This window comes from Benincasa hispida, chromosome 9 (genome assembly GCF_009727055.1).
Source record: "Benincasa hispida cultivar B227 chromosome 9, ASM972705v1, whole genome shotgun sequence".
Lineage (NCBI taxonomy): Eukaryota > Viridiplantae > Streptophyta > Magnoliopsida > Cucurbitales > Cucurbitaceae > Benincasa > Benincasa hispida.
In genome coordinates, this window is record NC_052357.1 from 89,492,682 (window position 1) to 89,564,770 (window position 72,089).

Consider the following 72,089-nt stretch of genomic DNA (forward strand, 5'->3'; position numbering starts at 1 on the left):
AGTCCCAAGGTTACTAAATACTCAAAGAGTTCAAATTAACCCTAGTGATTCAATGTGACCAAATAAAATCAATTTAACACCTAAACACTCACATTTTCCTCCTTAAGTCTATTTTTCTCAAATTATCCAAAATGGCCCAAAAATCACTTAAAAATTCAAAATTACTCATTTTAGAGTCAAAATATCAAGAAAATCCTATTTGGGCTTCAAAAATGCTCACCAACACCCAAAATACTCAAAAATAGACAAATGGGCATTAAAAATAGGCGTGGGCACTGGCTGTGGGCGTGGGCAATCGAGGCTGGCCATGCACATGCAGGGTGAGTGTGGGGTGCACGTTGAGGTGTGTTGGACACGGTAGAGGCGCATGGAGACATGAGGCAGAGCAGGCATGAGGCGTGCGAGCGCAAGCACATGGTGGCTAGATGATCAGGCGTGCATGGCTAGGGGCGCGTAGAGGGTGGTTGACAGCTTCCTCACCTTGTGATTTTCCTGTTGCAACCTGGTTTTCCAAAGCTTAAAAACACCATTCCCAATTTTAATTTTAAAAAAAAACTTCAAATAAATTTTATGGGACTCAAGAGGGACCTCTTCACTAGCTTATAAAAAATTTTGGGCGCCAAGATCTTCCTCTAAGTGCCTTCAAAATCCCTTCAAAGTAGCAAGCTCAGATTCACCCGATCTTTAGATAATTTTTGTTTTCTTCAAGTTTTCTCAACCTTCCTGATCCCAAATCATTCCAACAGTCCTAACTTGACTTCTACCTCATTCAGCTTTCATTTGGTTCATAAATCACAAATATGCGTGGGTAAATTGGAAGAACTAGTGTTCCGAAAATACCATTCACAAGCTGCCAAAAACTACCTTTCCTTCACCCAATCAATTTAAGTCAACCAGTTGCTTGCTTGTCCTACTAGGTAGATTATTCTCATTTTTCCTTATCCTTTTCATTCCTAATTAAGTTTATCAAGTTAAATTTAATTTATAAATTTAGGAAATTAATTTACAAAATATTTTCCAACCTTAGTACTCCTCCTCTTTACTCTCGTCCTACTTGTTTCTCCTACCAAGTTTTATTCTTTCTTTCTTTCCAACACTTAGCCAATCGCAACTCATATTCAATAGCTTAAAAAACCAATAATGTTACTAAGTTACTGAATAAATAAAAACGAACTTGCACTTGTAAAGTAATTTTCTAACTATTAACTTCAACACTTAGCAACAAGGCATGCTTAGGTCATATAGTCAAAGTGATTCATTTAGCCCGATTCTAAACTCACTTATTTAAGTTAACCCTAAGCATAAACAAGAGGAAAAAAGACAAGGACTTATGAATTAGTACCCTTTTTTGTAAATTTCGTCCTCGAAATTCAGCTAGAAGTCATCAGAAGAATAACTAAGGATATTTGGTTCTCATTTCTCATTCACTTTCCAAAGTTGCTTCTTTCACTGCATGGTTTATCCACAACACTTTAACTAGTGAAATTTTCTTGTTCCTCAATACTTGCTCCTTTCTGTCTAGGATTTGTATAGGTTTTTCCTCATAAGATATATTTTCCTTAAGTTGTAGTGGTTGTGATTCTAGAACATGTGATGGGTCTAGAATATATTTACACAACATCAACACATGGAACACGTTATGAATCCTGGAAGGCTTTATTAGCAATGCCAAATGGTAGGCTGATGGTCCTATGTGTTCTAGAATTTCATAGGGCTTTATATATCTCGGACTCAATTTTCCTTTCCTACAAAAGCGTAGCACTCATTTCCAAGGAGAACACTTCAGGAACACTCTATCTCCCACCTTGAATTCAAGATCTCGACGATGTTTGTCAGCATCACTTTTCTGGCGATCTTAAGTCGTCTTAAGTTTCTTCCTGATAACCTTAATAGTAACCGTAGTGATTTGCACCAATTCTGAATCGAGCAACTTCATCCCAACATACTGGGGTCCTACATTTTCTCCCATACAAAGCTTTATATGGAGCTATTTCAATACTGGAAAGATAACTATTTTTATATACAAACTCTATCAGTGAAAGATGAGAATTCCAGTTGTCCTTAAACTATAACACACAGGCTTGAAGTATGTCCTCTAAAGTCTAAATAGTCTATTGAAGGAACTCTATGGGGAAGAGAACCTTGAGTGGAAGCAGATCAGCCAAATTCAAATTTTTTTTCATTGAATATAAGTTTTACAGTAAACAAGAAACAAGATATGCATTTAAATATAAATTACATCATGCTAAAGTAAGGGTTTCAAAAACCTCACCTTTGCAGACCTTTCTTCACGTTTTCCTTTAAAAAATTCATGAACTTCTTGAAAACTTTCTTCAAGAACAACCTCGAACAAGAACGAACAATACCACGAATCTTTCCTCGATATTCTCAGGGTGAGAACCCAGGAGTGGTGGGCTCTGACTATTTTGAATTTGAGGAAAACTTCAATGGTTATGAGGAAAGATTGAGAAGTTTCTCAAAAACTCAAACATATAGAACTTTTCTGTTGTTTTCTTACTCTCTCAAAGTCGTTCCCCTTAGCCAAGAAGAAGAAGAAAGATTTCTTTTCTACTTGCCAAAAATAACCACCACCCACTTAAGTTGGTGGAGAGAAAGAAGAGGAAGGGAGTTATAACTCTCTCTCTTAATATTAAAAAAAATAAAAAAGATAAATATAAATATGATAACTAACTTATCGTATTATATATATATATATATGCTAGATCAAATATAACATATAGCCTATAGTTTTAATAGTGTATCACATACAATATAAGCTATAGTTTATTTTCTCTCTTATAGGCATTTAATATAAATCATATTTATATTAAATTTAACAATTATGAATCTCATTCATAGAAACTTTACTTGAATCTCATTCAAATATTTATTTCCTCCCATGAAGCTATAATATATCAAATACATCATGAAAATTATATCACATATCATTAAAACAATTTAATTATATCATAATTAAACCCCTATATTAATTTGAACAATTCAAATTAATCCAAAAACTGATTCTCAACTAATCCTATTGAGCTACCAAGGGGACCTCATAGGCCTATAGCTTGAAGCTTCAACGGTACATGAATAATTAATTAAACTCTTTAATTACATTATTCATCATCCGTTAACTGTCTGGCACTTCACTAAAGACTAACAGTTGCACTATTTGACTACAAATATATTTTTTGTCCATTGGATATAACCAATGAATACTAGATGACCCTTAACAAATTGCTCATAAGTACAGCTAGGCCAAATTATCGTTTTACCCATGTAGTTACATATAACTCCTTAAGTACCACTGTTCCCTCTAATGAACAATAGATCATAGTCCAAATATGACTAAATTCCTCTTAGGCCAGGAGAGGGTGTGGCGTCATATTGTTCAAGACCCGGAATCGGCTCTTAAGGGAGCAATTTATCTATTTTATCTATTTACCCATGCCTTGGGGAAGGAGTGAATTCCATCTTGTGTAGTTGTGTTCTCAGCTCCCCAATCAGACAAATCCCCAAAATGGTAGGCTTGTTGAGTAGGCGATTTGGCCACTCTCACCCATACAAATCAAACGACCGCCCTCATAGCCAAGAGTTCACAGCTCACTCAGGATTTAGGTCATGTTATCTGATGAAATTGGGTTGAGCACTCAAGGTTTCTCAGTGGAATCCAAGTGTAAACCCCACTGAGTTCCTAATAAGTCCAGGGTCGAACTCAGGGACTTGGGAAAACAGGTTGCGGTGGTAATTTTTAGAAACTTTATGGTAACCGGTAACATAAATAGTTGTTTGGTTTTGTTGATTGCGGTAATGAAAAACAAACAAATGTGGCAGATTTGAGGAAAGGTTGATTGTGTGACACTGAGTATACAGATGAATGGGTTGAGAAGATCTTTAGCTAACGTTACTTGGGAATACATCAAACTATGCGATCATACTACAACCATGCACAGCAAGTCATTTTCCAATGCAAATGCAGTGCTCCTAAGTCTAGGACGCATGTGTTGAATGCAAAAGTGTCCATAGAGCTTATTCCTAAGTCTCTGCTCTTTTCCTATACGATGATGCAAGATGCATAAAGGCAAGCAGTGCTAATATTTGCCCATGCAAAAGGTGACCGCACACAATCATATTCTATCTCTAGGATGCATGCGATACTTAATAGCAAACAGTGCTTATTCCTAAGCTTCTATCTCTTGATTATGCGTTCTAATCTGACTCTCTCGAGCTTAGATTCTAACCTGACTTTCCCAAGCCTAGATCCTGTTCTTAGACTACCCTCCCGAGTATCTCTAATGGACGAATGAAGCATACATAATACAAGATAATCGCATCGAAAGAAGATCCCCAGTTAGGCTAGCTAAATGCTTCTCAACCCATTCAACAGATTTAGCTACTCATGCGTGAATAACAGAGAGTGAATAGATATAGAGAAGTAAATTTCATTTCTATAAATGAGTTTGAATATAAAATAACAATGGAAGATAAAGGTAGAGAGCCTGGTAGCAATCTCTTGCTGACCGAGGTTTTTACACTGGCAATCTCTATTCGGTTCAAAAGATATTCCTGCTTCCGCAGGAGCTAGCCCTCTCTCTGATCTTGAAGCTTCCGGTGCTCTCCCAAGCTTACCAGAACGATCTATCAACACAACTTCCTTCACTCGCTTCCGCCTTAGAACAAAAGAAAATCTAAGAATAAGGCTAAACTATCTAAGGAAAAATTCTTTAACGGTCCGAACTGCTTTTATGAAGGATGTTTTCAGTATTTATAGAGCTTCCGGGGTGAAAGGCGACTTCTCTCTTATGATTGCACAGGTGGGATGGCTTTAATTCCTTGACTGATGCGCCGAATATTTGTCACCAAAAAGCTGAATGTACTTGTTACCGTTAGTGGCTGTCAACTTAATTCGGATTCAACCGTCATCAGCTTTCTGTCCCATCGTGATTAATTATACCTTTCACCCAGATACACCCACCAAGTTGCGCCGGCACTATGCGACAATCCTTCTTGAGCAGATGTTTGCGAACACAACCACCGCAAAGCCTTGTGGTAATGCTGCACTCGTCCATTGATTTCTTGTGATCGCTCTTTCCGCCTTGCCTCAACGCATATTCTGCATAAAAATAAAAAAATCAACTGTTTCTATGGATGAACGCATGCTAGCATATTATGAATGTTATGAATTTAATGCTTTTTGGATGCAATCTAACATATTTTATCAACGCAAGCTAGCATTGTTTAAGAAATTAGCACTATGATAACGTGCATTTTTGCCCGTTATCACAGCCCCAAATTTAAACAATGCTTGTCCTCAAGCATAAGTTAAATATTTCCTTAACAAGTCGACCACAATGTTCTTTTCCTAAATTTCTCAAGGATGCTTCACTCAAATCCTATACACCAAAATTTTCTTACGTCTTATTCAAGTCTTCTCTTAAAATATTTCTAAGACCTAGGGACCGCAAGTTTATCCTTCAAAAGGACTTTACTAAATTCCAGGACATTGCATGATTTATTTCGAAAAGAAAACTTTTCCATTGGGTGTTAAATGATTTTATCCTCGCATATTTCTTGACATTATTATTTTTCTGACCTTGCGCTGATCAAAGTGCCTTACCTTGAGCACCGAGTTCCTGGTATGTACCGAAGGCATACCAGTAAAGTCCACTTAAAATCATGCTTGTCCTCAAGCATGTGTTATACTCAAGAAATTCTAACTCACCTTTATGCTTTCCTTTGCGATGACCAGCTTTTTAGAATATAATTTACTCATGCCTCATCGCCGCAATGCTTTCCTTCACGTTGGCTGCTTCTTCACAGAGAACTTTTCTAAGTTTATATCTAACCAGTCTTTGCTAAAAAACTTTTTACTCATTCACCGCAACTTTGTGTTTAGCTTTTAAGAATGCGTTCGCCAAAACAATTCAAAATTTTGCAATGACTTATTCAAATGCGGCGTTGAACCTGGTTACGCCCTTCGTTTTGGCTTACCTCCACGTGTGTCATGCGGGCATCCAACTTCGGTTGCGTTTTATATTCAACTCAACTCATGTCTTGCTTGTTTTGGCTTGCGCCAGACAGAGGAGTTGCGTTTATGCTTGAACCTGGCGACTTACCTTCGTTTTGGCTTGCCCCCACATGTGTCATACGAACATCCAACTACGGGTAAGTGCCTTTCATAACTTAACTCTTATCAACATAGGTTTCCCCATTGCGTTGACAGTGGAGTTATTATTCTAAAAAATTCTCTTCACCCTTTTTTTTTTCAAATGATCGCAATTCTCCGAGATCTCTGCCACCCTCAAACCTAGAGGTTAGCAACATTGTCACCGCAAAGCTAAAAAAAAAATCAACAGGAATGCGATAATAAATGTTTGAACAAAGGTTTTGAAGAAGCTAAAAAGTAAGGAACGCCTTGCGATGATTAATTAGAAGATGCGGAGAATTATACGTACCATCACAGAAACACCGCAAAGCAACGCAATCGGGAAAGAAAGAATTTCAAAAGGGTAAGGCATACAAGATAACAAAAAAAGAACCTTAGGCAGAATAACGCATGCGATCATGCGTTGGAATCCACACGATCGAAGCCATACGTTGAAGGATGAAAGAAATTCTTCTGTTGAATTGCGCACCGAGGAGACTTATTGTCACACCTACAAGAGCAAACGTACCACAACCAAGGAAGCAGCCATATATCCAAAATGACAATAAAAGAAAAATAACTTAAACTAAGAAAGCAAGGTAAAGATAGAGTAGAAGACGTCCCTGGAAAAATAGGAATGTTGTCACCGCAAGGAGTCTTCCATGCAGGAGATTGCTCTCGACTGCTTTGGTCAAGGAGCTTACCCTGACCGTTGGAACTTCCAGAAATTGTTGGGCTCATGTTGGCCACCATGTGCTTAGAATTATCGTCAGCTCTTGCGACTGATTGCCCTTCTACCTTGGGGTCAATACTAGCTTTCGGCGCATCGCCTAAACTTCAATATTGGTTGCAGCCTGGTCGCACAAACTACAATACTCCCAAGATAAAAAGTTTGCCTGCAGAGACACAAAACTCAACAAATAATTAGCTGCCAAGTCCCCAGCAACGGCGCCAAAAATTTGATGATGGAAAATTAGACATCAATTTACTTCGACAACTAAAATCCCTTGGACGCAATATGTGATGCATGTTCTTAAAATATGCGTTGATTGTCATGCGTCGATGGTCATGTGTTGGAATAAATATGCGTTAATAAATGTATGCGATGACCATGTATCCTGTCATAAGTTTTCTTTCATTCACGCCAAGTATAACGCGAACGCAAGTTTCTCGGGTGATCCAAGGTCGAACTCAGGGACTTGTAGCAAAATGAATGCAGTAATGTGCATGCGGCGGTTGAATAAAATAATGGATGGGAATGTTTCTAAACTAACCCTACTCTTAATCCTAAGTAACAGATAACACAATTAGAATATGCATGAGAGGTAGAGACACGACAACTCTTGACATAAAACAAATGAATGGGAAAATAGATAAAATGCGAAGATGTCTTCATTGCGACCCTTAAGAGTGACCGTAAGGGCAACCTTAGTCAACTCAAGCCATGCAATCATGTTACACACACTTGAGCCTAACTCTAGGACGTATGTGGTGTATCTGCAATATTGCCGGGAATCCTATGCCTATTTAGACCTCCATAACCCGCTCATGAGCTCTCGCCGCATGAGCGTGCTAGTCGCATACCACCGTATCCTACTTCCTGGATGCATGCAATATCCTATCGGTAGGGAGCATACGCTGTGTGATAGCAAACAGAGCTTATCCCTAAATTCTCCATTCTTGCCTATATGTTCCAATCTGCTCTCTCGAATCTTAGATTTGGGTTTTCTACTACTCTCTCAAGTATGCCTAAATGATGAATGAAGCACTTATAGGACAAGGTAACCGCATGAACTTTGTTGACCTAAGATTGTTCCTATCTCTAGTGACAATGCTTACATTGCTTAATGCAACCAACAACTTACCCTCCTTGGCAGTAAGTTGTTGCTGACTTTACTCATAGACAAGCATTGCGTTCGCCTATAGATAGGCATTGCTACAGCTTCACACTAAACAAATAAGTTTACTCACACACTCACGCAACGCACACCTCTCGGTGGTTTGCTACATGCTTCATATTCCTAATCCACATGACTAAGTATGTGATACTCAAGTAATCTCACTAAGTGATGCAATGAAAATTAAAGATGCTAACTAGAGAAGATGAATATGGAATTGAAGGAAATATAGAAATGCATTGAAAACAAATTGTATTAATTCCTTAATCACAAAATGTCATACAATATAATATAAGAAAAGAAAGGAAAATGAAATGACCGGCTAGAAGCAAAGACTTGCTTCCAGCGGATCTGCGTCAAGGCTGCCGGTGGTGTCATGGATGGGCGGTCGAGCTGACTCTCTCGAGATCTAGCTCCGGTCGAAGGCTCTGGTCGTCACTCGGAATGGATGAAGGGGGTGAAGAACTCTCAAGCTTCTTCTCACGCATTTGTTTGGATCGCAGGGCAAACCTTGGGTTGTAGGGGTAATCCGCGGACCAGTTGGAATTTTGCTCATTGTTTTCTATTTATAGAGTTTGGGTCATCGACAACATTAATGGACTGCTCTGATTTTGACATTTAACACGTTAGTCCTTTTCTGAACCTCTGCTGCTAACGACGTGGTAGGTGAAATGTCAACATCAGCTTTTGATTTTCCCAAGGTAGATGCGTTGATGCGTTCATTCCACCAACCTTGCGTTGATCCCATTAGTATGCATTATTGTGCAGCCACAATCATTCAGTGACTGCATTCGCTTAATACCGCAACTTTACACGATGATCACAATCGCTTGACGAGCGCAACTTTCATGCGATGGACATAGCGGCTGATTACTACAACATCCATGTGTTGATCGACTGCGTTTGCCTTTGCAATGGAGAGTTTCTCCGCATGCGGTCGTATCTATGCGATGGTCCAGTTTCCGCATTTGCTTCCACTTCTTGCATTAGCTACAAAATTAGAACATTGAACGTATAATAATGCATAATAATGGGTTAGTCGAGATTCATCGTGTTGAACGATGCAAGCTCATTTTCTCATGAATTTCTATCATAATTGTCGCATATTCTGCTTAACAACCTTCATAATTTTAAGTAAAGGGTCTAAGATGACATGAATTTCTGCATGTCATCATTACCTATGGTCATCCTGGTGAAATGTAAGTCTCTATTATGAATGGCGTTATATAATGAGATTAAACATTTTGTGGTCCGATCTTGTACAAACTATTTTGTATAGAATATCCTCGTTCGCATGTCTATACATGAATGATTAGGATCAGATCATTTGTAACACCTACAATACGGGCCATACTTGCAGTGTGACAAAGATATAATACCCAACGTTATCTATTTACTCTAGACCATTTAGGTTATCACTTAAATATGATCCACCCGTATGTCTCTACGTACATATTTAAGTTACAAATATAACCTTTGATGTTAGTTTATTGGTTTGTGGTTAATGCAACTAAAATATCATATATTTTATAGACAATGAATAAAATATCATATATTTTATTAAAAAAACACAATAACTTTGTTCAATAATGTTTACAAACTATAGAACCTTAAAAGATTTAGGGCATTAACCCCAACAATTCTGACTGTCCATCCTTTTGTGGATGAAAGGCTATGCTAAACTTAAGTTTAGTACTGAGAGCCTATTGCAAGCTTGGCCAAAACTTCGACATGAATCTTAAATCTCAGTCAGAGACAATCGATAATGGTGCTCCATAATGACTAACAATCTCTACTACATACATCTTAGCTAACTTATCCAAAGAATAAATGGCTTTAAGTGTTAAAAATCTCGCTGTTTTAGTCAACCTTTCAATTATCACCCAGATGCCATCATGACCACTATGAGTGCGAGGAAGTCCAAACAGAAAGTCCTTGGTAACATGCTCCCACTTCTTATGGCACTGAGAGTGGATTTAGGAGCCTGGCTAGTTTCTGTCTAATAAGTTTAACCTCCTCGGCAAATCGTGCACTTCATTACATATTCAGCTATATTACATTTCATCTTAGGCCACCAGTAGAACTGTTTCAAAGTCTGATATGATTTAGTGCTACTTGGATGCATTGTATAGGCTGAACTATGGGCTTCCTCTAAAATCTCTTGCTATAAGTTCGACCTATTAGGATCACATACACAGTTATATCTTATTAAACTCAATCGTTGCTTACATCATAGTCTGTCTGATGGCCTTGCTGCACGATTTCTCTTATCTGCTTAAAAATTTCATCATATTTCCATGCCCCAATAATCTTATCAATTAGGGTAGGCCTTACCTGAAATTATGTAATTAAGCCTCATTGGTTATCTACTGCTAATATTGCATTACAACTCTTTAATTCACACGAAAGAGATGAACTGATAACATTCAATGAAGTTTTCGAGCATAATGTCTTCCTACTCAACACATCAACTACCACATTATCTTTGTTTGAATGATAATCAATAGTATAGTCATAATCTTTTATCAACTCTAACCATATTTTTTGCATCATATTAAACTATTTCTGATCAAATGTTGGGATTAGTGTCCTAATTTTCCCCGAGTCTCGTTGTTTTGTAAGAATACACACTGTTCAATGAATAAAATAAGTGTTATTTAATTCTGACATTTACTCATATCCAATAAACAAAGCTCATTGGTTATCTTATGTGAACTTAAGCATTTATATGTGATATACAAGTGGATCATGCCTTAAGTGATAACCTAAATAGATTTGTAGTATAAGGATTAAGGTGAGATACCTGATCCTGGTGACACCACGGATACGACCTGCTTTGTAGAAGTTTACAGGTGTTGTAAACTACTACAGATGGTTGATCCTGACCATTCATGTGCAGACGTGTGAGCGGGGGTGTCCTATACAAAGAGTTTGTATAAGACCTAGACCACGAGATGTCTAGACTCTGTATATAACGTCGTTGATACTAAAGACTTGCATCTCACATAAACGACCATAGGTGACATGACCTTAATCCTGAGTGTTTTGAGAACTACTGCCTTTGAGGGCGGTCCTTTGATTAGTATAGGTGAGAGTGGCCAGATTGCCAACTCAACATACCTACCTTTTTGGGGACTTGTCTGATCTGGGAGCTGGTAACTCAATTCGCAAGATAGAATTCACTTCTTTCCCGAAGCAGAGATAAGTAGAGAGATTGCTCCCTTAAGGGCTGATTCTGGGGCTTGAACATAGTGGCTACAGCTTCTCTTTGGAAGAGAAGACTCAGTCATAGTAGGACTATGACTTATGTTCATTAAAGAGATCAATGGTACTTGAGGAGACAGATGTAACTACAGAGGCATAATGGTGATTGGCCCAGCTGTACTTATGAGCGATCTATGAAGGGTTGTCGCACTGCTGATTGGTTAAGATAGACACATAATATATCTGTTGTAAGGAGAGTTCAACTGTCGGTCTTTAGTGGAGTGCCTGGCAGTTAACGGATGGTAGATCCCGTGACTGAAAAGTTTAGTCAGTTATTTACGTACCATTGGAGCTTTGAGTTACAGATCCATAAGGTCCCCTTGGTAGCTCAATGGATTCAGTTGAGGATCAGTTCTTGGTTTTGATTTGAAATGTTCAAATTGACAAGAAGTATTTTGATTATATATGATATAATCTATTTGATGTATGAGATACATCTAGTGGAGTATTGATGTAAATGAGATTTACATTAAGTACCATGGAATAGAAAAAGAACTATGGTTTATATGTTTCATGAGATGAAATATTAAAACTATAGGTTATAAATATAGCATAGTAAGTTGGTTATCATTTATGTTTATAATATTAATTATTGGATAATTATTTATTATTTTTTTAAAATAATCAAAGTAGTGGGTGGTTATTGAATCATGGTAACCGTGAGTTTAAAAGGAAAATGGTTTTCCTATTTGAAAAAGAAGTTTTTACGAAAGATTTAAAAAGTTTTGAGTTTTCTCTCCGTGCTAAAGAAACTCACGGGGTCGTCAAGTAAATAGTGATTTACTAAATGATGGGTGGGCGAGCTAAATGATCGTGCAGTATTTACTAAACAATCGCATAACTTTGCTGGACGATCACTTGTCCAAAATAAACGATCGTGTAGAGTCTGTAAGCAATAGACCAAGCTAAACGATGAGCTAAACGATCGCATAGCTTTTGCTAGACAATCACTTAGCTTTATCTAAATGATTGGGAATCGACTTATATGATAGGTCTCCGCCATTTCCCACTTACCCAGTCCTGTATGCGAACGATGTTTCCTCCTTCGTCTGCCTCACTCCAAGTCCGAACAACCCACCTTCTAGATTCTCACACTAAGAATACCAAGGTCGCCTTGTTGGTGGTGTCAGACTCAACTCGACACCATCGAGGTTTTCTGGAGGCCGTTCGTGGTGTGGAGAAGATCGTGACCGAGGCGATCGTTGAGGACGAGTGCAAAGAGTTCGTGTTGTGTTGCGGTCGTGTAGATCGAGCGTTCGTGGTGGCTGTTGTTCTAGCGATTAGAGTGCACAACGGAGCGTGAAGATGCTTCTGCCATTGTGCGTAGAGTTTGCTCTCTCTTTATTTGAGTTTATTCATGCCGTAATTTCTCTGTGATTTGTATAACCATTTGTTTGAAGTTGACTGTAAATGCATTGTTCATTTATGATGAGATTTGGATTAATCTTGTTCTGCTGCTCGTGGAAATCTCGTTTCCGATTTCCTTCAATGACATACTTCAAACTTTTATGATTTGTAAGTATGCGACATTTTTCCCCATATAAATAATGTCACCAAATCTTTAGGGCCAACACTATTGCTGCTAGCTCCAGATCATATGTTGGGTAGTTACACTTATGATTTTTCAACTGTGTAGAAGTATAACCTATAACTTTACCCTTTTGCATAAGAACAAACTATAAACCTTGGCGAAAAACATCACAGTAAACTTCTACTTAACACTAGGTGTTGGAAGTGTTATGTGCTGAAACCAATCTCCTTTTTAATTCTTGAAAACTTCGTTCACAATCCTCTGACCATACAAATTTAGCATTCTTCTTGGTCAGAGTTGTTAATGGAAGTGTCAACTTCGAGAATCCCTCAACAAAGTGGCGATAATAACTAGCTAAACCAAGAAAACTACGTACCTCAGTTACTATCTTGAGTCGCTTCCATTTAAGTGCAACTTCTATTTTCTGTGGATCCATTGAAACATGTTTAGCAGAAATCACATGTCCAAGGAACTTTGCTTGCTCGAGCCAAAACTCGCATTTGCTGAACTTTGCATACAATTTCTTATCTCGCAATTGCAACACTGTTCTTAGATGCTCAGCATGTTCCTTTTTACTCTTAGAGTAGATCGGTATATCATCAATAAACACAATTACAAGCTGGTCTAGGAAAGGATGAAATATCCTATTCATCAAATCCATGAATGTTGTGTTGGGTTTTATGCCATAAAACTCGTAGATAGTAAGTGTTATTAATTGACTGTCATCAATAAAGAGTTATAGATGTTAATTCAATAAATGTTATTGTTTGTGTTGTTTTCTATTTTTTCTTAATAGCCATAAATCCAATAAACTAACATCTAAGGTTGCCTTATGAGTCATGAATTGTATATGGAGACATACAAGAATCAATGTTCAAAATACAACCTAAATGATCTATAGTATAGGGGTGAAGGAAAGAGTTTTTTAAAGAAGAATCGAGAGCTCTAGGGAAAAAAAAACTATAGAGAGTTTTTTCTTGAAGAACAAAAAAAAAAAAAAAAAAAAAACCAACTCTGTGAAGGATAGTCAATCATAAAACTCCCCACAACTCATGATTAACTAAGAGAGAATTAAAAGGAAGGAAGTTATCTCCCTCCCTTTAATTTCAAAAACAAATTTAAACTAAAAAATAATTTAATTTAAATAATACACGCACACACACACATATATATATTATATCATTTATAACATATAACTTATAGTTTTTATATTGTATCAAATACAATATACCCTATAGTTTTAATTCTCTCAGTAATGTATGGTATTTAATATAAGTCACATTTATACTAATTTCAATTATATGAATCTCATCCATATAATTAGTATTTAAATCATATTCAAATATTTAATTTCTCTCAAAATAATGTATCAAATATATTATATTAATTATATCACACATATAACTAATTTTAATTTAATTATATCACATATAATTAATTCTCTCAATTAATTTGAACAATTCAAATTAATCCAAAATTAATTCTCAATAGACCTTGTCGAGCTACAGATGGGACCTTATGAACCTGTAGATTGAAGCTTCAATAGTACTTGAATAATTAATTATACTACTTTAATTAAATTATTCAACATCTATTAATTGTCGATCACTCCATATTCTTCGCAATATAGATATATTTTTGTGTCCATTAGATATAACCAGTCAATAACGAGATGACCCTTCACAAATTGCTCGTAAATATAGTTGAGCCAAAATTACCGTTTTACCCTTGTAGTTACATCTAACTCTTAAGTACCACTGATCCCTCTAATAAACAATAAGTCATAGTTCAAGTATAGCCAAACCTCTTTTGGGCCAAGAAAGATTGTGGTGCAACATTGTTAAGCCCTAGAATCAATTATTAAGGGAGAAATTTATCTACTTACCCCTAAAATAGGGAATGAGTGAATTCCATTTTGTGTAGTTGTATTCTCAGCTGCTCAATCAGATGAATCCTCAAAATGGTAGCCTTACTGAGTCGACGATTTGGCCACTCTCACCCATACAAATCAGAGGACTGCCTTCATAGACAAGAGTTTACAACTCACTCAGGATTTAGTTCATGTCACTTATGGTCATCCTGGTGAAATGTGAGTCTCTATTATTAATGGTGTTACATAACGAGACTATTCATTTCGTGGTCTGGTCTTATATAAACTCCTTTGTATAGAATATCCTTGCTCATATGTCTCTACATGAATGATCAGGATCAGATCATTTGAGCACTTTATGACAATTGTAACATCTACAAAGTGGGTTCGTAGTGTCATAAGATAAGGTACCCAACCCTATCCATCTACTACAGACCATTTAGGTTAACACTTAAATCTGATCCACCTGTATGTCTCTACATGTATATTTAAGCTACATAAGATAACCTTGGATGTTAGTTTATTTGTTTATGGGTTAATGCTACTCAATGTCGAATAAAATATCTCATATTTTTATTAAATAAATAAAATCATTTGTACATTACAATTACAAACTACAGGACCCATGAGATTTAGGACATCAACTCCAACACTTCAAATGTTCTATCCCAAATTTCTTCTCAGGGTTATCTTGCATGACCCTACACTGCCTGTAAGTTCCTGAGCAAATCTAACCATCATCTGTTCCCCAAAATTCATCTTTACCTGGGGTTGGTTAGTTTCAGATTTTGATTTCTCAGTTCTACTTATTGCACCACCGAGAGCTTTACTAGTTCCATCAACTAGTTGTTTCTCCATCCTACCAAGACGAGTCATAATCCCCAGATCACAATATGTGACACTATATTTAATAAAAATCATGGATGTCTTGCTACATGCAAGCCTAAGATATATTGACTCTCTAATACATAACTCTCAAGTCTCCCAAAATAATTCTCTGATACCAAGTTGTCACCATCCCTTCCAGATTACCCACCTAATCCAGAAAGAAGGTGTGAGATTTAAACATCACCTCCATTGATGAAATTTAGCATCCAACTAACCAGCTAAACTTGTACCTGAACTTGAAAACTTACATAATGATCATTTAATACATTTAATTTCTAGTTGGCATATTCTATATCATGACAATCACAAATACATTTCATTTTATTCAATCTCCTATTATATACAAACATCAATAAAGTTTATGTACCACAAAAACTCCTTTAATACTATACGACCACAACTACTTTATTCCACACCCCCAAAACTAAAATACATGTGGTTCATGATATGAAACCTATTTACAACGGGACTTTAAAATATATAGACCTAAGATGTATCTGGTGACCCTTGGGGGGAGAGGGGAAACATAAAACATTGAAAACATGAGTTAATGCCTAATGAGTGGTAATCTAATATAAACATAAAGTTTCTATTTTTAATCATCAATAAAGCAAGTCAAATCATTCAGTAAATCATTGGCAAAATATAAAAGATTCAGTAACATCTCAAACACATGCTAGTAAAACAGTGGCATGATCAAATCTCATAGAAAGCACATTATAAAGCATCAGACGTTATCAGAAAATCACACAACCTCTGTACCCAAATACTCGTTTACAACGACAGATTACTCTTGACAAAAAATGCCCCATGCAGGGTAAACCAAATCATAAGGTCATACGTGCACGCAGAACTACCTCTATGGCTAAACATAGATCTTCACCATAGGCCTAGGTTAATCTGGACTCCCTGGTATACTCTAGCCACATCGGACCCTGATAGCCCCCTATTAGCCTAGGTGGCACTACAGGCGCAGGTTCCTCTAAACTCCTCGGTATACTCTTGTCACATCTGATCCCTGCAGCTACTTGATTGCCTGAGCGGTGCTACTGAAACATATTCAAGTAGCACGATAAAATAACCATCTCTTGGATACAAGAATCAATAGTATGAAACCACCATCACAACCAATCAACATTCTTAAATCCACCATCCAGAGACTTCCATATAAAACCATACAAATCACAATTATGTAAAATTAGGTTCCAAACTTCATTTTCATAAATCCAGCTCGTATAAAACCAATGAGAGTTCAGAAATCATAATTTGAGCATTTTTGAAATAATAGTAAAGTAAAACAGATCATGACATCACATTTCATAAATCATAGCATACTATTATACATAAATACTTTTTATATCAAAATATTAAAAAATAAATCATTCACAATCATTGGCACAAGCTCCTCAGGTTATAAGCTTTTCCAACCTCAATTTGATCTAAAATAAAGACCCAAGGTTACTAAACACTCACAAGAGGTCAAATTAATCCTAAATAGCCCTTAGTGATTCAATGTGTTCAAATAAACTCAATTTAACACCTAAACACTCACATTTTGCTCATTAAGTCAAATTTTCTCAAATTATCCAAATTGGCCCAAGAATCACTAAAAAATCCAAAAGTACTCATTTTAGAGTCAAAATATGAAGAACATCCTAATTAGGCTGCAAAAATGCTCAAAAATGGGCAAATGGGCACTAAAAATGGGCGTGGGCGCTGGTTGTGGATGTGGACGTGCAGGGTGGGCATGGGACGAACGCTAAGGGGTGCTGGACACGGTAGAAGAGCGAGTGGATGTGAGGCAGGGCAAGCGCGCACGCGTGGGTGACTGAATGATCAAGCGTGCACAAATAGGGGCACATAGAATGGTGGCCGGCAGCTTCCTTTCCCAGTTATTTTCCTACCGCAACTCGATTTTCCAAAGCTTATAAACACCATTTCAATATTAAAAAAAACTTCAAATAAATTTTACGAAACTCAAGAGGAACCTCTTAACTAGCTTACCAAAAAAATTGGGGGCCAAACTAGCAAGCTCAGATTCACCCGATTTTCAAACAATCTCTATTTTCTTCAAGTTTTCTCAACCTTTCTGATTTTAAATCACTTTGGAAATCCTAGCTTGTCTTCTACACTCATTGAGCTTTCATTTGGTTCATAAATCATGAAAATTGCATGGGTAAATTGAAAGAACTAGCATTCCAAAAATATCATTCATAAGTTGCCAAAAACTGTCTTTTCTTTACCCAATCAATTTGAGTCAACCAACTTCTCGCTTGTCCTACTGGGTGGATTCTTCTCATTTTTTTCTTATCCTTTTTATCCCTAATTAAGTTTATCAAGTTAAATTTAATTTACAAAATATTTTCCAGCCCTAATACCCCTTCTTCTTACTCTCGACCTACTTGTTTCACCTACCAAGTTTTATTCCTTCTTTCTTTCCAATAGTTAGTCAATCATAACATATATTCAATTTCTCCAAAAATAAATGATGTTACTAAGTTATTGAATAAATAAAAACGAACTTTCACCTGTAAAGTAATATTCTAACTACTAACTTCAACATTTAGCAACAAGGCATGCTTAAGTCATATAATCAAAGTGATTCATTTAGCCCGATTCTAAACTCACTTATTTAAGTTAACGCTAAGCATAAATAAGAGGAAAAATGACCAGGGCTTACAAGTCAGTTCCCGTTTTTTGTGAATTTTGTCCTTGAAATTCAGCTAGAAATCATCAGGAGAATAAATGAGGGTATTGGCTCTCACTTGTTGTTTGCTTTCCCAAGTTGCTTCTTCCACTGCATTGTTTCTCCACAACACTTTAACTAGTGGAATTTCCTTGTTCCTCAATACTTGCTCCTTTCTATCTATGATTTGTATAGGTTCTTCCTCATAGGATAGATTTTCCTTAAGTTGTAGTGGTTGTGATTCTAGAACATGTGATGGTTCTGGAATATATTTACACAGCATCAACACATGGAACACGTCATGAATCCTAGAAGGCTCTATTAGCAATGCCAAATGATAGGCTGATGGTCCTATGTGTTCTAGGATTTCATAGGGCTTTATATATCTGAGACTCAATTTTCCTTTCCTACCAAAGCGTAGCACTCATTTCCAAGGAGAACGCTTCAGGAAAACTCTATCTCCCACCTTAAATTCAAGATCTCGACGACGTATGTTAGCATAAATTGTTTGGCGATCTTGAGCCATCTTAAGTTTCTCTTTGATAACCTTAATAGTATCCGTAGTGTTACACCAATTTTGGACCGAGCAACTTCCTCTCACCAACTTCATCCCAACATATTGAGGTCCTACAAGCCTCATATGGAGCCATTTCAATACTGGAATGATAACTCTTATTATATGCAAAATCCATTAGTAGAAGATGAGAATTCCAGTTGCCCCTCGAAACATGTCCTCCAAAGTCTGAATAGTCCGTTATGACATTCCATTTTTCTATGGATGAAAGGTTATGCTAAACTTAAGTTTAGTACCAAGAGTGTGTTGCAAGCTTGGCCAAAACTTTGACGTGAATCTCGAATCTCGATCAGGGACAATCGATACTAGTGTTCCATAGCGACTAACAACCTCCGCTACATGCATCTTAGCTAACTTATCCAAAGAATTAGTGGCTTTAACTTGTAAAACTTTTGTTGTTTTAGTCAACCTGTCAATTATCACCTATGTGCCATCATGACCACTCTGTGTGTGAGGAAGTCTAAACAGAAAGCCATGGTAACCTGCTCCCACTCCATTCTGGCACTTGAAGTGGATTTAGAAGCCCAGTTGGTTTCTGTTTGATAGGTTTAATAAAGGAATTTCATAGGGATGAAAATGAAAATAAGGGGCGGGACGGGCTTCCCCGGTCTCTGTTTTGGCCGGTTGAGTACGGAACGCTAGCTTTCTCTACTTTAACACTTCATTCACTCACACCCCGTTAAACATTTCTAAGAAAAATTGATCTGTAATAAATTATGATTAGATAATTTGGTGGATATAGAAAGATAGATACCGTCAATGATGCACTGAGTGTTCTCCATCTTTTTATTAATTTTTTCCCTCTGCTTTTTTTTTTTTTTTTTTTTTTTTTTGTTAATCTCTCTTTAACTTTTCCTCCTCTTTAAAGTTTCTCTCGAAAATTCTTACATATCTCATTCGTCTTAGTCCTCTACCTTGAATTTTTCTCCCTCGATTAAAAATCTCTAATTGTTTTAGCATTCAAAAAAGTTGTTGCCACTCTCTACCTCTAACCTTTTCTCAAACTTTTCTTGATTTTTTTCTCTCCCTCCATTTTTTTTCTTCCAAATCTTTTACTCTCTTTAATTTTTGTTTACTATCCATATTCTTTTATGTTAAACTTTTTTTTTAATAATTTGATAATTCTAAAATTCCTTCTTAAAACAAAATATTATTCCATGAAAAAACACTTATAATTAAATTACAATATGTTTTGGAAGAATGGAATGAAATAAAACTCTATTACAAAAAATAATTATTATCAAATCACAAAATAGAAAAGGTAGAGTTTTTCGTGAATCTCGAATCTCAAATTGACGTGAATCTCGAATCTCGATCAGAGATAATCGATACTAGTGTTCTATAGCGACTAACAACCTCCGCTACATGCATCTTAGCTAACTTATCCAAAGAATTAATGGCTTTAACTTGTAAAATTTTTGTTGTTTTAGTCAACCTGTCAATTATCATCTATATGCCCTCACACACCACTTTGAGTGCGAAGAAGTCCAAACAGAAAGTCCATGGTAACTTGCTCCTACTCCATTATGGCACTTGAACTAGATTTAGGAGCCCAGTTGGTTTCTGTCTGATAGGTTTAATAAGGGAATTTCACAGGGATGAAAATGGAAATAAGGGGCGGGACGGGCTTCCCTGTCACCGTCGCACCCCGTGAACATCTCTAAGAAAAATTGATCTGTAATAAATTATAATTAGATAGTTTGGAAGATGTACAAAGATAGGTACCGTCAATGATGTACTGAGTGTTCTCCATCTTTTTATTAACTTTTTTTCCCTATATTTTTTTTGTCAATCTCTCTTTAACTTTTCCCTCTCTTTAAAGTTTATCTCTAAAATTCTTACATATTCCATTCGTCTTAGTCCTTTACCTTGAATTTTTGCTCCCTCAATTAAAAATCTCTAATTGTTTTAATATTCAAAAAAGTTGTTGCCACTCTCTAACTCTAACCTTTTCTCAAACTTTTCTTGTATTCTCTCTCCCTCCATTTTTTTTTCATCCAAATCTTTTACTCTTTATTTTTTGTTTACTATCCATATTCTTTTATGTTAAACGTTTTTTTTTAATAATTTTATAATTCTAAAATTCCTTCCAAAAAAAAAACATTATTCCATGAAAAACACTTATAATTAAATTAAAATATGTTTTGGAAGTATGGAATGAAATAAAATTCTCTTACAAAAAATAATTATTATCAAATTACAAAATAAAAAAAGTATAATTTTTCTTTTTTACATTCAAACCACAAACTACATAATTACTAATACACTTAAACCAATTGAGCTCATTTTGATAATTAAAAATTTATATTATCATTAAAAAAAATATATAGTAGATCATTTTTTTTAATTTATTAGGAACTTGTTAACAACGTTTGGAATGTCGATGGAAATATAGATAAAATATCAACATAGATGTATATTTCTATTTTTTTAAATTAAAACAAAGGTTTAGACTAATAAACGATAGTTTTTAAAAAAGTTAAAATGTTTATTATTTGTATAATATTTAGTGACATTTTGTTGTTTACTTTTATACTTCATGATTTTTTTGCAAAACCATGGAAATGTCAATCAATCTCTCATGTTGATATTTGACCTATGAAAATGTAAAAATATCGATAAAAATATAACTTGTATATAAAAATTTAATATCATATCTATTAGATATTTTAAAAGTTCAAGAAAAAATATAAAGTTTAGAACTAAACTTGTATTGAACAAATAATAATAATAAGAAGAAGAAGAAGAAGGAGGAGGAAGATTTTCAAAAATAGAAAAATAAAAAGAAACTATTTATATAAAATAGTAAAATTTAATCATTTTAGATTTCTATTAGTTTCAATAACGAATACACATTAAACTTTTATCGGCCTTTATCAATGATAGATTTCTCTTAGTTTTTATCTTTAATACACGCTAATAAAAGTTTATCAATGTTTATTAGTATTTTTTTTTACTATTTCTATAAATAATTTGACATTTTATCTATCGATAAAAATTTTCGTAATAAGAATAAGCTTTTGTAAAAAAATGTTTGTGATTATAGTATTTGTTATAATTTTTCAAAAAGTTTATGCTTCATTTGCTCACAATTCACAAGCATTTCCACCAAAAAGAAAAAAACATAAATAAAGAAAAATAGAGAGCCAAAAAAAAAAAAAAGAAAAAAAAAGGCGAACAAATTCCCTTCATATGATTGGACGCCATCAAAGCTGATCCTTGCCTTTCCCATCACCAAACGGACACACTCACGTCCCACGCACACAACGCCGACGGAATCAAATACTCTCTCTCTCTAATTCCATTTCCATCCGCTCTTCTTCTTCTTCTTCTTCTTCTTCTTCTTCTTCTCTGTAATTTGTTTTCAGGCTGCTCTCGAAAGTCTCTTCAACAAGCTCCAGATTGCGCTACCATACGTGTTCATACGCCTCCAGGTAAGTCGTTTTCATCGATACTGCTCTACTCTCACAGCGTTTCTGTATCTGTACTTCGTATTTTCTGCGTTTTCTGTTTCTTCAATCATCAATGTGTACGTGCGCTTCTGTTGCATGCGACGCTTTCGTTGCATCTCTTGTTCTTCTTTCGTTCTTAGAACGATTTGTTTTGTAACCGACATGGTTTCTGTATCCGTGAGTTGTTTTGACCGATTCTGTAGTGAGTAGGTGGTGTTGTTGTTGTTGTTGTAGTACTGTAGATCGTTGTTTCGGCTTCTTTTTAGTTTTGAACCTTTTAGTTTGGAGAAAGAAGAAAAGTAAAAGACAATAAAGGAAACGCGCTGAGATAATATATTTTTTTATATTTCTGTTTCCGACGGCGAATCTTTCTTTTGCGTTTTCTTTTACTGGACTGCATTTCCTTTTTGTGTGTTCTTGGCTTTTGGAATCGTTTTGTTCTGTTTAGTCATTTTGAGTTTCTAATGAATCGTCGTCTTTCTTCTGAGTTCGGGGCTGCCGTCGCTGAAGCTAATTCTCTATTTACTAGGATTTGATTGGTCGAATCGGGTTTAATTTTTTCCCGCCATTTTTTTCTGAGCCTAAAAGCCTTCCCGCCTTTTGTTCATTTCATGAAAACCTTTAGCATAACATCAGGAATACAATCTATTTGTCCGGAAAATTTGTTACGGGTCAGACTTTTCCGGGACTATGCAGCACAATGCTTATGTCTGCTCAATGAATCCAAACGGAATTTGGATTGATTTTGTTTCTCTTTCCTCTCGCTTATAGAAAAAAAATTAAATAGTTGAAAATTTGTCTTTATTAGTTTGCTTGATAACCGGGAACAAAGAGGAAAAGGTTGGACTATTGAGGGTCTAGCAGAATCTTGTTTCCGGACCTTGTATACTGTAAAGCATATGAAATTAATGACGAGACTCGTAGATTTTTTTTTTTTTTTTTAAAAATCCGGTTACCGAGTATCCTGGTTCACCACCATCAAGCTGGGAAATCGAATAAAGTAATTACTGTATTGGTTAAACTTGAAACATGGGCAATCTTGAGAAGACTCTGTTTTGAAAATCCCCAAGGAATTATCCGAATTCGTCAAGCTGGGATACAACTCTCGAGAAATATCATTTTGGTTAGCGTGAGAAGTCAGCGTCAAAATATCATTTTGTATTTGGCCAAGTGGGTAGTTGGATTGCTTTTTTTTTTTTTTTGGAGCATTTGGATTGCTAATAGAAGCACAAATCCCATTGGATCCAACTAGTAATTTTATTTCAAAGAATTTCCTTAACATCATGGTTCGTGGTCATAACCAGAAACTTTAGGAAATAAAGAAAATAAGGCGTTCTTTCCGGCTAATTATTATTAAGCTTGCGTAACGTGTGGTTTGGGCGAGATTTTATAAGGCATATACAATGTGCGGCCATGTTATCGAAGTTCTCTTTCTCAAAAAAAAAAAAAAAAAGGAAATAATTTTCAATTTTTTTGGGGAGAAAATATTGGACATATGAGTTCCTGTATGTAAACCTCCACTATCTGGAAATTTGAGGGCTCTATTTTCCGAATCAAAACTTTCGGTAAGTTGTCAAAATGTGCTTGGGATTTGACTCTATGCAGGCCATTTCAGCACTTCTTTCTCAGGGAAGAAAAATGTTAAAAGCTGCAGAAAATTGAGAATCTTTCATTTGTAAAGTGAAATTTGAGATCTCCTACTGAACAGTACAAGAGACTGACATTTTTTTAGCACTTTCTTTATAATTTCCTTTACCCCTGTCACATACACTAGCCTAAGCAAGGTACTGTCCTAGTAGCTAGTTCCGTGCTTTTTTGGGTTTGACTACATAGCTGCCCAGAAACGAATTGTCATGATTTTACAGTTTCAGTCTGGTGTGATCTGAAAGCCCACCTGCCATCCACCCCGAAGAAGATTTAACTGCCCGTCCAAGGAATATTACCAGACTAAATGGTTACCATCATCTAGTGGATGAAGTTGGCCAAAGGACAGAATATCTTTTATTTTGGGACCCTCGCAAATTCTTTTCATGGATGAAGAAATTATGGTTCCTTCAAATTCTCTCACTACAGTATGTATTTCACGGGCTCCTACGATTAGATTCCCATACCCACTGACAATAGCAATAATTCTACTCCACTTGCCTTCATTTACCAGAGAAAACAAGGCTGCAAGCCAGTCTGTTCAGTCAACTTCTGTCTTTGAAGCATTCCTTAGGCCAATTGTCAATTTTAGTCACGTGCCTGCCTGCGCCTGCCTTTTGAAAAGGTCTAAGGAAGGACCATATGTCTTCTTTTTCTTTCAAATAGATATTTTGAAAGATATTCTGATGTTTATTCGCTCTTTAGAAGATGCGACGGGTTTAATACCAACATCGAGTTAGTCCACTGAGATTAGTACTTCTTTCTCTCAACCTAAATTAGAAAAAGTAGCTAGCAATTTGTTTGACAAATATTCTCGACTTATGATGATTTTTTTTTGAGCTAGATTGGAGTAGACACTGTTTGAATGTTGGGCAAATATTAGGACTTAAAAGTAAAAGAATGTATTGGTGACTCATATTAGAAATTAGGACAACGATTATATTGCAACTTTTATCCTACTTTTAAAAGGATAAAAGAATTTTTTAAATAAAAGGTAAAGTTGGAACGTTGATCTTATTCTTTGTAAGGTTGCAATATTACCATTAACTTTTCATAACGTTTTAAAATTATTTTCGGAGTAGAAAATTTATTATAACATCGGACAAAAAGTTGATGTGCATGATTGTCATAGTTTTAAGGCTTAATCTAAGGAAGCACCCTAATCTAGGGATGACAACGAGGGCGGGGATGCACTCCCCATCCTTGTCCTCGTAGAGATTTTTAATCCCCATTCCTGTCCCATTCTTCATTTTAGGGGTTCGGAGTTGGGGTTGGGAATTCCCTTAGGAAATTTTTTTTGCTTTTTATTATATTATTATATTATTTTTATTATTTAAAATTAACTAAATTTGGTATTTACATTGAAATGGTAAATTTTAGGTAAGAAGTTAGTATTTTTATTAATATATATTTGTTTGAATTAATAATTAAAAAAATATTTTAGTGCTTTTTATTGTGAATTTAACAAAAATTGAATTTAATTATAATAAAAAATTAAATTTAGAAAAAAAAATTAACTAACAAGCTAATGTTGTAGTAGTTTATAATATATATATATATATATATATATATAGATTAACAATTAAAAAAAATTGGGGTGGGGGTGAGGTTAGGATCCCCGCCCCTGATCGAAGTTCTGATTTAAATCTCCAGTTTGACTTTCGTATCCGGTCAAATCTTGGATTCCCTGTTCCGATCGGGTCGGTGACTCATGGGGAATTTTGGTATTCGTACTAATCACCTTCATGCATTTAAGGTCACCACCAAATTGATTTTCCTCAAGATTGTAAATGATTATGTTTCAATGAAAATTTTTAAATCACCAATCAACCCAAAAACTTAAGTTTATAGATTATGGTAAATTCTAATTATATCTATATTTTAACACTTTCTCTCACTTATGAGCTTGAAAATTTGTAGAAGAACCAACAAGTAGAAATCAATATTAATTAATAAAGAAATAATATTATAGAAATTTAAACACAAGTTTAAACACATGACTCTTGCTCTAATATTATATTAAATTACCAATTAGACTCAAAAGTTTAAGCTTATGGGTTAGAAAATTTTAATTTATCTAACACTTTAACAAAAATGTTGAAAACATTTACCAAGTGTAATATTGGAGTATTATTGAAATAAAAGACAAGTCAATGTCGTGTCCTTTGAGGAGATTGAGCGCTTGGCCATGTTAGCCAATGTCATGTCCTTTGAGTGGTGTACGCGTTCTGCGAATGGTATGACCTACCGTTGGCTCGTGCATCTAATTCTTCTTCTGACTCAGAAGATGTGGGTGGGGATTCTCTTTAGATCCCGAACTGGTTTTCCTCTACTCTTGATGGAAAGGTTTGTGTCCCTGTTAGTTTCTTAGAATAAAAGTTCTTTAGAAAAATAAAATAAAAAAAAGACAAGCCTTCTCCCAAAAGTGTACTGCATACAATACATAGTCTCATACATGGTCCTAGTCTTGAAGATGAAACTATCACGTTTTCCTTCATTTCCGTAGCAATACACGTTTTCCTAAGAAATCATCAAGTCAATGTCGTCTCTCAATTTTTAATTTGTTCCAATTATTGATTCGGTGTTGTTATTATCAATTCATTGTAAACAAAGAAATTAAATATGTATTCATTTGAACTTTGCTAAAACATGTCTCAAGACATGTTCCTGGGTTCAGTATCTTAATTAGGGAGAGAAACAACATAGATCCATCAAACTTTGAGAACGTAAAATATATAAAATCTTGTCACTGTAAGTTTGAGGCGTTTGAGACGAGGAGTTGAATTATTTATCTAGATAATTGTTAGTTGTTTAATGAATATACTTTTTATTCACGAGTCCACAAACTTCTAAAACAAAACAGAGTCGAATTAATAAGATTACACTTCCAACTCTTACTCATTGGGCAAATATGTTGTAGTGTTTTGGGAAATTTTTTAGTTTACGGTGGTATCATACTTCTGAATTCACACTATAAATTTGCCTTCAATTTGTATTCATAAATACTAGTGGACTCCACATTAATGTTAATAGATCTCAGCCTATTTTTAAAATCGTATTGATGTGACACACATTAACTGGAGGTCGTATGACAAATTATCTATACTACTGTAGTATAGAACATTTCATATAGTGTTATACCCCACATGTTTGTTAATAAATACATTTTTGGAAAATTTTTACGGATATAAAAAATGTCAAACTATTTAAAGAAATGTAAAAAAAACAACGATAGTAATAGGTTTCTATCACTAATAGACACTAATAGATTTCTATCTGTCTATTAAAATTTTACTATTTTGTATAAATAATTTTTCTTATTTTTCTATTTTTGAAAATTCCACTAAAAAATCTAAGGATGCCAATTGTTCTTTTGTTGCTTAACTAAACATGCTCTTCAACCCTAATTAGAGGCTGCACATCATTTCCTTTCAGTGTTGTTTTGGTTTAATTCAAAATATGTCATGATTGATTCGGTTCAAACGACAACCTTTTTCTTTTCGGTGCTTCGAATTAATTGTTTTTGTTGTCAAAGTCAAAACTTCGAAAACTTTTCATGCATTTGATTTCAAAAGCTCCTCAACTATTCTGTGCCCTACTCGGACGGACAAAGTGTTCTCAGTTAAGACTTTTTTCTTTGTTGTCGTTTTGCTCTGAAGATTTTCATTTTCCTCATTTGGATGTCACATTTAATATTGTTCATTTCACTTCAATTGCTGCGAAAGTGGGTGAAAGGATAGGGTGCTTTCTAACTTTCTTTACTTGCAAATGAGGATGATTTTTCTTTTTATTCCCTAGAGAGAATAGATCACCAAAACTTTTATTTACGCTTTTCTTCCCATGTGATTAGGAAGAACAAATAGCCCTTAATTATGAAAATAGTTAGGTTTATCTAGACAGCAACTATCTTTATATATCTTACTAGATTGTCCAATTATAATTAGATATGTGGTAAATTGATTAAGAAGATAAAGATTTATGAAGATGGGTACAACTTGAGATGCACCCAACTCACAGTACTACAGGGGGGATTTGAGTGGTAAAATCCCAATTTTCTTTTCCCTTAAAGAATATAGCATCCCATTATCTATTATTATGCTGTGGATCACTTTTTGAATGGCATTAGCCATTCTATTTGCACCATGGGTCACGCCTCATGCCCATCCAATAAAAATGTGGGCAGTTTTGGACATGCATCGTGGGGCATGCAGTTCACTTTTTGGGTCGCAACGTTTGTGCGTTGAATTTCTAGAACTAGTACAGTAATGTTGACTGAATTGATTAAAGCACGTTTACATTTTTTATAGATTTGAAATCCTATCAAATTTGGTGGGTTTTGCCTTGTTCAAAACGTTCTTTGAACTTTGTTTTCCTGTGCCCGCGGTGAATTTACTCAATCAACCTGGCTCCTAATCCTATTGACTTAGCTGCCTCGCATGATTTAGGCAGTCCAGATTGACATGCGATGATTGGGCAGATGTCAAAGAAAATAGGATTCATTTCGGAAAAAATTAAATAATAATAAAAAAAGAAATCTGAAATTACCGAGATATTGGGGGTTTCGAGAAATTGGTTTCAGAATAAGAAAAATAATGGAATTGTTATCGTATATGGACTTAAATGTGAATAGTAGTCTTCTTCTTCTTCAAAAAAAAAAAAAAAAGAGTGAATAGTGTAACTTTTTCAATTTGTTGGCTTCTGCAAATGATACTAAAGTTTTAATAATTTGTTTTCAGTTTTGTAGTGTCGTCTTGTATGAACAAATATTAACCAGATTGCTTGTTTAAAAAATATTCACATTTAAGGAAAATTATATAATAGTCAACTTCTATAATCTATAGTGTCTGTATTCAAACGCAGAAATTAAAAGGTGACACATCCCATACGTAGCGGTCAATTGTCTGTCAAAGCCAAAGGGGCGAGAGAACGCATTTTGAAAATAGAAAAATGTGTGAAATGAAAAAATAGGGACGTTTGGGGGTGTAGTAAGTGATTACAATAGTCTGTACTCATGGTGAGACTATTTTGCTCAAGCTAGAAAATAGTAAATATGATAACATGGAGGGAGAGAGAGAATGAGAAAAAAATAGTAAACAATAAATACGGTAATAAAAAAAGATTTTAATTAGTAATGCTGTAATTTGTTGTAAATTATAATAGTTGAACATGTCAACTTATATTTGATATGCCAAACATGGAAGGGATATAATAACCCACTTCAACTACTTGAAGTTGGGCTCAAACAAACAACTCCTAAATTCATCTCTAGTCTATTCTATTAAAATTTTCAATCATAATTTGTCACTTCCTACATCTTTCTTTATATATTTTAATTAATAATTTTATGTGATGAGGTTGAATAATCCTCTTATGAATTTGTGTTTTGTAAATTAAAATCGAATTCTAAAAGAACCGTTGAAGTTGTAATATAATTTACATTCAACTGTCGATGTTTCGTGTTGCAAGAACCTAAAAATCCTCGGTTTTGTTGAAGAAGTCTGATTATTTTGTTCATTTGAGTCGAACTGTTCAGAGTAACGACAATAATATGGTGTTGTTGCACCATGCATGTTGCCCAAGTGTGTGGTGATAGTTTCATCTTTGTCAGTAAGTCAAGAGTCTAGATGACATTCGTATTTCAATCCTTAAATTTTACCCCTATACTGTTTCGCTCATACACCGATGACGTTATTTGACTGTTCATTGACCCTTTTTGGTACGAATATAATAGTGTAAGAATCTGGGAGTATCATTTCAGTTTCGCATTCTGCACAATAAATTTAGTTTTTTTTTTTTTTTTTTTGGTTCAGATTACTCAGAGCTCAGCGCCTTCACTTTCTTGAGAAAAGGGGGTTTTTTTCCCCGGTGGAAAAAGTGCCTCTTTTAAATACTTGAGATCGTTTGGACGATTTATCTATATTGGTGGTCATTATCACTCCTTTCTTCAAGTGCGAGCTAAGTTTCAGGTCTTTTTCAAGACTTCTGTTCATCTTATATTGAATATTATTGCCAAATCAAAGGAAATTGGTTTGAATTGATTCGTTGATTATTGGTCTAAATGATTAAAGGTTGACTGAAAGTGAAACCAAAAGCAGTTTGTGATGAACAGAAAAGGACTCTTATGCCCAATGGAGCTTAATTCATCAAGTGTCTCTAGACTACCTTACACTTTATCACTTAAAAACAATATAAATTTTGTGTTTTACGGATTTGGATTTTATGCTATTATCATTATATTGTTCTTTTTGCTCTCTCTGCTTTCTCTGCTTTAACATTAATCCTTTGCCTTACCTGCATGGCTGGACAGCTCTACGTATCCTATAAAGCTTACACGAGGATCATGCTGTTTCCTCGCTTTTTCTCTGTGTGATAGTTATCGGTTATACAGATTTTGGAGATTTTCCCTCTTGTTCTCACTAATTCCCCTCTCCACTTTCTATCTGACTTCTTGTTGAACAACCCGCTTTCAATAGGATTGATAGTTATCGACCATCATTTTTGTTGCAGAAGTTCTTCTGTCTAATCAAGAGTTTGATCTCTTTCTCTTCACTTCTGGGATTATTTTGTTTTGGTACTTCATTGTTTCATTTTTTTGTAAAACGCGTCACCATGATCTTCTGTTCACTGTTCTTTTCCTTCGCTAACTCGAAACTCAATACTCAATAACTCTTTTTGTATTTAATTTAATATTTCGCATTGTTTTCATCACAAGTCTTCAGAAGAATTTTGATGATAATATTTGGTTATTGGAGATTGCTTGCAAGGGATATTTAAAATCTTGAATACTGTGGTAGACCCCATTTTTTTATTATCTTTCATATGACTGTTTTCTCTCATCCATTTTAATTTTGTTGGTAGCTGTGTTATCTTTTCTTCCCACTTGTTAACAGTTAGGAAGGCTGTGTCGGGTGGCATTACTACTTTTAAATGGCAACTTATTGCTTATTAAATTGTAGGACGTACTGTGCGATTGCTCTAAAAAGGGCCGAATTGCTCTCAAACTGATACTTGAAGGGGGTAGGCTCTAGAGTAAGCGTATGCCTGGGAATAAGTATAACGGTAACTCAAACGATATTTCAGACCGTATACCAGGTCGAGTGGAAAGGCTCTTGCGAGAGAGAAAGCTAAGGAAAAGCTGTAAGGATTCATATTCAAACGAGGTAAACGACTACAGTAAGGAGTCTGAACTAATTGAAAATGACCTTCATTTGAAAGAAGAAGAAACCATTGGAATTCCCTGTAAATTTTCGGAAGCTTCTGTAGCCTCAAGGATCTTTGCCGAAGGATGTGACAAGCAAGATGGAAAGCCTCCCAGACAACGGTTGCTGGTTGTGGCCAATAGGTTGCCCGTCTCTGCAGTTAGGAGGGGTGAAGATTCCTGGTCTCTGGAGATTAGTGCTGGAGGCCTTGTGAGTGCGCTTCTGGGTGAGTGGTTCTTATTGCCTGATTTTAATTGTCTTGTTTGCCATAATTGTCTTTTGCTTTCTTGATTTTCGTAATTTTGAATTGTGGAAATAATGAATTCTCGATGGATTTATTGAAAGGCGTGAAGGAATTTGAGGCGAGATGGATTGGTTGGGCTGGTGTGAATGTACCAGATGAGGTGGGACAAAAGGCACTGACTGAAGCTTTGGCTGAAAAGGTACGTGTATTTACGGCTCATTTGTGATTGTGTGAGAAGAGAAAGATGCAGTCCTTAAAATTTCTAGTACTCGTTGGTGTTTTTTGAACATTTATGAGATGGCATTCAAGTGTTTCAGTTACCCGTATTCAGTTTAACACCCCTCACTTCTGAATTCTTGTTACTTGCAGAGGTGTATCCCTGTTTTCCTTGATGAAGAGATTGTTCATCAATACTACAATGGCTATTGTAACAACATTTTATGGCCTCTGTTTCATTACCTTGGCCTTCCTCAAGAAGATCGTCTTGCCACCACCCGTAGCTTTCAGTCTCAGTTTGCCGCATACAAGAAGGCAAACCAAATGTTTGCTGATGTGGTTAACAAGCACTATGAGGAGGGTGATGTTGTTTGGTGCCATGATTACCATCTTATGTTCCTTCCAAAATGTCTCAAGGAACATAACCGCAAAATGAAAGTCGGCTGGTTTCTCCATACACCTTTTCCTTCCTCTGAAATCCACAGAACCCTTCCATCCCGATCAGAGCTTCTGCGCTCAGTACTTGCTGCTGATCTGGTCGGGTAAGTTTCTCAGCCATACGAATCAAAATTTTTTGGTGATTGTTTTTGTCACCATAAAAAGACAAGTCAAAGTAGATGATTATAGAGCTCTTGTACCCCTATATACAGCCAGGAGTATAGCATGAGAGTTCTGTATCCTTCCAACCTTTTCCAAGAATAACGATCATGATTTTTCATTATAGTTGTTTTTAATTAATTACACTTTGGATAATAACTTTTGAACACTTGAATGTCTTATGCTAACGATTATTTTATTTTATTTTTTTGGTGTGACCTTTCTGTGATGGCTATAATTTTGCAGCTTTCACACATATGATTATGCTCGTCATTTCGTAAGTGCTTGTACTCGTATTCTTGGACTTGAGGGTACTCCAGAAGGAGTTGAGGACCAAGGAAAGCTAACACGAGTGGCTGCAGTATGTTCCTGTTACTTTTTCATAGTGATTCTTGGATTGATGAAGCCTTTTATTTCCCCTTTTCTTTTTAGGAACTTGTTGGTGTCAATCTTAACCATGCCTTGTCCTTTTTATTTTTAAATTTTCAGTTCCCTATTGGTATCGACTCGGATCGATTCATACGTGCCCTCAAGATCCCTGAAGTCCAGGCACATATTGAAGAGTTAAAGGAAAGATTCAAAGGTCGAAAGGTATATATAACTGTTTTAATCCACAATGTGGTTGTTATTTGTCATACAAAAATATCACAGTAGATTTTCTGCATTAATGTGTGGCATAAAATCTAAGGACCAAGTCAGGATTTGCCTATTTGACATCGTGGTGGGAAGTAGTTTCAGTGTTGCATCGATTCTAACATAGGATTAACCTACCTTATTGTTCATGTTTCCACTAGAAGAGGAATATATACAAATTTACAAAATCAAATTAGATAAAAAGATCTAGATCTAAGACGAGTAGTTAATTTCAGAATGTAGTTTAATGTGTTTGTCATAAATATTCCATTTAGTTTTTTTTACAAACTGTTTTATGCAGCTCCATTTGAGAAGATGTTTTTCTTTTTCCCTACTTTGTTCTTTTGTATATTGATTATAACATTGTTTTTTTCCTCAACTTCATATATTAGATGAGAAAAAAGGTCAACAAACAGAGAAAACTTCAAATTGTCACCAGTTTCTTAGAAACTTGGACAAGGAATTATAAATTTTCCTCTCTTAGATAACCCTTTTACTAAGTTAACTCTTAGCCAATTTTAATATTGATGAAACTTTTTAAACAATATGGACTAAATTGAAAAAAGACAACGTATTTTTAGTTTTTATTATTTGGATATTCACTTTAGATGGACTTCTTTTCTTTAAATCAGTTGACATTTTGTATTGAATGAGTTCAAACTTTCGTTTGTTATGAAATCTTCTTCCTGCTGTTTGTTGTGATCACTCTCTGAACTGGCCTGCTGGTACTAATAGCAGTGTAGATTTTTACTGTTTTTAAATACATCACTCTGTTCTCTGGTTTTGTCACCTGAACAAAGTTTTAGTGTGAAGGATGCCTACTGCTTGATCTTAAGTAATTATTGACTTGGCCAGGAATTCATTTGGGTTTCATTCGACCATGAAAAGCTTGAGTTTAGTTTAGTGTTAATGCTTCTAGAGTTTGTGACTCAATTTGATCGGTAACTCTTACTACTATTTTCTGACTACACTGTTCTCAATCGTCTTGTATTTCTACTTTTGAGAACCTTCCATCAGTGCCACAGAAAATATTTATAATGATGAAAGATATATATAATTATTGGTTCTTAGCCGATGATCTTTTGTTTGGTTCATTAGGCTGTTCAAACTGCATTATCTCAGTCCTCTCCATGAAAGCAAACAAGTACAACTTGGTTTATTCCATTCTCAATGATGTCAGTCAAATTTTCACGTCCATCAGTTGAACTTTGTCTTATTCTTGCAATTGTTTCTGCATTGCAGGTCATGTTAGGGGTTGATCGTCTTGATATGATTAAAGGAATACCTCAAAAGATATTAGCATTTGAAAAATTCTTGGAGGAAAACCCTAATTGGCGTGATAAAGTTGTTTTGCTGCAAATTGCAGTGCCAACAAGAACAGATGTGCCAGAATGTATGGTTGTTTCTCTACACGTTTTCTATTTGAATGTGCTTGTGCGGTGCTAGTATAATTAGTAGAAGCTCTGGCTGAATTAACTGTTAGCTTCAGTTTCTGTTTGGGGTTTCAGACTATTGCAATCCTTTTAACTTCAACCATCCAGTTAGATGAATTATAAGGCATTCATTGCCACAATTAAGCTAACTGCTCCCAAAGCGAGCATAGCTCAACTGGCATATGAGTGTATTAGTAATCACGAGGTCAATGATTTGAATATCCCTACCCCCAATTGTACTAAAAAAAAAAAAAAGCTAACTGCTGGTCTATTTCATAAATAGAACTTTATGGCTATGAAAAAAGTTGGTTTCTTTAAAATGTACTGATAAAAATGAGAGAAGAAAGTGGATATATAGTTTAAACTAGATATGTTCATGTAAATATTGGTAGTATAGGTCTTTTCTCCCATTCTTACTTTGTTTATCTCCTTTCTCCAGGACTGTTTAAATTATTAGAATATCCTGTTATTCATTCTGCACCATGCACGTGTCTAACACTCCACAAAATAAACATGTACTTTTGGTAGATTATTTTCTTTCAATATTACATGTTTTCTGGTCTAGTCTATTTCTACTCTTGTTACATATAGAACTGTATAAACCAGATCTTTAAGCACTTCTAGATATCAATTATATGTTGTATCTTGTGTTCTTACAGACCAAAAGCTTACAAGCCAAGTTCATGAAATAGTTGGATGTATTAATGGGAGATTTGGAACATTAACTACTGTGCCTATACATCATCTGGTTTGTCCTTGATTTCTTTGTTAACTACTGTCGTTTTTTTATTCTGTTTGGTGCTTGAATTTCCTCAAGATTGTTAGATGTGAGCTATTTATATGCTCTTAACTTCTCTAGGAACAATGGTGGACATTGAATTTGTTTATGATGCAATGGTATCGAGATTAAATGGTTGGGTAATAGCTTGGCTGGTTAGGTTTCTTTTTTTTTTTAATATCCATGAGTGTCTGAGCTAGCTTACGCGCACCTCAACTAATCTCACGGGACAACCTGTCTGACCTTACAACATTTGAGTGTTAAGAAAACTCATGATATTAAATCCTAGGTAGGTGACCACCATGGATTGAACTCATGACCTCTTAGCCCTTTATCAAGGGAATGTTTCTGTTAAACCCTCTGTATTATACACTTACAAAAGGAGGGCTAAAAAGGGGACTTCACAAGGGATACAGGAGAATATGCTCAAGGGACACCACCTACTGAAGCCGTTAGAGGAGAATATCACCGAGGGACTAGAATTAGGCTATAAAAAGAGAGTAGGGGAAGGAATGAGGTAGGGAATAATTAGGGCAAAAGCTGACAGAAGCTTTTAGGAGGAGAGGACTACCAGCTCTCTCGGAAGTGCTGGTTTTGCTATTCCTTTTGCTTCCTTTGTTTTCCCTTTTTGTTAGTATTTATACCGGGATCATTCTCTTTGATTTCTCTGTTGAGACTTTTATTTCAATCAGTAATATTACACTATCAGGAGCTACTTTTGCTCCGTTTTGTTTGCTGTCCTCGTTGGGTTATTTGAGTGCAGGAAGGGAACATAACAAATTGGTATCAAAGCCGTCAATCCTGGGGCGAACTAGATTGATGGCGCAGAAAAAAATGGAAGAAAGATTGGAAATCAACGAGAAGGAGATAACTCACATGAAGGAGATGCGTTTGGGACTCTGTCAAAGCATCGAGAAACTATTGGAAGAAATTCAGGAGAATAGTGCCGTATGCAAGGGTGAAGAATCTGGGATCTTTGGAGGGTCGCGACTCAAGCTCAAAGGGAAGATTGATGAAGTGGAGTCGTATGTGAATTCGGTGAATGGAGGCACTGATAAGAGCAAATATAAACGATTGGAAATGCCGATTCTCTTGGGGAAAACCCGAAATCTTGGGTCTATTGCACCAAGCACTATTTCGAGATCTACGAGCTGAACCACGTGGAAAAAGTGAAGGTGGCGGTGGTGAGTGTTGCTCCTAATGAAGTCGATTGGTTTAGATGGAGTCACAATCGCAAAGCCATCACATTCTAGGAAGAGTTGAAGAAGAGAATGTTCAACCATTACCGCCCAACGGGAGAGGGTAGTTTGGGGGTGAGGTTGATAAGGATTAAACAAGATGGCACCTAAAGGAGTACGTGAAGAAGTTCGTGAACTACTCAGCCCTTTGCCAGACATGGCTGAAAGCGTTCTTCGAGATGCTTTCATGAATGGGCTAGAATCGGCTTGCAGGCCGAGGTTATTAGTAGACATCCATCGACCTTGGAAGATTGCATGCAAGAGGCCCAGTTGGTGAACGATAGGAATGTGGCCTTTCAATTGGTCTTATCTGAACTTGGCGTGGCTGAGCCAAGTAAGAAAGAGGCCTAAGGCGTGAAAAAAGACAACGCGACAGGCGATAAGACTACGACAAAAGGGATCAAAACCCTAATGATGAGGCAGATTTCAATTTCGATGAAGGCAACCTACGGGAAGAAAGAGCCACCCGTGAAACGGCTATCTGATAGTGAATTCAGGGAGAGGTTGGATAAGGGCCTATGTTTTCGTTGCAACAACAAATACTCCCCTGGGCATCGTTGTAAGGCAAGGGCTAACCGTGAATTGATGCTGCTTATTATGAATGATGAAGACAAGATGCAAGAAACAAAGGTTGGAGAAGAAGGAGCACCACCCGAGTTGAAGGCAGTGGAAGTCACTGAAAATGCAGAGATACCGTTATGTTCAATGTTTGGGTTCTCAGCGAAGGGAACGATGAAATTAAAAGGGACGATAAAAGGAAAGAAGGTGATTGTCCTGATAGACTATAGGGCGACAATTTTATTCATAGGAAAATTGTGGAGGAACTGGGTCTGCCAATTACTGGGAGCAACACTTTCGGGATGGTGATTGGTAACGGAACTTCGATCCAAGGATGGTGATTGGTGATTTTGCGTGGACTACCGGAAATTAAACCAAGTAACCATGTCAGACAAATTTTCGATTCTAGTGATTGAGAAGCTGCTGGATGAGCTACATGGGGCGGCCGTTTACTCCAAACTTGATCTCAGATTCAGATACCACCAGATAAGAATGAGGGACAACGATATTGAGAAAACAACATTTAGAATACACGAGGGACATTATGAATTCTTAGTAATGCCCTTCGGGTTAACAAATGCTCCAACCACCTTTCAATAACTTATGAACCAGGTATTTCGTCCCTTTTATGCCGATTTGTACTAGTGTTTTTTTTATAATATCTTAGCGTACATCCTTGATATATCGACTCATGAGACACATTTGGAGTGGTCTTCAATGTGCTTCGGGATAACAAATTATATGAAAACCGAAAGAAATGCATATTTTTCCAACCGAGGATTCAATACTTGGGACATTGGATTTCTCAGCAAGGAGAGGAGGCCGACGATGAAAAGATAGTAGCGATGGTCCGATGGCTCAACCGAGGAATGTATCAGAACTGAGAGGATTTTTGGGCCTCACTAGGTATTATAGACGGTTTGTACAAGAATATGGTAACATTGCAACACTGGTGATGAAGCTATTACAGAAGAATGCCTTCAAATGGAGCGAGGAGGCTACCAGAGTATTCATGGAATTGAAGAAAGCCATGATGACTGTTCCTATTTTAGCCTTGCCAGATTTTTCACTGCCGTTTATTATTGAAACCGATGCTTCAGGATACGGAAGGGGGTTGTCCTCTCTCAAAATGCGAGGCCAATCACCTATTTCAGTTAGAAGTTGTCACCAAGAGCCCAAGCAAAGTCGATTTACGAACAAGAGTTGATGGTAGTCATGATGGAAGTTTAGAAATGGAGACATTACTTGTTGGGAAATAAATTTACGGTGATATCATATCAAAAGGCATTGAAATTCTTGATCGAGTAGAGGGAAGTTCAACCACAACATCAAATATGGTTAACCAAACTCTTGGGTTATGATTTTGAAATTTTATATCAACCCGGACTCAAGAACAAAGTGGTTGAGGCTCTATCTCGAGTTTCCCCATCAGTTGACTGCCCCGACTCTATTAGACGTGGATGTGGCTCCTAGGGAAGTTGAGAAAGACGAAGACTTGTAGAAGATCATAGCTATCTTGAAGGAGGATCCAGATGGGAAACACAAATACCAATGGAGAAATGGTAAATTACTGTATAAAGGAAGACCGGTTCTCTCTTGATCTTCTTCCCTAATTCCATCACTTCTTCACACCTTTCACAACTCGGTTTTGGGAGGACACTCAGGGTTCTTGCGAACCTATAAGAGGATGAATGGAGAATTGTTTTGGCAAGGCATGAAAATTGATGTTAAGAAGTATGTTGAAGGCTATGAGATTTGTGAGAGAAACAAGATGGATTCTCTATCGCCAGTGAGATTCCTTCAACCTCTCCCTATTCCCAACTTGGTTTAGGAAGAACTAACGATGGATTTCATCGAAGGACTTTCGAAGTCTGGGGCTACAACTCAATTATGGTGGTTGTGGACAGATTGAGCAAGTATGCTCATTTCATCAAACTCCAACACCTGTTCTCCGCAAAACGAATAGCTGATGTATTCATTGAAGAAGTGATTCGCCATCATGGGGTACCCAAATCCATAGTGACAGATCGAGATAAGATATTTTTTAGTCACTTTTGAAGGAGCTTTTCACAAGGATGGGCACAACGTTGGAGATGAGCACGGCTGTCCACCCTCAAACGGACGGCCAGACTGAGAGAGTCGATCGATGTTTAGAAACCTATTTGAGATTTTTGTACAACGAACAACCAACCAAATGGAGCAAGTGGGTTGTGTGGGCTGAATTGTGGTACAATACCACCTTTCACACATCAATCAAGACTACACCATATCGAGCTGTTTTTGGTCGACCACCCCCTCCACTGATCTCATATGGTGAAAAGAGAATTTGGTGGTGGCACAAAATTGCATGAAGAAACAAGCCGATCTGCATCAGAGAGAACTACAATTTGCAGTAGGGGACGAGGTATTTCTGAAACAGACAGAGGTCATTGGCTCAAAAGAAATGTGAAAAGCTGGCCCCAAAATTTTATGGCCCCTTCCAGATCATGGAACGAATGGGGGAAGTGGCATATAGGCTAGATCTCCCCCCAGAAGCTTCAATACACAACGTTTTCCACATCTCTCAACTTAAAAAGAAATTGGGACAGACCCAACGAATCCAGCATCAGCACCCGACATTGACTGAGGAGTTTGAGCTCCAAGTAGTACCGGAATCTGTTTTGGGAGTGCTTGGAACAGGGGATTGGTTACTAAAAAATGGCTAGTCAAATGGAAAGGCCATCCGGATAGTGAAGCAACTTGGGAATCCGTATATGCGATGAATCAACAATTCCCTCAACTCCACCTTGAGGACAAGGTACAAATCGAGAAGGGCAGTATTGTTAAACCCCCTATATTATACACTTACAAAAGGAGGGGTAAAAAGGGGACTTCACAAGGGATACCACCTGCTGAAACTATTAGAGGAGAATATGCTCAAGGGACACCACCTGCTGAAGCCGTTAGAGGAGAATATCACTGAGGGGCTGGAATTAGGCTATAAAAAGAGAGTAGGGGAAGGTATGAGGTAGGGAATAATTAGGGCAAAAGCTGACAGAAGCTTTTAGGAGGAGAGGACTACCAGCTCTCTCTCGGAAGTGCTGGTTTTGCTATTCTTTTTGCTTCCTTTGTTTTCCCTTTTTGTTAGTATTTACACTAGGAATGTTCTCTTTGATTTCTCTGTTGAGACTCTTATTTCAGTCATTAATATTTACACTATCAGAGCTACTTTTGCTCTATTTGGTTTGCTGTCCTTGTTGGGTTATTTGAGTGCACGAAGGGAAAACTTTCCATTAGGCCAACCCATGATGGTTAGCTTGGCTGTTTAGGTATTAGTGGTGGAATATAATAGTCTCTCAATTCCTGTATCGTTGCCTCATTTCAACGCTTGGTTCCATGATCAAGTAAAGGAAAATCATTGTCACATCAATTTTGAAGTATAATTAACTTTATTTCTTGGACACGGAGATGCGTGATGAATACAAATTGGTTTTATTTTACAGCTTCTGAATTTTCTTCAGTGAAAGGGATGTCATTTATTCAATCTAGATACTTCTTTTTTCGGAAAAGTAATCAAACATGACTGCTTAATATGATATATCTTCGAGTAAATCATGTTTGGCCATTTTATTATCGTTATAATGCCATTATACCAGCCATAGTCAAATTTCTTTACACGTGGAGACTTTGCAAGACCTTTAAACTAGTTTTTATTTTCCTGCAGGATCGCTCCCTCGATTTTCATGCACTATGTGCACTATATGCTGTAACTGGTATTAATTTTCACTCTTCATCCACCAAATATTGATCGTGAAGTATTTCATAGAAAAATGTTTATCTTGACATCATTTGGCAATTAGATATTTTGAGATAGTAGGTATTGCCTATATTAAATAGTAGGTTATATATGTGTTCTAATGCATTAATGATAGGTTTGTCCCTACTGGTAAAGAGTGTCTCAGACCCTAGGTATTCCGAATATGATGAACTCACTAAGTGTGGCACCGAGTATTTTGGGATAGGTCTAGCCCAATACTAGATAATATGGTATGTTTTAATTTTCATTCAGGTAAGAATGTCTTAGGTCCTAAGTGTTATGCTTACTATAAACTCAGTCTTACATTTTGGAATGAAGTAGCATTAACTTGTTATGTGTCTTGGCTGGATTACATATTTGAAAATTTAAATTTTACTGAGTTTTGGAAAAAATGACAGGATGAAATTTTTACGGGTACCTTAATGCTATCTTAAGGTTTCATATCTCTAGGTTGTTGTGACTAAATTCTGAATATTGTGGATGGTGTATGACGTATTCCATCAATGCTTTGATGATATTAATATGTAATTAGTTTTGGCTAGTTTAATGTCCTACTTCAAAGAAGACGGGTCACAACAAGATCTTAACTGATATATGATGTTTGGTGATTGAGTTCAGTTCTGACAAGTCTCTCAGTGCTCGGAATAAAATATAAAATATTGGTTGAATATTTGAAACGGAAATAACCCCCATGGTGAGTCGGTGACTACTTGTTTAGGATTTAAATCCTGAGTTTTCTGACAAGTTCATATGATAAATTGTAGCCTTGTAGGGTGTTACATGACTAATAAATATTGGAGGCCAAGTAGTTGTCCTCGAAGTGCACATAATGCATAAGCAGTGTACAAGACACTTAGATATCAAAATATGTTTATATATATGAACTTAAAATTGATTTGCGGCAGGTCAGTTGGTGCAGGAACACACATCTTTATCTTCTGGCTGTATATTAATCGTTTTTCCCTCTGATTGTAATTGCTTCAGAAATATTGGAACATGTTGTAACTAGGTCACCAACTTTCATTTCATCTGGACTGTGACATTGTTTAATGGATGTCATAAAATGATGCCAGATAAATATCTATGTTTTTACTGACTCTTTATTTGCTCCTCCTTAGATGTAGCACTTGTCACATCTTTGAGGGATGGAATGAATCTCGTCAGTTATGAGTTTGTTGCTTGCCAGGATGCAAAGAAAGGGGTTTTAATTCTTAGCGAGGTAATTCTGAAAACCCTTGGTGGCAATATTATTTGCTGTCGTTGTTGGTTATATTCACCACCCTGAGTATATAATTACCCCTGGTTTTAATTTTAGGCGGGTTCCTCTTGCTGTTTGTTTGGGCCTTTAAAAAAACAATTATTTCCATCTTTTTGAGTGAATGCGTTATTTTCTACTCCAGTAGAAATTTGAGGTAACCTAGGGTCGCATACACATGTTATTCTGATACTTGAATTCAGATTTCTTCAGATTTAGGCATTATGAAATGAACTCCCTGTGTAGTGAAACAAAAGGAGTTAAATTGACGTGATTATTTAATCATCTGTTGATGAGAATTATTGTTGTTATGATTCAAGTGGTTCTTCCTCATGCAAATACTTTATTCTTCTTATGTCTGATGCTTCATATGCTATTTTGAGCCTTATCGTTGTGTTTGGTTTTAAAAGGAACTCAAACAAGTATAGTTATACTTATACAAGGGCATTCGTTATCTGTTTGGAATTGAGTCGACTAAATATGTGGTCTCGTTCTTGGTCTCATTGTTATATAGCTTGGACATTTTTTTAATCTGTTATACCTGGATTCTTTTCCTTGTTTATCTTAATTTGTTGTAACTATTTACATATATTTTTGTTTGAGTATAACTTTTCCATCATGCAGCTAAAAGTTTTTTCTGTGTATTATTTTTCTATTAATGATTCAATGAATATATACATATCTATGTATAATGATATGCTAAAACATGACCTTAGAATACTTTCTCTCCTTTAAATTATCTTACAAAAATTCAATAAGATGAGAATTAAAAGGCACTGGTGGTGAATATAATTGCATGTTTTTTCTTTATAACACACCTAGGTGTTGAATACACTCTGCACTGACATTATAAGTTCTCTTCTTTACTAATTCTCAAGCTTTTTGTAGTTTGCTGGTGCTGCACAATCTCTGGGTGCTGGAGCACTTTTGGTCAACCCCTGGAACATAATAGAAGTTGCAAAATCAATTGATCGAGCATTAAATATGGGTGCTGAAGAAAGAGAAAAGCGCCATAGGCATAATTTTCTCCATGTGACGACACACACGGCCCAGGAATGGGCAGAAACTTTTGTGAGGTATCAGTTTGTGGACCTTTCTATCCAGGACCTTTATTCTCTCTGTATTTGTTAAGTTATTAGTAATTTTGTGAATTCGGAAGCTTTTTGTGAATTGGAGTTGCTGAACATATTTGCACAAGAGGTTAAATCTTACCTAAATAAAAATCTTGAATCAGGTTTATAACGATCTATTGAAATTTGTAGGCACTTATAGTATTTGGCAAGACTATCGTATCCAAAGATGTTATATGTCATCGCCATAATCACAAGTTCTCCCTCCATCTAAAATTTTGCATCTCTGATTGTCATCATGTTGGTTACAATGTAAATTCAAAAGGCTAATTCAAGATGCTGATTATTCTCTTCTGAAAGTTGGCTCGTAGTGGAGTCTTATACGTAGAGATCTGAAATTAATGGTAGTACTAAATACTGGCTGATGCTAACGAAATTTTTATTTCTTTGCAGTGAACTTAATGATACAGTCGTTGAAGCTGAACTAAGGATTCGACAATGTCCGCCCGCGCTTCCATTTGACAATGCAATTAAGCATTATGAGCAATCTACTAATCGATTACTCATACTGGTAAGCCACGTTTGGTTGGCACTGTATAGGTTATCGTAAGAACATTTCATACTCCTAGATCATGTACGCCTACCTAGTCCAATGATAGAAAGTCTGCTTAGAAACCATAGAAATTTTATGTTGGGGTTGCTTTTGCTTTAATGGGTATTTTTTAACTCGTGTCATCCTAAAACTTTGCCCAAGTGTGTACTTGAGACTGGAAGAGCCACATCTAACAAATATTTTCAATATAAAAAGGTGAAAGGATGAAAGGAAGATAAGACAGCTTAACACGAGAAAATGACACTACTCAGATTTGGCAATTGCTGCACAATAACTTTGCTGACTAATCCTGCTTTCTGCTAAATCTTTTTAAGCATCTCGGTTGAATGATGAGAAAATGTACATCTTTAATCGGGTATGATTTATGGCCTGCTTGGATTGACTAGAGAAAAAAATAGTTTTAAAAAAAGTCATTTTTATTTAAATTCTTTTGATGAAAACTATTTAAATTACACTTCAAAAGTATTTTCAAGGTTATTTTGAGTAGTTGTCAAACACCTCAATTTTTTCTAAAATGATTTATTTTCAAAATTAAACACTTGAAAAGTTAAACCGAACACACACTTAACCAACCTCGCTCTTTTGCTCTTCATTCAGGGGTTCAATTCAACATTAACTGAACCAGTGGACACACCCGAGAGAAGAGGTGATCAGATTAGAGAAATGGATCTGAAACTGCACCCGGATTTGAAAGAACCATTGACAGCAATTTGCAACGACCCAAATACGACAGTAGTCATTCTCAGTGGGAGTGACAGAACTGTCTTGGATGATGTACTTCTTCTAGATTCATGTTCCTTTTTTATTTTCACGCCTGTCCTGTATTCCTACTTAACCCAGTGCTTTCTCAGAACTTTGGGGAGTATGACATGTGGTTGGCAGCTGAGAATGGGATGTTTCTACGCTTCACAAAGGGGGACTGGATGACTACAATGCCTGAGCATTTAAATATGGAATGGGTCGACAGTGTGAAGGTGATTAAATTAAAATTATTAGTAAAATGGAATATTCTTCACATCTTATAACCTTGTCTTCTTTTCTCTTTTTCTTTTTCCTTTTTTTTTTCTACAGCATGTTTTTGAGTACTTCACAGAGAGAACTCCCCGTTCCCATTTTGAGCTCCGGGAAACTTCGCTTGTTTGGAACTATAAATATGCAGGTACTTGATATGCAACCCAACCGCCTTCTCCTATAAATTGTAACATGAACGATATAGCTCTTTTTCTTTACTGTTTTGTCTCATCGCCTGATGTAGATGTTGAGTTTGGAAGGCTTCAAGCAAGGGATATGTTGCAGCATTTATGGACAGGTCCAATTTCTAATGCATCGGTTGATGTTGTTCAAGGTAGCCGATCCGTTGAGGTGCGAGCTGTTGGCGTTACCAAGGTCAGTCTTGTTTTCTTCCCTGGATGTTCCCTTCATTATACTAAATGAAATTGTCTCATCTCAGTTTCCTACTTTTTTTCTCTCTCCTTTTTTGGGGATAGGGATCAGCAATTGACCGAATATTGGGAGAAATAGTACACAGCAAGTCGATGACGACTCCAATAGACTATGTCTTGTGTGTAGGCCATTTTCTTGGGAAGGTAAAATTGATCCTTACAAGTTACCCATTATAGAACCCGAGCCTGTTATAATTATTCATCAAGCCATGAGTATGCTCTTTTGTTACCCTTAGGTCACGTTTTACATTCCAGTAACATAATCAATCAATCATAATATAAAAAGTGGGGTCCATTTAAATACGTCCCCAAAAAACTAGTTAATAATATTGTGACAGTTATGGATAATAAAAAAAAATCATTACGATTGAGCAATGGAGCAGTGAACATAGCCTTATTTATTTATTCATTCATTTAAAGATGTTTCAAAGAATGTGATCATTTAGGTCTCGTTTGATAATCATTTGGTTTTTTGTTTTTTAAAATTAAGTCCATAGATACTATTTCTACCTGTAAATTTATTCTTTTGTTATCTACTTTTTATCAATGATTTAAAAAAATCAAGCCAAATTTTGAAAACTGAAAAAGAAGCTTTTAAAAATTTGTTTATGTTTTTGAAATGTGGCTAAAAATTAAATCATTGTACTTAAAGATGCAAATCATTGTAAGAAATTGGGAGGAAATAAGCATAATTTTCAAAAAGAAAAACAAAAAACGAAATGATTACCAGACGGGGCCTTATATTTTAGATTTATCCATTCATGATTGGTACCTTACCTCTTTATTAGCCCTCCAACTTAAATTATTTGTCATCAGGATGAAGATGTCTACACCTTCTTTGAGCCTGAACTTCCATCAGATACTATAGGCATGGCAAGAGCCAAGGGCACCGATGGACTTAAGTTAACAGGTGAGAGAAGACCTTCCATCAAAGTTCCTCTAAATAGGAATGGATCAAAATCACCTCACAATAAGGGCCGGTCGAGTTCGGAGAAGAAAACTTCAAATCATAACTGTGCAAATGGTCGTAAACCGTCACCGGAGAAGATTCAATGGAATGTGCTTGATCTCAAGGCTGAGAACTACTTCTCTTGTGCTGTTGGACGAGCTCGGACGAATGCTCGGTATCTGCTCGGGTCATCAGATGAGGTGGTGACATTCCTAAAGGAGTTGGCAGGTGCAAATGCATTTTCTTGAGACCAATATGCTTTGCTTCTTTGCTTTCTTTCTTCATGTTTATGCAGAAACTGCTGATCATGCTATTAAAAAAATTTGTGGGTATGACTTTTGTTTCATAGTGGCATCAGTGTTATGTTCTCTGATTTGCTTCCTTGCGTTTCGTTCTGTGGTTTCGCTTTTACCCCTCAGCTACTTGATCGATTTTATAGTGTTTCCATAGCGCCGAGCCCGTTTGTGGAAAAAAATATATATAATCAAGTGTTCGTCCTTTTCACCCTAAAGAAAGAAAAAATGAAAATTTTGTTTGAATAGTTGTAAATTATACCCATTTTTCAATCACAAGTTGTCATGTGTTCCTATTGTGATTAAGATGATGCATAGAAATAAGTAGGGGTGTTCAAATAATCCGACAATCCCAACAATCTGGACTACCCAATCTAAAATGTAAAGGTTTGGTTGGGTTAGTTTTGTTCTTGAGTTGGGTTAATTTTTCTATTTTTAGTGGGTTAGGTTAGGTTGTGGGTTGTTAAAAAAAATTTGAATTGACCCAATCCAACCCAAATTTTATATATATATATATATATTCCTCGTTTAAAGTTTGATTTATTTATATTGATTAATTTTTTAATTTTTAATATATATATTTTTAAAATTATGATATTTGTCTTTATTTAAAGTTTATAATAAATATCATAGATATTTGGTATTTAGCATCTTAATTTTATGAAATTTTAGTTATTAGTCATGACTTATATATAAATTTACATATTTTCATTAAAAATAAAAATAAAAAAATTATAACCCAACAACCCAATCCAACCCGGATTTTAAGGGTTGGGTTGGAAATTTTATTTGGGTTATTTGAATTGCTAATCAAACCAACCCAGATTTTCGGATTGGTAAAAAAAATACCCTCAACCCATGTACACCCCTAAAAATAAGTGGGTGGGGCTCAAATATTACTCTTATTTCATTTTCATCATATAACTTTTTAACTAAATCAAAAGTGTCGAATCAAACAACATAACAATGACTAGTTGATATGATATAATAAAGATATTGGTAATAGGTGGTAATTAGCTATCATATTTATAAATATGTCATATAAATAAATTTTGGGTTTGTTAGTTGAAAGACTTTTATCATCAATAAACTATCGTAATAGTTTATCATAGTGGACTTCTATCATTAACAAATCGATTTTATTTGGAAAAGGTACCTTTTTAGTTCTTGAATTCTTAAGAATCTGTCCAATTAGTCCCTAAGGTTTTAGTTTAGCCAACTTGGTCATTCAATTTTGAATAATGGGTATAAAAGGTGACTATGATACTATTTTTAATTAAAAAATAAATCTTCTCTCTCCAACTCTACCTCTACGCCATTCCATCTCTTTCTTTTTCACCTTCTCCATCTTCAATTCCTAACTCACTGGTTATTTTCCTCTGTTTAGATGGGTTCTTCCATTTATTTTTTATTTTAATTAATTTATCATTTTACTTTATTCTTTATCTTCTTCCCCATGGAGAGATTTTGAAAGAAGAAATTGTTGCAAACAATGGAGAAAGAAGAAATTAATATAAAACCAAAAGGGGGTTTTTGTATTGGGTTGCTTGCTTTTAAAGAGAAGGCACGAAAGAAATTATTCTGATTAGAGTGGGAAGATGATCAGACTGTGAGAGCGAAGAGAGTGAAAGAAGAATTTACTGAAAGATTCATTGTACTAAACTCACAATAATAATAATAATAATTTCAATTTCAAGTCAAGTGAAAAAACAAAGCTCCACACACACCATATATCCTTAAAAATGGAATAAAAGAAAAGAAAAGAAAATTTCTGATGGGTTGGGAGGTAAAGATGGAATAAGAAGACAGGGGATGGTCGGTAGAGGGAGGAGGGAGATAAGGGAGAGAAGATTTATTTAGTTTTTTTAATTTTAAAATGTTTTAAAAGTAATATAAAAATAATTAATTGATGTAATTGGGATCTTTTAAACCTATTTTTAAAACTGAATGATGAAATTGATCAAATTGAAATCTTAGGCGACCAAATGCATGTATCCTTAAAAATTCGAGGATTAAAAATGTGTTTTTTTTTTCATTTTATTTTTGTATGTCTACATTGATAAATCATATCTTACCTTCTCTCATTAATAGATGTCTACTACTTACCAATTATTTTTATGTCAATTATTGAGGAAAGATTTTTAACTATATTATCAATAGATCATTTATATGTTTATTATTGATAGCTTTTTATTATTGAAATGATATTTTTATGTCTATTAATAACAAATTCTACATATTTTGTATACTACTTTTATTTTACCGATAAACCACTTTTATGTTTATAATTGATAGGACATTTCTACTCTTCTATCAATGATAGATGTCTATCGTAGATACATATTCATCACTTATATATTTTTAAAAATGTTACATTAGTGATATATCGCTATCGGTAATTTATCGTTAATTGTTTGTTAATAATTGATTTGTTATTAATATTAAGTTGTCACCATTTTTTAGCCTTCACCGATTTACTATTTCTAATATTTTCTTATTTATTGATATAATAAATCAATGATAGCCATCATAACACGTGAGCATACAAACAAAATAAGGGATAGAAAGTTATTTTAAATATTACTAATATATCACTTTTAATTTTATCTGTTATAGACCTCAATCGTAGATGAGTCTATCGATGATAAACAACAGTTAATGATAGCATGATAAGTATCGATAGAAATTAAGATTGTGTCATGTTTATGAATGTTTTTAGTTTGTGCAAGACTTCTATTTTATGTTGGATTATCATATATGCAATTGCTCCATATAATAAATTTTACATAAATGTCTTATATTTCTTAAATATCTTTAAATTTAAAAATTTTCAATAAAAGGCTTTTAGAGATAATTATGAACAAATTTACCATTTTTCTATTTTCTTATAATTTTTTTTAGGTAATTAATGAGAAAATGTGCATTGGGAGTGTTCAAATGATCCGATAACCTGAACAACTCGGACTATCCAACTCAAATTGTAAGAGTCGGATAGGATTAATTTTAATTTTAGATTGGGTTTGGATGAATTTTCTATGTTTTTTTTGGGTTGGGTTGGGTCTTGGTTACACTTTTAAAAATTCAGGTTGACCCAACCTAACACAAATTTCTAGTCATTATATATATATATATATATATATTATATATATATATTATAATATATATTATATTACAAGCTCATATGTTTGTATGAAGTTTGTAATAAATTTCTTAGACTTCGATATTTAACATTTGAGTTTATGAAATTTTAATTATTAGTATGTGTTATACACAAATTTAAATATTTTTAAATTAATAAAAAATGTAATAAAAAGGGAAAAAAATAAATAAATAACTCGACAAGCCAACCCAACTGAACCCAAATTTAAAGGTTGGGTTGAGTTGGGTTGCAGGCCTTATTCGAGTCATTCGGGTAGCCAACCCAACCGACTCGGATTCAGGTCCTTCCAAAAAACAAATAAACTCAACCCATGTATACCCCTGATACGCATCTTACAAAACGGTCTTAATGTTGGGGAGAGAATACATTTATTTATTATATAGTATTAATTAGTTGATATTTTCTTTCCATTTCCAATTGAAATGGAAAGAAAATATATTTAATATAATTTTATTTTTCATTTATCATATTTCACGTATCAAGCAACTTGTTTTACTAACAAATTGATATTATTTTTAAATATATATTTGAACATTGCATTAGATTTCTGCAAATGTTCTAACCAATATCTAAAATATACGGGTAAATATATTTGATATGTTATTGAATACATTTGGTTTCATGGCAATTTTGTTAGTTTTTCTGGCGGATTCATAGTTATTTTTAAGTATACTTTAAAACATTATATTAGATTTTGCAAATATTCTAAACGATTGTCCAGTCGTCATCCACGCATCCATCTCTCGTCACCAACCGCTTGCAACTTGTGTCGTTGGAAAGAAGAAAAAGAGAGGGAAGAGGAAAAAAGGGTTCAGTTAGAAGAAACAATGAGGGAAAAAAAAATATGGATTTCAACATTTTTTTCCTTTTAAAAGAGGAACATTAATGGGCACATAGCCTTAGGCTATGCACATGGGAAAGATACCAATATTCGTGAAAATTTATAGTCTATTTAACTATTTCTTAAATAAATAGAAGGTAGAAGACAATAGTGTAATATGAAGGAGAATTGTAGTATATAGCAGAATTTTAGATTTCAATTAAAAAAATGGTAAAATCAAAATTTAATAAGAATTTTAACAAATCTATTGTGGAGCACGTTATCTAACTTTTTCCAATTCCTTATTTGCCCTCAATCTGACCTGTAGTACATATAATGTAATTGTTGAAGACTGAGTTATTGACATTTTATATATACAGCATAATTATTAGTTCTCATCCAAATCTGATTAAATAAAAACCAGAAAACAAATATATTTTTGTATTTAAACAAATAATCCTTCCTAGTTTTTCTTCCCAAATATCTCTCTTCAAATAAATCATCGAATTTGATTAATATATTTTTTCGTTTAAACAAATAATCCCTTATAATTTTTTCCACAAATATCTCATATGTATCTCTCTTTTCTTTGCAGATTTAGTTTTATCTAACTAGTTTTTTATTTCTTTTTGTTACAAGATTCAACATTTATCTAAATTTTTTTTCTTTATTTATACATATTGTTATTTATTTGTTTTCATATTTTTTCAATGTATTCGTTTGTATTATTATTATGTTTTATTTAATATTATATTAATATGAAGTTATGAGGTTTAACTTACATATATTTACACATATAGTGCAATTGTAGTGTGAAGTTAATGAGGATTTTAACCATCATTTTTCATGATTCATAATTATAACGTTATATTGCATCTTCTTAAAACTCTACTAATATCAATATAATATGGTAATTAGTTAATATACATTTACAGACACAGTATAGTAATATAAAATTATTAGATTTAACTAATTTACCTTTATATGTATAGTGCAATTATAATGTAAGTTATGAGGATTTATGTAACACCCCAACCTTTAAAAAGTAGTTATTTTCAATTTATTTAAATTTAATTATGGATTTTGTCTTTCTTATTTAATTTTAAAATAAGTGTGGGTTCGATTGAATCAAAATTTGGCTTAAATTTTGATGATGATGATGATGAGCAACACCCTTTGCTTCACACTACCATTTCTGCCATTCTACTCGACTGCAGTCCACCTCACCCCATCGATCGCCTCACATTGTCGTTTTTGCTGAAACTGTCACTGTTGCAGAAGTTAGCTTCGATAAGTGCCATGGATCTAAGCTCTCACCCCATTCTCATCCTTCGCGTGAAGCGCAACACTCTTTGATTCACACTACCATCTCTACATTTGACTGCAGTCCACCCCACGCCATCGATTGCCTCACATTGTCGTTTTTTCAGCTTCGATAAGTGTCATGGATCTTCCTATATCATTCACTCTCTTTTTCTCATTTCCTCTTCTCACTTTTCAGATCTCTTTTCCACCGCCATTTACTAGATATCACCACTATTGTCGCTGTTGTGGTTGTATAAGGAATTGGCCAACAATGCTTAGGTGATATTTAGGTGATTATCAGAGACTTTTTTTTAAGGTTTTTGTTAAAGTTTTGGTTTTTCTATGATATGATTGACTTTAAATTAAATTAAGGAATGTTTTGGAGTTTGGTGATAATTTTGGTTGTTGTCTAACAAAGGGTGTTCGTAATGCAATATTACAATGTATTAGCATTTAGTGTGTAGGAGTAATTTGGATATTTTCTAATTAATATTTTTTATTTTAAAAAATCATTCTGCTACTTTTATGATTTTAATTTTTTTTTTTTTTGACTATTTTTCTAAATGAAACTTTAACAATTGATATTTACCTCATCACCCAAAATATGAATCTAGACCATCTACGTAGAAAGCCCAATAATATATTTGTTCACATCTGTTTCTTTTGTTGGCCCAACATTTTGTGGCAAGCTAAAGAAAACATCAAATTTCTATGAACTTTCTTTTTCCTTTTTGAAACAAAATTTCTATATAAACTTTTAATAATAAGTTCTTAAATTAATAGGAAGGACATTATTGTGATCATGAATGTAATTAGATAGCAAGTTGTTAGTTTTTTTTTTTCTTTTCTCAATGTTTGTTTTTTTGTGAGAAAAAGGAAGATTTATAAAGGCGTTTGTGAATTAGTCATTAAAAAAAAAGAACTTTTTTCCCTTTTTTTTTTTTTTTTTTTTTTTTAAATCACATCAAGCAGACAAAGCCTGAAGCACCACAAGATGAGGATCCGAAGAATTATTATTTTATTTTATTTTTCTTAACTATTATTAAAAGATTAGAAAGATTGTGTCCAAAGAAAGTTACGCAAAAGTAGATGTTGCGTCTACGTGTTTTATTTGATTATGGATAAGGTCAGTTTGAATATCGAAATTAATAATTGGATTAATATTTTATTTATACTTCTTTTCCTTCAATATTGTTGAAAAAAAAAAAACTGGCATTTCATCTATTTATTAATAAAATTTCTGAAAAATAAATTTATATACCTAAAGTTTGTGAGCATATGTATTAAAAACTCTAAATTCATCATCGTATTCATTTAAATTCTAAACTTTCACGGATTAATTTAAAACTTTCAGTGAAATTTCATTTTAAAATCGTTGATGGATAATTTTCTTGTGTGTACAAGAGGGTTTTTTTTTTACAAAAATTAATGTAAATTTAGAGGAATGCGATAATCAAATAGATAGTAATGATTTTTCATTGAAGTTGTATGGATCTTCATCAACTTGTATTCCTCTGTTTTTCTCTTTTTATATAAAACAATTGTGCCATAATTTTTCTTCCCAATTTGGTATTTTTTTTGAAGAATAATAATATTTTATTTATGTGAATTAGGCTAATTAAAAATAGAATTAAATGAAATAAAAGGGGTAAATGCAATCTAGGGAAGGAGTCTATCTAATTTCTAGAGTAAGAGAGAGTTCCTATGCAATTTCTTTCAGTAGGCACCAATTAGTTACACCGAATTTGTCAATCTCTCAACCTATTAGAAAATCTAATAGCCTAATTAGCCAAATTCGATATTAAACCAAATTAGCTCTAATTCAATTTACAACTCTTCTTTCTTAGTGACATACAAGTTAAAATTGAATTGCATTACGAAATGGTTCAATTGTTAAGACATACTACAAGTCAGAAAGTCATATTTTATAGCATGATTTATTTGGAAAGATTATACTAGGGCATACATGAGTTTGGCCAGAAAAAGTCTATACCCTAAACATGCGATCCTAATACATGCAACTAAATCAATCAATGATACATAGGCTAGAATGATTTTGCAAACAAGAATTTCAACAAATTAATTTGTCAGAAGAATTTCTCAAAACTCCATTAAGATTAAAACAAATTCAACCAAAGAATTCACAAGATTGCAATTAAATTAATTAGAAAACCTTCAAGAAATTAAACACATGGCTCTTGCTCAAAAAAACTAGATAAAATTTACTTCTCAATTCATCGAAAAATCTGAGATACACATTTGTTCCATTGATTACAGCCCAAAATAAAAGGCCAAACTAACCTAAAGATACCGAAAATTGAAGGGAATGGACGAAGGAACAAGTTTTACTTCGGCCTTCATCAATTTGGCCTCCCAAATTCGGCATGTTTTGACCTAAGGCCGAAGAGATTATTTATAGAAATTGAGGCAGCGTTGCAACGCTGAAAACAATGTTGTAACGCTGACTTGCACACACGCTACATGTGTTCGTCTGTCAAAGTTCCCAGCGTCGTAACACTCAAAATGAGCATTGCAACGCTAAGGCTTCTGTCCTCCAACGTCAAGGTCGAGCGTTGTGACGGTGGCGATGTTGATCATTTGGAGTGTTGCAACGCTCCCCTGCACTTCGAGTTGTTGCCTTCAAGCATTGCACAAGCGTCAGGTTAGGCAAATCTTTAGCATTGTGACGCTCCAACAGGGGTATTTTTGCCTCTTTGATTCCTTTGAAGCCCGGATGCTCAAATCTACTACAAATTGATTCAAATTAACCCCGATCATTTCTAAATCACTGATTCTACCTCTTTGTTGCTCGGTACCTACAAAATAGAAAAATAAATACGTAAAACCTAATAACAAGCCCGAATTAAGCTAGGAATGATAACTCTTTTTTAGAGCTATCACTCTTCATAGTGGATGTAGGCATTTATAAGTCAAACCACCCTAATTCTATGTATGTCAACTCTCTTCTCTTTCCTCTTCTTCTTACCTATTAATCATCAAATCTCTCGATTCAATATCTGAAAAATCAGCAATAACAATCACTTAAAGGTCGATTAAACTGAAGAAAATATAAGAAGAAAAGCATATAAAACTCACCGTGAACAAAAGAAAGTCTGGAAGAATTGTTGGGGTTGATGCTCTAAATCTCGTAGGGTTCTGTTGTTTGTAATTGTAATGTATAAACATTTTGTTTATTTAATAAAATATGAAATGTTTTATTTGACATTTAGTAGCATTAAACCCACAAATCAATAAACTAACATCTAAAGTTATCATCTGTAACTTAAACATGTATGTAGAGACATATAGGTAGATCGTGTTTAAGTGATAACCTAAATGATTTGTAGTAGATGGATAAAGCTTGATACCTTCTCCTGGTGACACTACGAGTACAACCCGCTTTGTAGATATTACAATTGTTGTAAAGTGCTACAAGTGATCTGATCCTAATTATTCATGTGGAGACATATAATCGGGAGTATTATATGCAAAGGAGTTTGTATAAGACTGGACCACGAAATGACTAGTCTCATTATATAACGTCGTTCATAATTGAGACTTACATTTCACCAGGATGACCATAGGTCACATGACCTAAATCCTGGGTGTGAACCCCTACCTATGAAGGCGATCCTTTGATTTGTATGGGTGAAAGTGGCCGATCGCCGACTCAGTAAACTTACTATTTTGGGGATTCGTCTGGGGAACTAGGAACACAGCTACACAAGACAGAATTCACTTCTTTGGTTTGGTCATAGTCGGACATGACTTATTTTTCATTTGAGAGATCAATTGTACTTAAGGAGTTAAATGTAACTACAGGGGCAAAATGGTAATTTTTTTCTAGCTGTACTTACGAGCAATTTATGAAGAGTCATCCCGCTATTGACTGGTTATATTCAATGGACACAGAAATATATTTGTAGTACGAAGAGTGCAATTGTCGGTCTTTAGTGGAGTATCCGATAGTTAATGGACATTGAATATTATAATTAAAGGAGTTTAATTAATTATTCAAGTACCAATGGAACTTCAAACTACATGTCCATGAGGTCCCCTCTGTAGCTCAATAAGGATTTAAATGAGAATCAAAATTAATTTGAATTGTTCAAATTAATTGAGGGAATTGGTTATATGTGATATAATTAATTTAATTTAATTATATATGAAATAATTGCTTTAATGTATTTGATACATTTTAATATAAACTTTATTTGAGAGAAAATAAGTATTTGAAAATGATTCAAACATTAATTATGTGAATTGGATTGATATAATTAAATTTAGTATAAATGACATTTATATTAAATATCGTGCAATAATGAGAGAATGGAAATTATAGGTTATATTGTATTTGATACAATATTAAACTATAGGTTATATGTTATATTTGATATAACATATAGTTTAATATATATTATATGTTAAAGTGGTTATCATATAAATATATATTAATGTTTTATTAAATTAAATTTTCTTTTATTTATTTTAAATTTTGAAAAATTATTTTGGGAGGGAGTTGTAACTCTTTCCCATTTTTCTCTCTACTGCATGCATGAAAGTGGGAGTGCAGATGAGTGATCATCTTCTTGCTCACAGAAAGATCTCTCTAAGAAAAAGTTCTTAAGATCTCATCCTCTTCTTGCTCTTCCTCTAAATTTCCCTTTCTTCCAAATTACCAAGAGCCCACAACTCCTTGAATTCTCATCCTAGAGAATACAGAGGAAGCTTTCGTGGTGGTAGCCAAATTAGGGTTTCGAGTTCGTAACAATTTCTGGAGAAAAGGACTACATGAAGAAGATTAAATCTTCAAGAGTTAGTAATTCTTCTTATCTATTTTCTCAATTTCATTTAGTATGCTGTAAAAAATTTCTTTTGATGCATAATCTTCTCTATTTTATTTCTGTAAAATTGAACGTTCTGTAAAAATTGAGATTAGGGACCGATCCCTACTTTCGCTCACAAACTTTCATTGATTCCTTCAGTTCAAATTAAAAGGAGCATCACACTATGAGAGAAATCGAAGAAGAAAGATGAAAATGAACTCTAAATAATTCATCTTTCCAATTGTTGCATGTTAAAAGAGGCTGAGAGAGCTCCACGCGTCCAAATGCAAAAAATTTAATCCTGGCCATACACATATGATCACAACAAAGTGGTATCTGAGCAAGGTAAAGATCAAGAAAGCTACAAGAAGTATTTCAAGAAACACTTTCTTGATTAAAAATGGTTGTGGCACGATATGACATTGAAAAGTTTGACGGGAAGGGAGACTTTGCTCTCTAGAAAGCAAACGTAAAAGTCATTCTTGGTCAGCAAAAAGCTCTAAAGGCCATAGCAGACCCTGCCAATATGCCTTAAACAGTTACCAAAGAAGAAGAGAAGAAATGGAGAGTGCAACCTACGGTACCATTGTTTTAAATCTAAGTGATATTGTTTCAAGAGAGGTAATTGATAATGAAACGACATATGAAATGTGGGTGAAATTGGATGAGTTATATCTTTCTAGGGATCTTCTTAATCGGGCATATCTTAAAGAAAAATTCTTTACCTATAAAATGGATTCAAACAAATCCTTAAGTGATAATCTAAGTGAATTCAAGAAGTTGTCTACTGAATTCAAAAGCTTAGGTGATAAGATATGATGATTTTTTAACTTTCCATATATATAGAAATAGAAACAGATAGACTAGAAACGACATCTCTTATCTCAATGACACCACAAAGATATTAAATGAATGGAATTGGCATATGGATGGAATATAATGAAATAGAGCCACTTTGAGGTTCTCTATGAAATGAGGCATGGAACGGAGCCACTACGAAAAAGTTCCAAGAGTTACGAAGGAAACCTCAAGCTCATATTGGTCATGGGTTGAGAATGGGAATTGAATTCTCTGAGACCTAACTTACCGTTGTTCCTCAGTAGCTCAGTGGTAGAGCGGTCGGTTGTTAACCGATTGGAATAGAATCTTTTTCGTTAATGGGTTAAAGGCGGGGGTTTCGTTATAAATTCAATATAGTATACCCAACCCGAATCAGCATATTTTTTTATTTTATGCCTCGTAATTCTTCCTCAGCCAGGCTCGGGCAGAATAGCAAAGCAAGTACAAGTATTAGTAGAATAGCAAAAATGTGTTCCTCGTCATTAATATGTTTGCTCGCGGTAATTGTGACCTCTCGGGAGAATCGATGACTGCATCAAAGGTGCACTTGCTAGTACTAGTACATCTGAGAATTCTTAATTGGCTAGTTGTAAATAGACCCAGACTATGAAACAAAGGATTATCCCGGACCTACACCCTGCTCTTGACTTTCTTCCTTCCTGTTGTCTTGGTGAAGATTGTGGTAGTGGTTCTTTGCTTGGTTGATTGAATATCTCTTTCCTTGCCTCCCGATAGTAGCCTTAGTCTTAATTCGCCTTTAGGGGGTGAAGTGAACGGGGGGTGATAGAATAGTGAAAGAATCGGTTTAGAACGTATCTCTCAAATATGGAAGGGAGAAGATCACCACAAAATTTGTGATTTCAGCAATCAGGATTAATGAGCTAGAAATCCTAGCTCGAAAGAAATACCAAAGCAATAGGAAAGGGCTATTCTCAAAGGGGAAATCTAAGAACAACTGGAAATATGGCAGGAATCAAAAGGATAAAAGTAAACTAAAGTGTAATTTTTGTCACAAAATTGACCACATAAAGAAAGATTGTTTCTTCTTTAAGAAAAAACAATGCAAAAGGAGAAACAAGTTGAAGAGTCTAAGAAACCTAGGCTGAAGCATCAGTGGCATAACAGGGGAACTATATCTTTGTAGATACACTAATCACCTCACAACACACCCCTAACAGTGAATACTTTGATGAAATTCAAAATTGGGTGTTGGATTATGGGTGCAAGTCCCATATGACACCCTCAAAGGGTTGGTTCACTACTTACAAGAGCTGGAATGGAGGTTGTGTCTACATGGGTAATGATAATACCTGTGAGATAGTGGGAATAGGCTCAGTCTCATTGAAATTCAAGGATGAGACATACATTCTTCTTAAGAATGTAGACATGTGCCCACACTCAAAATAAATCTGATATCTCTAGGGATGTTGGACTCTATTGGGCGTGAGTATCATGGAATTGGAGGTAAGTTTGAAGTTAAGAAAGATGGCAAAACAATACTAGTTAGGTTGAAGACTAATGGTCTTTACTTAATCAAAGATGTTTAGAAATATCAGTCGGTCCTAATAAGTCTCAAGTCTACACTTACAGAAGGTGACCTATGGCATAGAAGACTATCATACATAAGTGGTAAAGGCCTAAAGATTCTGTCAAATCAAGGGTTGCTACCTAAAGGTTTGTGTAAACAGCTAAGCTTCTGTGAACATTGCATAATTGGGAAGGCTACTAGACAACCATTCTCTAAAGCTGAACACACAACAAATGTCATCCTAGACTATGTCCATTCAGACCTTTGGGGACCTACACAAACCCAATCACTCAATGGTTCAAGGTATTTTTTATCCTTCACTAATGATTTTTCTAGAAAATGTTGGGTTTATTTTTTAAAAATCAAAGATAAAAAACTAGATAAATTTAAAGAATGGAAAAACATGGTTGAAAAACAAACTTCAAAACAAATTAAGTGCCTTAGGACAGACAATGGTTTAGAGTTTTGTAATGAGGAGTTCAATAGTTTTTGTAAACTACATGGGATTCTAAGAGACAAGACAGTTAGATATACCCCACAACAAAATGGTGTTGCTGAAAGATTAAAGAAGACTATAATGGACAGAGTTAGAAGCCAAATGTCAAATGGACTAATACTTGAAAGATTTAAGTTGTGTCCTACACTGTCTATACTTTGAATAGATGTTCACACCACTCAACTAAATTTGTTACACCTAAAGAAAAGTGGTCTAATCACCCACCTAAGCTAGATAACCTTAAAATATTTAAGTGTGTTGGTTATGTCCACCAAAACCTAGGGAAATTAAAGCTTAGAGCAACCAAATGTTTGGATTCACAAAAGGTGTAAAAGGTTATAAAATTTGGCACCCCACTGAGAATAAATGCATAATTGGTAGGGATGTCACATTTAAGGAAGATGAAATGTTTATGATGATCAAAAATGATGACAAAGAAGTATCTATCCCTGAAATAAATAAATATGAAGTGGAACATCTATCTAAAATTACAGAACCCAATGTTGAAACTCCTAGTACTGTGAACCATTGTTTGTTAAAGAATAAAACTTACAAACAAATAGTGAACCATTGTTTGTTAAAGAATAAAACTTACAAACAAAAGAAAACACTGAGATTTCTCAAGAAGTTGGAGGTCTTAGAGACTATTCCCTAATTAGAGATAGGCAAATAAGGATCATAAGGCCATCTTCTAGATATAGTGAAACAAACTATGTAAACATGGCTATAGGAGCTGTGACTAGATTAAATGAACCAGAACTTACAAACTTTAATGATGTTGTACTATTCTGATGTCATAAATGTCATGAATGAGGAAATTAGTTCCTTAAAAGTAAATAAAACTTGGGAATTAGTTTCTCTCTCAAAGGGAGCAAAAATAATATCATGTAAATTGATTTATAAGTTAAATGAGGATATACCAGGGATTCAACAATCTAGATTTAAGGCAAGGTTGGTAACAAAAGGTTTTACACAAAGAGAAGGAATCGATTATACTAAAATATTTTTCCCTATTATAAAATAAACTACTATAAGAATGTTATTATCTCTAGTTGTACAAAACAACTATGAACTAGAACAACTTGATGTTAAAACAACTCTTCTACGTGGAGAGCTTGATGAAACTATTTACATAAAACAACCCCAAGGTTATGAAACAAAGGGGAAAGAGGATATGGTATGTTTACTAAAAAAGTCCATTTATGGGCTTAAACAATCTCTAAGATGTTGGTATAAAAAGTCTGATGAGTTTATGACAAAACTTAAATTCAAAAGAAGCTCATATGATAATTATGCATACATAAATACATCATCTTATACATCTACTGTGTACTTGTTATTTTATGCAGATGATATGCGTGTGGCCAACAGATTTAAAGAAGATCTAAAAAAACTAAAAGACTCTCTAAAAGATCAATTTGATATGAAAGATTTTGGAGAATCTAAAAGAATCCTAGGGGTGGAAATCCTAAGGAATAGAGACAAAGGAACTTTATGCATAAGTCAATATGATTATAGTATTAAGATCCTAAAGAGATTCAACATGTTTGAATATAAACCTGTCAATATCCCATTAGCTCAGAACTTCAAGCTATCAGCTGAAAATTCTCCTAATGAAGATAAAGAAGATCATCTAAATTACATGTCTAACATACCCTATTCTCAAGTGGTTGGTAGCTTGATGTATCTAATTGAAGAAACCTTTGAAGGTCCTTGAGCGAAAGCGTGGAGATCAATCCAAAATTTATTTTCACAAAATCAAAATTACAGAGTACAAACGTTAGGCATAATTATAAAATTACTACATGCAAACAAAAAGGTAATGAGAGAATTAAGGTGAGAGAACAGACCCTTGAACAACGACCTTCTTCGTGTATTCTCTTCTCCAAAAATCACGGACTCGAACCCCCTACAATGGACACCTTACTTGATTGTGGGTGAGAATCCAGAAGTTTTGTGGGCTCTGGTTATTTTGGAAGAGAGAGATGAGAGGAAATGATGAGATTCAAATTTTCTCAGAACGTTTATGTGGATCTATATTCCTTTTTTGTGAAACCACTCCAAGAAGAAAAAGAACTCTCTCCTACTTTACTATCACATATTATAGAGAAAAGAGAGGGAGAGAGTTACAATTCCCTCCCAAAATGATTTTTAAAATAAATTAAATTAAATTAATTTTTTTCATAAATCAATTTACCTTATCATATAATATATACTAAACTATATATTATATCAAATATAACACATAACTTATAGTTTCTATTATCTCATCAATGGCATTTAATATAAATTGGAGGAAATTTGTTCAGCTAGAAAGCCACATTACAATCTATAGTGGCTCTGTCTTTCACTGAAGCAGAATACATTGCCCTATCTGAAGTTATAAAGGAAGCCCTATGGCTCAAAAGTCTCCTAAAAGATTATGGAATAGCACAAAACACTATAAAGATATATTGTGACAATCAAAATGCTATTCACTTATCAAAAAACCAGACATACCACAGCAGAATAAAGCATATTTACATTAAATTTCATTCTATACGTGACTAAATGGAGAAAGGAGACTGAAGTTCATACCTCAGAAAATCCTACTGATATGCTTATCTCAGAAGATTCATACCTTAAAAAATCCTACTGATATGCTTATTTGACTAAAGTTCATACATTGCCTCAAGCTAATTGGCTTCACTGAAAAGAACTGAAACAAGACAGTAAAGAGAGTTAGATTTTTTTTTTTTTTTTTTTTTTTTTACTAACTTTCGTTTCAAAGGAGAAATTTGTAAAAATTAACCTAAATATTAATTGTATATGAAAGTGAAAATCAGTTAAGGTAGTTTCATAACAAATACTTACATGACTAGAATCTATTAGAAGTATTTAGAAATGCATTATGTGGCACTTATTTGAGATCTTCATTCTATAATATTCCTCTGAAAAATTTCTCAATAAAAAATTCTTCTCTCTTCATAATGGAGGTAGACATTTATAACGTGAACCACTCTAATTCTTTGTGTGTCAACTCTCTTATCTTCTCTCTTCTTCTTGCTTATTAATAATCAAATCTTTTCTTTCAATATCTGAAAAATTATTAATAACAATCGCTTAAAGATCGATTAAATTGAAGAATATACAAGAAGAAAAGCATATAAATCTCATCGTGAACAAAAGAAAGTCTGGAAGAAGTTCAGACCAGAAGGAGCATCACACTGAGAGAAATCGAAGAAGAAAGGTGAAAATGAACTCTGAATAATTCATCTTTCCAAAATCGTGTGTTTTGTTGCATGTTAAAAGAGGCTAAGAGAGGTCCACTTGTCCAAATACAAAAAAAATTAATCCTGATCATACACGTATAATTGCAACAAAATGAATGAATCGAACGTTTCATCTAAAATTATCATAAAAATTAGGGTGTATTTGATTTAATTTTCAAGTATTTAATTTTGAAAATAAGTCATTTAAAAAAAAATAAATATTTGTCAACTACTAAAGATAGTTTTTGAAACACCTTTCATTTGTATTTTAAATCGTCTTTATCAAAAGACTTTAAATAAAAATGAGTGTTTTGAAAAGAAAAAAAATCTCTAGTCTATCCAAACAGGTCCTTAATCCATGATATATTAGAGGCCATATAGTTTATAAAACAACCATTAAAATATTGGAGGAAAAATTTATATTACTCGAATCCAATCATTAGTAACCTACACCTCGAATACCTATTTTAGAAACTCGAGCTTCCAAATCTTTACCCTCCCAACACAGTCATTTGTGATTTTTAGATTTCAAAATCTTATCAAATAAGTCTTCAGATATTTGATTGTCAGACTTTTGATTCCAAACATAGACATCAAAAAGACTCCTAAAAAAATGTATCGTCTATAATGAAAAAAGATTAGCAAAAACCGTATGTATCAAGAAACAAAAATATATGTGAATACATATATTTTAGTTTAACATTTGAGGGGTTGATGGAAGATCCAACCATCATCTATTAAATTATTATCGTGTTGCTGTATGTATCAAAATCATCAAATGCATAAAATTGAAGAAAATTAGATAAACACGTCAGTATGTTTATGACGTATAATGAAGTCTACAAAAACATATCGAACGAATTAAGGGCAAAATTACGTTAAATAATTAAAACTTTTTAATATAAAAAAATGTGAGGAAATTGGAAGTTTGAAGTTAGTAAGTTAAGGGAATAAATTAATGGTTGAATACACCTAAGCACACATTGTGGATAAAGTTTATGACTATTATAAATTATGTACGGAAATTGACACGTCTATTTGACGATTGACAATTATCTTATTTCACATGAGAATTAGCCAAAAACAAGATCCATTACATCTCACTTTTTCTCATTAAACCAACTGTTGAAGACGAATTCCGATCATGTCACGCGGTTCTAAAGTCTTTCAAAGATACAAGCATTCTTCCAAGACTTCAACTTCTTCCTCAAATCAAACGTATGCTATCAAATCAACACCAACACCGACTCAAGTTCAACTCCACGAAACAAGTTTCTCCAGAAGCCTCATGCGAACATTAATCGTCTAAGAAGATCAACAAGCCCAAAGGCCGATCATCCAAGTTGCAATACAAATACAAAGTTCAAATTCCATGAATTAAGTTTTTCTGAAAACCTAGTGCGAACACCAACTTTCAAAATTATGATTTTTTTAAAAGATTTTGAACCAATGATAAAGGGCATTTCTTCTCCTCTTACCTGATAGGTGTCACATATAAAGAATAATAATTAGGGTAAATATCAATTATACTCTGATCTTCAAGGTTGTTTTAATTTAAATCGTAAACTAATAATTGTATCAATTTAAATCTAAAACTTTCATAAATATGTTGGTTTAAACCCCAAACTATTAAACGTATCAATTTGTAATAGGATGTGCTTGAAAATTTCTTCTTTTGGATCTAACATGCCTATTTTGAATGATGAGGCTTTGAGTCACTTGAATGTTTGTTTGAATTTTCCTATGGTCTTGTTCTTTCTTTGCTCGAGGCTAGCAAAGTTCTAAGTTTAGAGTGGTAAAAAGCACTATAAAGTGCTTTATTGGGCTTAGAGTTTAGTTGGTTTTATGTTTTGTGATCGGTGATACTTTTTATGTTTAATTTGTAGGGAATCCAGCAATTGGACCGAAACAAGCAAATTTGAGTGTAAAAAGACCAATACCCCCAAAAGAAGGTCAAACTTTGACCTAGGGCAAGAAAATAGGTCAAGGGGGTGAAAAACACAGAAGGGAGCTCTCATGGCGCGCTACGACATTGTGGTCGGCGCAAAAACCCAAGAAGGCCAAGTCAGCTCCCGGGGAAGAGCTAGCCCAGCAGAAGCAAGACTGACAGTAGCATTGCGGCAGTCTAAAAAATCTCGTGCGTGTTAGTCCATCTTTTTGGAAAGTGCCACCTTAAAGCGTCGCGACGCCTCGATTGATTTTATAAATAAATCATTCTGTCATCAAATAGAGGAGGCCGTTTTAAGGGTTTTTTTTTATAGTTCGTCAAGGTCTTTATTGAGAGCTGATTTCTGGGCAGAGACGACATCCTGGAGCTCAGAAAAGTTGATGATCGAGCAGATTGTTGGAGAGTGTGAACACGAGCTTGAGGATGATAGTTAAGAGCAAGACTTGCTTGCTTTCCCTTCTCTAATCCTTAATTTTTCTATATTTGGAGCATTATAAACTGTCATTATTCATATCGTAGCCATGAGTGACTGATTTGTGTTCTTAGAGTTTTTTATTTAGTTTTATGAATTGCTCAAAACCTTGTTAGTTGTTTCTTGGATTTGATTTATGCTTAAGTTATTTTAACATGTTTAATCTTAATGCATTTGAGTAACTGGTCATTGTTTAAATGTTCTTTATATAATGTCTTGCTTGTGAGAAAAGGCATTATGTTAGATCTAGCATGTTAAACTGTTATTCGGATATGCACAATAGTGATAGGAGATTAATAGAGATCAAAGATGGAGAAACTTCTGTTGTAGTTTATCAATTAATTGCATGAAATTAAATTATTGATTGAGTATTAGAAAAAGGTTGAGCTCAATAGAGGATACCTAGATATGAGACTCCTAGGTTTATAGTTAACATAACATCAATATGAGGTTTAGACAATTAATTTGGTTAATCCATTTCATAAAGTCATTACCCTAGGACATGTTTTGTCTAGTTTTGCCTCGGTTGATATCTGTATTTGCTTTACTAGAATTAAATTAGAATAGGTTTTCATCAAGGTCTGGTTCCCTACATAAAACTAAAAGGATCTCTGAATAGCTAGAAGAATTAAATCAAAATTTCAGAGGACGATACTCGGTCTCCTAACTGTTTTACTATATTATTACTCAACGCATGCGTTTGTCTATAATAGTCTTCAAAGATTGAATCTAAATTTTGTTATATATGTAATTTCTTTTGTATTGTATTATATCTATTGTATTAGAGTATTATATCTACTATATTAGATTATGATTGTCATATTTGTAATTACCGAATGGTACAAATTTCTTGATGATAAAACATGGCTCTTATTTCATTCTCTCTCCTCTACTCATTTATTGGTATATTTATTTTGCACCTTTAGAAGAAAAAGAATGGTCCACAACCCACATGCTTTAATTTAGATGTAATATCTGAAATTGGTTTGATATTTTCTATTTAAATATGATATATTGTCAACATATACTTGAATGATTGATTGTGCATTTGCCTGTCTTGTGCAAAATGAGGCATGTTATGCCTTTTTAGAAGTATTAATAAGAGCAAAATGTGAATTTAAAAAGTATTCTATTTTTTCAAAACTTGTTTTCCTAATTTAGAAATTTCATAATTAATGTTTGACTTTATAGATAATTTTCAGATATGGTAATGAGTTAGGAAAATTTTTTAAGTAACTTTTTATTTGATCCATGCATTTGAAAAGGCTTAATAGCGTGATGGACTCTTAAATTTTAAAGTTGTGTCTAAATAGACTATTATTGTCAACTGTGTTGATTTCATTTATGCCACCAAATATCTAAACTTAATCAATATCAACTCAATTCATAAGTATATTAATAACCATCAACTAAGTTAAAAAAAAAAATTTAATATGATAACTTGAACATGATTCGATTGGGTGTCTTTGTCTAAAAAGGAATAGGTTCGAATCTCACCACTCCTATATGTTGTTCAATCTAAGAAAACACTCAAATTAATTATGAAACAAAAAAATTGATTTAAATCTAATTTTAGTCATTTAATTTTTTAAGCTTGTTTCATTTTAGTCTCTAAACTTTTAAAATTAACTTTATTGAAATTGCTTCGATAATAAAAATAATTTTCACGCAATAAAATATAGTATATGAATATGTTTTTAAAATTTAGAGTAAAAATGTGAAAAAGATAACAATTTATTTTTAAAAAAATTCAATGATGGAGATTAAATTTAAAATTCATCGAAAGTACATCGATTAAAGTTAGATAATTAAAAGAACGTCGACTAAAATTATAATATCACTAAATGCCATTTTATAATAAACAAGTATGCGACTGATAAATTATAAAAACCTAAGACTAGTTAGACGATTCTTACGAAGTAAACTTACGACGTTAAGATAATTGAGTCATTTTTCTTTTCGCCTGTTTAAATCTTCCTACAACTTAAAATTAATTGTGCAAATTTTTCACACTTTTTAGCTAAAATTGAATGTTATTTTGAGTTAGATTGTGTGATATGCTTAAGGTTTTAGATCATTAATGATGTTGTTTGAATTTCATTCCCATTTTCTCTTATCTCAAGAGAGTGGCATAGTTTTTATATATTAAATAAGGTTTAAATTGTTTGAATTTTGAATCTTATTCTATTTTATTCTCTAAACTTTAAACAACGTCTATTCTAGTCTTTAAACTCTTAAAAATGATCCCATTTTAGTCCATAAATTTTTAATCTTGTTCTGTTTTGATCCCTAATCTTTAAAAAACGTTCGTTTTATTCTCTAAAATTTTAGGAAGTGTTTATTTTGGTACTTACTATTAAAAATATGTTCACTCTTTAAGAGTAATGTGAGTGAACTTGTATTTTATTTTTATGAGTGAGCTCTAGATATATTGAGTAAGATGAAGATAAAGTAAAATGTCAATAATCAATACACGTCAAAATACTGAATGACCAAAATTTTGAACTAAGAATATCTTTTAAATTATCCAGCTTTGTCACCTTATTCAGAATTGAAACACTAAAATTTCTAGCGTAGCTAACATTGATAGACTAGTCATCAAAAAATACAAGTCACTTCGCCAATTTTATTAAAAAAATAAATAAAATTTTAATATATCAATGACCAAAATAAGCACTTTTTAAAAGTTCAAAGACTAAAACAATCATTTTTAAAAATTTAGGGACCAACGTAAAACAATATTCAAAGTTAAGAGACTAAAACGAACATTCTTAAAAGTTTAGGAACCAAAATAGAACATTGTTCAAGGTTTACAGACTAAAATAAGATTTAAACCTAAAAAGTGCCTACTTTGGTCCATGCTATTAAGATTTTGTTAACTCTTAAATATAATAAAGAAATGACTTGTATTTTTTGATAACTAAGTTGTCAAATAAATTGTCATGTTAAAAATATATAAGGTTTCAATTTTAAATTAGGTGGTAAAGCAATTTTCTATAAAATATCTCAAAAGTCATTTTGTCTCTAAGATTCTGGTCGTTCATTATTTAGCACATTGTCTGTCGATATTTTACTTCACTTTTATCTCATTCAACTCGTACTATATGCAATTTCATCCTTAAACAAATTTCTATCTCTAAAATGTTAATATATTTTTCATAATATGGACTAAAATAAATATTTTTAAAAAATTAAAGACTAAAATGAATCTTTTTTAAAATTTAAGGATCAAAATAAAACCGTATTTAAATTTCATCTACCAAAATAGAATTTAGACCGCTAAATAATGATAATAACCGTGGAAAGGAAACGAAGGTAGCTCTCCGGCCCTAATTATGTGCACGTTGTTGAATTCAATTTGACAACTTGTACATTTTTTTCTGTAGCTGTTAATTTTCCACGTAGGATAGAGATTGAGTCATATCACAATCCAAACTTTGTTTTTTTTTCCAATATTCAATTTTCTTTTTATCTGTCCTTTTATTATTATTTTAATGAGGAAAACAAAGTTTTGTTTTTGAACCACCAACAAATGACCCCTTGATGTGTTCTCGTCCTTTGATGTAAATAACCATATGTTAAATGTCCATTTTATTTCTTATATTTTGTGAGAATTGAGAAATTTTGAACCACATATTTATTGGCCACTAACATTTATTATAGCTCTTATATTTTACACTGATTTTAAGATGCAACAAAATAATATTTCTTATGTATGAAATGTTGTTAATATCTTTATTACCTTTAAAGTTTATTGATCAAGTCTACCCAAAAGAAAATATTACATGATGTTGGGTCAAATTTATTAAAAAACCATGAAGGAGGCTTTTTAGTTTTCTTTTAGAACTTCTAATAATTTGGGATTTGGTATGAAATTTGTTTTATTCCACTAGCATATATTTAGGTGTGATTTTTTAACCCAAAATTGTCGGATAGGTTATGACTCTAGCAAGACCACTTGATGAAATGAGGTAAATGGTTATACCTATGGAATGATTCATTCTCTAGATCGTTTCAACAATTTATTTTGTTCGTATTATGAATTGAGTTCATATTTGTTGCAATTGGATTAAATGAATTGTATATATTTCAAATTCAAATGTCAAAAAAATTAGCAGTAGTGAAGCCCAAAAGAGGATGGACTTGAGTATTTGATCTATTTTAAATGTAGTGTTTTTCTTTTCATTGTCAAAATTTGAGTAAGAAGTTTTGAACGACCTAAAGTATGTTTTGAAGGAATTCCAAATAATTTACGATACGTTTTGGACAAGGACTGTGCTAATACTATAATAATCACTTCTTACTACAATACATATTATTTTGTAATTCTCAATTAACTACAATTAATATTATTTCAAAACCCTAATTGGCTACGGTAGTTACTATTTGCTGCCATTTTTACTATTTTACATTCACCATTTTTTATTATTTGTTAAAATATTTACTATTTTCCCCTCAAACTAAAATAGTTTTACCCTTCAAACACATATTACTACAATACATATTATTTTGTAATCCTCAATTAACTATAATTAACCCTATTTCAAAACCCCAATTGGCTACGGTAGTTATTATTTGCTACCATTTTTATTATTTTACATTCATCATTTTTTATTATTTATTAAAATATTTACTATTTTCCCCTCAAACTAAAATAGTTTACCTTTCAAACACATATTATTATAATTCAAACTAAAACAATATACCCCTTAAATACAAACTATTATAACTCAACTATGATAACCTAAGACTATAATAACAATTTGTTTGTCCCAACTACCCCCTTAATATTTTTCATTGTCCAAAATCACTCTGAAACTTAACCATTATAGATTGATCTAATAAAAAATAAAGAGGTCATGGATTCATATGATTTAATATTCTACTTGGCATCTAAATTTTCATGTCCGTATCAATTATCATTTTCAAGGTCAATGATTGGATCATTGTGGTTTAACTTAAAAAAAAATTATCATAAAATAAACAAAAGGCAATCTCACACAATTATTAAATTTAGTTCCATGATTAAAGTATTAGTAATTTTTTTTAAAACCTGAATATTCAAACCTGTTGATTTCCGTTTAAATCTCGAGGGACAATATTCAAAAATTGGTTGGGTTTCTTCTCGTGTGGTCGACCAAAGAAATAAAGGGTCCCCCCCAAAAAAATAAATGTAAAATTAGTATACACCGAAAAAAAAAATCATGTTCTATCATTTCATTTTTTCTTTATATAAAGAGATCATGTTCATCATCCTGTGTATATTAAAAAAAACCCCATTTCCCATTCGTTCGCTTAACGAAATCCTTGTAAAATATCATTTCTTCCCCATTAATTCATCTCTCTGAATTGGGTCTTTGCCAAAGAACCTTCTTCTTCATCATTGTCTCTTGGCTTTTGGGGTTTCTCTCTGGGTTTGAAATTGATCGCACCATTTGATCTGGAGGCATAAAGGGTTCCAGTGATTCGGTGGGGCGGAGATTTTTGGTGCATTTGTTTACGGAAGCGGCGGCGGCGGAGCTTTGTTGTTGAAGAGACGAAGAGTCTTCTTGTATCTTGTAAATTATTTTAGATGGTTCTTCTTGGTTCTATCTTCTCAATTTGCAGGGATGCAGCTGGAGTCGCTGGTATGTCTCTCTCTCTCTCTATTTTTCTTGTCTTGAATTCTTCCATTAATGACTGGAGAAGCTCGATTTGTTGGCAAATTCTTCGGGGGGAAATGGAATTTGCCTTCAATTTAGGCATGCACTTTTGAACGTTATTGTCAGTAACATGTATCAAAATTGGAGCTCCTGTGTTGTGTTATGTCACTTGTCATCAATTAATGGTAATTTGTTGCATCAAGTCTACCTAATCCATTGGCTTATCTGAGGACGATTTTCTTTCTTTCTTTCTTTATTTTCCTCCTTTTTGTGGGTTGGAGTTCATTCAACTCCGGTTGTTTGTTTTTCTTCCTCTGTATTTTAGTTCTTTAAGTCAAACTAATGAATCCCACTTCATTCATTTCTGCAATTTGGTATCCAATTTATTTATTTTGATTAAAATGAAGTTAGTTTGATTATTAGTGTTAGATGATAGAATATTTAATTGGCCATCACCAATGAGCTAAAGCTTTTAGGTTATTCGATGATTTAAGAATTAGAAGTATAAGATATTATGAACTGTTTGTATCTATAAGGAACACTCAAGAGAAGGGATTTGAGAAGATTAATACTTATCCCTATTTGATAATGATTTTGTTTTTAGATTTAGGCTGGTTTCCTCACTATTTCTTTAGTACTAATGTATTATTGTCTTCATCTTTCTTAAAGAAAGGTTTGAATTAACAAGTTTGTGGAAACCAAGTAGTTCTTAGAAACCCTTTTTTTTTTTTTTTTTTATTAATAGAATTTAGCTACAAATTCGAATGTGTCTTTAACAAAGATGAAAAGTATTGTAAAGAAGATGTGAGAAAATAATCACACTTCTCAAAAACTAAAAACCAAATGGTCATTAAGCAGGTACTTACCTTTTATTTTCCTGATGAAAATTGTACTTTTATTAATTTGCAGGGCACATATTTGCTTTTGGACTTTTCTTGTCACCCTTGTAAGTTGTAGCTAGCTAACTGTTCCACCGGACTTTCTGGATGAAGTAATGGAGTTAGAATCTATATATTCACCATTTTCTTGGTTTGCTTTCTTTGGGATTAATTTGCAGAGATACATTTCGACGTGTTATCAGAAACAAAACAACAGAACAGTTTTCGGGTTTGCCATATATATATGCTCTGTTAAACTGCCTTATTTGCCTATGGTATGGTACACCCGTCATTTCTCCAAGAAACACAATGGTCATGACGGTCAATTCGATCGGCGCGGTATTTCAGTTAGTCTACATCATGCTCTTCATAGCATATGGCGAAAAGGGGAAAAAGGTGGTTACTTAGGCCCCGTTTGGTAACCATTTGGTTTTTTGTTTTTGTTTTTGAAAATTAAGTCTATAGCTTCCACCTCCAAATTTCTTCCTTTGTTATCTATTTTCTACCAATGGTTTAAAAACCCAAGTCAAGTTTTAAAAACTAAAAAAAAATAGCTTTAAAAACTTTTTTTTGGAATTTGGAATTTGGCTAAGAATTCAACCATTATACTTAAGAAAGATGCAAATCATCATAAGAAATGGGGAGGAGATAGAC

The 72,089-nt window shown here is 34.0% G+C and overlaps 2 protein-coding genes across 4 annotated transcripts in view; both read left to right on the forward strand.

The window, feature by feature from the left end:
* The first annotated feature begins 22,063 nt into the window (after positions 1-22,063).
* LOC120085618 (alpha,alpha-trehalose-phosphate synthase [UDP-forming] 1) lies at positions 22,064-46,359 on the forward strand. Of its 3 annotated transcripts, XM_039041694.1 has the most exons (19): positions 22,064-22,293; positions 29,766-29,921; positions 30,912-31,380; positions 31,500-31,597; positions 31,768-32,156; positions 32,458-32,572; positions 32,701-32,802; positions 34,087-34,237; positions 34,937-35,025; positions 40,555-40,603; positions 41,766-41,866; positions 42,791-42,978; positions 43,426-43,543; positions 44,183-44,359; positions 44,437-44,559; positions 44,657-44,744; positions 44,841-44,971; positions 45,073-45,171; positions 45,844-46,359. In XM_039041694.1, the coding sequence occupies exons 3-19, from the start codon at positions 30,993-30,995 to the stop codon at positions 46,222-46,224; spliced, it is 2,787 nt and encodes a 928-aa protein (XP_038897622.1). In that variant the 5' UTR covers positions 22,064-22,293; positions 29,766-29,921; positions 30,912-30,992; the 3' UTR covers positions 46,225-46,359. The 3 variants fall into 3 exon arrangements, with proteins under 3 accessions (XP_038897622.1, XP_038897623.1, XP_038897624.1); XM_039041695.1 differs by lacking the exon at positions 29,766-29,921; XM_039041696.1 differs by lacking the exons at positions 22,064-22,293; positions 29,766-29,921 and adding an exon at positions 30,149-30,484.
* A 23,757-nt stretch (positions 46,360-70,116) lies between these two features.
* The window catches only part of LOC120087049 (bidirectional sugar transporter SWEET2), a 3,150-nt gene continuing 1,177 nt past the window's right edge, over positions 70,117-72,089 (forward strand). Inside the window, exons 1-3 of the mRNA XM_039043892.1 lie at positions 70,117-70,542; positions 71,467-71,503; positions 71,615-71,831. Of these exons, the coding sequence (XP_038899820.1) occupies positions 70,488-70,542; positions 71,467-71,503; positions 71,615-71,831 (309 nt within the window). The 5' untranslated portion in view covers positions 70,117-70,487. The remainder of the gene's footprint in view (positions 70,543-71,466; positions 71,504-71,614; positions 71,832-72,089) is intronic.

Coding starts and splice junctions, on each gene's coding strand:
- LOC120085618 (XM_039041694.1), top strand. CDS start 30,993: ATGCCTGGGAATAAGTATAACGGTAACTCAAACGATATTTCAGACCGT. Junction 44,360..44,436: donor ACAGAACTGTCTTGGATGAT/GTACTTCTTCTA, acceptor GTGCTTTCTCAG/AACTTTGGGGAGTATGACAT. Junction 44,972..45,072: donor GAGCTGTTGGCGTTACCAAG/GTCAGTCTTGTT, acceptor TTTTGGGGATAG/GGATCAGCAATTGACCGAAT.